The sequence below is a fragment of the Thunnus thynnus genome, chromosome 18 (genome assembly GCF_963924715.1).
Source record: "Thunnus thynnus chromosome 18, fThuThy2.1, whole genome shotgun sequence".
Classification (NCBI taxonomy): Eukaryota; Metazoa; Chordata; class Actinopteri; order Scombriformes; family Scombridae; genus Thunnus; species Thunnus thynnus.
This window is the reverse complement of record NC_089534.1, coordinates 5,132,621-5,204,709: the sequence shown is the minus strand read 5'-3', so window position 1 is coordinate 5,204,709 and position 72,089 is coordinate 5,132,621. Positions and strand designations below refer to the sequence as shown.

Here is a 72,089-nt window from a genome sequence, read left to right as displayed (position 1 = left end):
CATCGTCAAAACACCAAATGAGGGAATATCTTTTGGAAGAATGGTGTTCATCTCTCCAGAAGAGTTCAGAGACTTGTAGAATCAATGCCAAGGTCCACAGAAGCTGTTCTGGTGACACGTGGTGGCCCAACACCTTACTAAGACACTTTATGCTGGTTTTCTCTTTAATTTGTCACCCGTCTGTATATTTATACACACAGAACCACAGTATTTAAAAGTGCATGATGTGAAAAATATTAAAGGGTGTATAATTACACACAGCAGGGGTGAAACTCTGTGGGGTTTTCCTCAGTATTTTCTGTGGAGTCACACAGTGTGAGGATCAGCTGCAGAGTGCTGCCCTCTAGTGACAAAACACACATTTACATGTGGTAAGAGCAACAAAGATGGAATTTCTGATAGTGTTTCTGAGAGAAATTACAGTGAAAATTAACAATATGGAAATTTCCATTCCTGAAATCCAGACTAAAAGAGAAATGGTGTCAAAATGTATGTGCAGCAGCCCAGGTGAACAACCCACTGGCCTTTTTTTCTATACAACAAAATGCCAAATGCAATTAGGATGCTGAATTTATTGTCTGCCAGGGATTTCACAAAACCTCTCTCCCAATGTTTTAACTGTAGTGTATTTTCTATGATGTTGTTTGTTGTTGCGGTGTCCCTGTCACCTGTCCTCCATCATTATCCTATATGGTCACTTAAACTGTATTGTATTGACTTTTTTTACACTATGTGGTTAAATCAAATATAATTTTCCACAATGTGCACAATAAAGTTCCTAACTAACATGATGGACGTACAGTGAAGAAAACAAGTATCAGGAAGTATTTGACAGGTTGTGACATTAATGGACAGGTTCACAATTTTTCAAGTCTGCTTAAAACAACAGTCAGGAGCCCAAATGAATATGGAAACATGTTTTTCTTGCTGTAATTATTCCTCCTGTTCACACTGACCATTAGAAGATCCCCTCATAATGCACTTACAATGTAAGTGGTGGGGGACAAAATCCACAGTCCTCCTTCTGTGCAAAAATGTATTTAAAAGTTTATCTGAAGCTAATATGAAGTTTCAGTCATCCAAATGAGTCAAATCAAGTAGATATCTTTCAATGTTACAGTCTTTTTAGTTCTTAAGTTCCTCTTTTTGTTACTATACTTCCACCACAGCTCAACAGGGAAACATTGTCTGAGGAAACACAAAGAGGAAATTTGATACTAAAAAGACTCTAAATGTGGCAGATATCCACTTGATATGACTAACTCAGACTGCTGAAGCCTCATATAAACTTCCCATCAACTTTTAAATGCATTTTTGTGCAAAATGACTGTGTGGACACACTGTGGATTTTGGCCTCCATGACTTACATTGAAAAAATCTTTTATGAACAGGAGGAAACTGAAGATTATAACTGTCCAGTGAAAGTGATGGTTGAAAGTAATGACGAATGAATAAGTGATTTCTTAACACAGAGCTATACTCAGCTGTCACACATAGCTTCACTAATTTTACTGCAGGTCTATTATAGTAATAATAATACAACTTTATTTATTAAGCACATTAAGCTCATTTTCATTTTTGTTTCTCATGTACATTAGTAACAAATTGTTTGTACTCTGTATATTTGTACTGTTGTACTTATTATTGTCAGAATTATATTACACCACCCTGTACGAAAGGTGCTATGCAAATAACTATTTGATAAGTGATTGGAAATGTCCAGAAACAACCCTGTGCAAATATTTTATGTGCATCATCAATATCTGCACATAAACAGTATGTGATCGTGTAAATCAGTTTGTACACTGAAGTGTTTAAATAGAAGTGTATGTTGGTCAGTGACAAGTAAGGAGGCAAACAGATTTAAAATGTCATTTTGAGTTGAACAGTATTTATTTTTTTGCTTTGTGAGTAGCAGTTGAGAACTGCAATATTGGTCCTTTGGTCAGTCTAACACTGTTGTTCAGAGCAAAATATCTCAACAACTACTCAACAAGCTACAATGGGACACATAAAGTTATTTAAGTTATTTGGATAACTCTAAAAAAAAGCCAAGTGGCTTGAAGAGAAGAAACAGTTTTACACAACTGATACTTTTTTCTTTTTTAAATATTTTTATTTGAATTTTGTTTTTACAGTAGAAATCAAATTAAAATTCAAAATGAATGAAAAAGGAGCATTTTAACTGTTCCATTTCTTCACAGTGAGAGATTTCTCTCTCATTTCTTGGTATAATAAAAAAGAATATGATACGAAACATTTAACTTTGGTCTACTCACATTTGAGCCAAATTTAGCAAAAGCACCTGCAGGAGAAGTGAGCAAACATCTTGTGAGGGCCGAGCTTTGGATTTCCTTCACATTCAGCCGAAATGAGCCAATTGGGAGTCACATGAACGTAGTAAAAATAGTTGAAAAGTTCCCTCTGCAGTGGTCTTTGCTCCTCCTGGCTGGATCGTTCACAGCTGAAAACACTGACTGTGTTTATGTTCAGAGGTAATCTGTTTGACACACTTTGAGCCTGTTGGCGGGCTGATGGACCAAAGATAGACAGGGAGAGTCACTTTGGAAGCTTCTAATTTGACAATTCAGGCGTGTCTCCACACAGAAAGGTTATACTTTATATTCACTAAAAGCTGTAATGGACTCATAATAAGGTGGAGGAAAGATAGAAGTGAGACAAAATGTTGTAGTTAAAGGGAAACTTTGGTATTTGTTAACCTTGTCCCTGTTTTCCCATCTTTTTGTGTCTAAGTGACTAATGGGGACAACAGTTTTTGAAATTGGTCCAGTATTGAGCAGGAGTGCTGCAGGCAGCAGCTGTGAAACAGGCTGCAATGTAATCCTTTGGGGCAATTGCGCACCATCAAACTACATCCGCAACAGATGTGCCAAGAGTGTCTGTGGGAGTGTGACTGTGTTTGGGTCGTGCCACATCTAAAAGTTGCTTCACATTTGGTCTGAACACATAGTTATGGAATAAAGTCAGCTAATTTAAAGGTAGTATACATTATTAGTTTGTATGTGGTTTCTCTGGTTAGCAAACTGTTATAAGCAGGGTCTCATTTTATCATACAGGGTAAATGAGAGCTGTACCCTAACAGGACCTGTTAGTTCCTCATTGTATCTTTGAAGTCAATGTTTCTGAGAACTGAAGGGGAAGTGTTTTGGTGAGAATGTGGCTACAACAACAACAGAGCTCTGGAGGTTTTAGCCTCAACACACCACAACCACAAGAGGCTCACAGTAATAGACAGGCCAAACTTTATCAAGGCACCAGACAAAGAGTCTACTTTCATCTCTGAAAATTACTACTGACACCCCAGCAGTACGTTTCTGATGATTTTCCTCACAGCGTTAAAGTGTCTGAATTAACAAACAGTCAAATGTTCAGTGCCGGAAATAGACTTCTGCAGAATACTCTGCTTTAGTATCAGTTTTAGTCAGACTTTGGGTGGAATTATATTTAAATATGATGACGCATCGCTCTGTGTAATGACCTCTCATCCAGCTGCTTTGCACTGTGCTTTCATTATTATGATTATTTTCTCATTTTCTCATATAGGGTAAATGACAGCTGCAAGTTTACTCTAAGGGTATGTAAGGTCTAGTCCTCAACTAAAATGGCCTTTTAAAATCTTGAGGAGCAAAAATCATCTTCTGAGTTGTGCATTAAAATAGTCCTTGACTTGAGATAATGTAGGTTAAAATAATCTGCTTTTAAAATGTGAAAACATTGTTTTCTCACATAACGTGCACAGTTCCAGTACTTGCATTTAAAGACAAATGATTTCCCTTTAAATATTAGCCTATATTTTCTGTGCCACCCCATTGTTGGCCAAGAACATACCACATAACTGCAGTGTCCCATAAGTAAAAAGTAGTTTAAATGATCTTTTCAAACAGAATTAGGATTCTGTCATGACAGGATTCATGTTGATGTTTGACAGCACGCATGAACAGACAGGTGAAGAGTCAAACTGTGACTCTTGATGCTCATGATGCAACATGGTGATATTGCAGCAGCTGGGAAAAAACAGAGGAGATGATGTTTTAGTGGTCTGAGACCTGTTAGTTCCTCATTGTATATTTAAGGTCAGTTTTTCTGAGAACTGAGGGGGAAGTGTTTTGGTGAGAATGTGAGTACAACAGCAGCAGAGCTCTGGTGGTTTTAGCCTCTAATGATGACGCGATAAACACCACAACCACATGAAGCTCACAGTGACAGACAGGCCAAACTTTATCAAGGCCGCAGACAAAGAGACTACTTTCATCTCTGAAAATCATCACTGAGACCCCAGCAGTATGTTTCTGATGATAACTGGTGTGCTTGCTGGTCTGTGCTTGTCCCAGAAGTGTGTATGTGAATCAGTCATCACTAATAACCTACTTAGTGGTTACTTATTTTGTTTCCAATAGGAGAGCTCTGTGTAAGGCAGACGCCACTGAGCATGTGCAAGAACATGGTTTTGTTTACAAAGCTTCACTAGCTTGTTATGCTACATATACTTGACTTTATACTAAAGTTATTTACATGTCAAGAGGTTGTGATATTCTAGCAAAGCACTGCAAACAGAACCTCGTTCCTGCACATGCTCAGTGGCCTTACACACATTAAAAACAGCAACAAGAAGAGTATGTGATGTATGTGTATGTGCTTTAATCTTTAACTCCTTTTACTAGATCTACAACCTCTTTAGATTTCTAACAGTTTTCACTCATTCAGCTCTTTAAAATATGACTCTCAAGGGTGACATCATTTATTCAGTCCAAGTAAGGGATGTCACATGATCACATCCCACTTCTACTCAGTTTGACTTTTGACAGTTATGTTGAAGGTCTCAGGTCATGACGAATGAAGGGAAATACACATGGTTGTACTGAAATCAATAATTTTATTAATTTTACTAATTTATTTTTAAGATATTGCAACAAAATATATTAATCAAATATATGATATGTTCAGTCAGTAGATCAGTGGTGTTCGTGAGTGGATGTGTGAATGTGTAGTCTTGTATGGTGTGAACTAAAGAGAAGTGCAACAAAACCAAACAAGCAAAAGAAAACATGAAGTGACAGAAGGAAGGAGTGAGGATGGCTGATCCTAAATACATTCTGGATGGACTGGTCAGGTGCACCCAGTTGCACTAATACAGTCTCTGACACACAGCAGCCGCAGGGCAAAACACAAACCTCAGGGCCATGGCAAAGCCAGAGGGCCGTCACAACACTGTTTTACTACAACAAGATAAACTGAACAGAGACATAAATTATAACACTCTAAAAAAATATCAGATACATGCTTAAAGAGAAGAAAATGATAAGAAGAAATAAAATAGCAGTGAAAATTAAGATTATAACCTTCACTCAACACTAGTACAACCATCAATGAGCTCAATAAAGTGCCTGAAAGTGAGTTCATTAAGGATATCTGGACTTACTACATCCCTTTCTGGACAAAAAGCTATTTACAGAAATACTACATAGAAGAAAAACTGTTAAATAAGATATCCAACAGTGAACCATTATAATACTGAAAAAAATTAAAATGTTTATGTTATTCCCTTCATGTGTCGAGCACAGTCTGTAGCGACTACTGGCAACAACGTAAAAGTCGCTGAGAGGCTGAGGTTGGGCCTTGTTTGCCGTTTGTCCGACACGCTACCAAAAAGATTCGCTGAGATCAAAACTGTAGGTTTAATAACTTTTATTAATGAAAAAGATCAACTTATTATAACTTGCACAAAATATAGGCTACTCAAAATAATCACAGCGTTCAGGTGTAAAACAGCGTTCAGGTGTAAAACAGCGTTCAGGTGTAAAACAGCGGTCAACAAAAAATACGACGACCCACTCACCCTCTGTCTCTTACCAGCTGGCATGCAGGTGAACAGGTGCTTAAATTAACTATAGGATACCACCGCCCATATCCATGTGACCTGATTATCAATCCCAGTGATCGTGCAATAATAAACAAACCAAAATAACCCAAAATATAAAACAAAAGAATTACTACTTTGCAATTCATTCAAACTTGAAATTAATCCATTCATGGCTCCTACACACCAGCCCCTAATTATTAGGTTATTACATAATAATTACTCACATTGCAGATGTTAATAGGAGGCATGAAGCAACTAAAAGATCAATAATCAAAGTCCATAAATTTACTTTACATTTTCGATCTTCTTTCTTCCTCCCGATCCTGTACATGAGTCATAAGTCAGTAAGACCAGAGGTTACTAGCACATAGTCTTATCAGAGTGATCTTTACCATCACTCTATGTCTGTCAGTCAAAATCAGAGTCAAAATGGAGGTCAAAGTGTCACAATGTGCATCAACCACTCCTTATCCAGCTTCGGCCTCCTGTAGTAGACAGACTTTGGTTATTGGTCGGTCCAGGCAGCTGCTCTTTGTTTTGATGCGTACCTGACGCACAAAACCTCTCCTGTCTGGAAAGGTTTGTAGGACTCTTCCCATGACCCAGGAGTTACGAGGTGCCGTGTTATCCACTATAAGCACTACGTCTCCAGGGATGAGGTTGCGCTTCACTCCTGACCACCTCTGACGCTCCTGCAGTTGAGGTAAGTATTCTTTAACCCATCTTTTCCAGAACAAGTCAGACATGTACTGGACCTGCCTCCATCGTCTACGCACATACATGTCTGTCCCCTGGAAGACTCCTGGTGGCAAAGATGGTAAGGTCTTCAAAAGTAACAGGTGATTTGGTGTCAATGCTTCCAGGTCATTAGGATCTGTGGATGCTTTAGTAATTGGACGGCCATTGATGATGGCTTCCACTTCACAGAGAACTGTGTGAAGGCCTTCTTCGTCCAAGTTTTGCACTTTTAAAGTGGAATTGAGGACTTTCCTCACTGATCTAATTAACCTCTCCCAAGATCCTCCATGATAGACAACTTGAAACTGTCTCTCTCTTAAAAGTTTCCATGTCCTTCTCCAATGAACGTCTTTGTTGGTCCGTATCCAAGTCAGACTGTGCAAGAGCCGTGCTCAATTGTCTCCTCTTCTGACAAACAGACAAGAGCCAAGTCTTAAATATCAAGATCCAAGCAACAGACTTTCTCAGAGGGGTCCAAGAGTCAAAGTATTGGATCATGCGAGTCACTGCATCAACCTCCTCTCTGACCTGTACAGCATTCACTGCAACAGCTTTCTTAACCTCGCTGTCATCTGATGGAAAGTTAAGAGCATCGTCAGGAGAGACAGGCCACTCACTCTCAGGTTGAAGGAGAAAATGAGGCCCTGACACCCATGTTGCATTCTTGAGAAATGTATCTACTTTCACACCCCTGGAGGCAACATCGGCTGGATTGCTTGCAGTTTCAACGTACCTCCATTGAGAAGGGTGTGAGGCCTTGCGAATTTCTGAGACTCGGTTGGCAACAAAGACTCTGAATCTGGTCACCACTCCTATCAGTGAACTTGTAAGATCTGGTCCCTGTAGGAGCTGAGCATTAAGTGATGTTCCCTGGAAACTCACTCCACAGTCAAAGACAACTCTGATCTTTCCTTTTTTAGGATGGTAGACGCCATGGTGCGGAATATACCAGACCTTGCCATCACTACGTTCCACATCCTCTTCAGGCACCCTTTCAGCATAACCTTTGGCAACAAGGTCATTCATGAAGGCCATGTAATCAGCATGAAATGAGGAATCCTTCTGAAGCCTCTTCTTCAGGTGTAAGGCACGCTGCTCAATGATTTTCTTATTATTTGGCATGCTAACGTCCCTTTTCCTCAGAGGTAAGTTGATCTGATAGTGGCCATTCACTTGCTTTGCTGAGTTTGTGACCAGTTCCATAAACTTTTGATCTTCTCTTGACATGCCAGTTTGTTCATCCATGCTGCATTCAGGGAAATCTGCCTTAAATTGCTGCTGCCAAAGTTCGTCCAAACACACAACTGACACTCTGTTCACTTGTAACTCTGGCTGCTCACAGTCCATTGCATCTCCACTGTCTCCTTTCAGTGGTCCGTTCACAGTCCAACCCAGCATTGTCCTTATTGCATAGGGTCCATTATTAACACTGCGTATGACTTGCAATGGTTCCAAGGCCTTAGAAACATTTGTCCCTATCAACAGCTCAATCCCTGCCTCAATCTCAGGCAAATTGACATGTTTTAAATGAGGCCATCTCTGAAGATCACTCTGTCTTGGAATGTTCCCTTTGTGAACAGGCATGCACATCTGCGTGTAAGCCTTGGGCAGTTCACAGAAGTGCTCCTCATTCAAGCCAGATACCTCCAGGCCTGACACGATGTGACTGCTCACAACTTTCTCTTGGCCCATTGTCCGTAAAAGAATATGTACCTTCTTCCCTGTAAGGTCAAGCTTGTGCATCAGAGACTCTGTACAGAATACTGCTGTACTGCCTTGGTCCAAGAAAGCATAGGTGGTGACAATCTTGCTCCCCTTTCTGGATTTAACTTGCACTGGAACTATGGGAAGTTTACAATTGTGATCACCAGCCCCAGTAAGACCACTTGCCACCAGAGTGCTGTCCACTGACACCTCTGCTTTCCTCTCAGCTAGGTAAGATTCCTTTTCCTTTGGAGGAATGTGAAGTATGGTTGGATGTTTAAGACCACATTTTGCAAAGGAAATCCGTTTTCTGCAATCTTTGCTGATGTGTCCAATACACAAACAGCCAAAACAGACACCATTGTCCTTCAAGAAGCCAATCTTCTCTTTATGTGCTCTTTTCCCCAACTGAGGACACAAATCCAATGCGTGACCTCCTCCACAGCAAAGACATGTCTTCCTTTCAGTTTGAACATGTTCCTTACCTTTCGTTCTATGTTGAGTTTTGTTTCCCACAGGGGCTACAGTGGTAGCAAAACTGGTTCCTTTAATTCCAGAACGAGATTGTGGATTGTGCTTACTTACACCTTTGTTTGTTGTCAGCGATGGAGCATCCTGTATGTTTCCAAACACTGGGTCAGTTAAGATTCTTACTTGTCTCTCAATGAAATTAGTGATGTCAATGAATGTAGCTCTCTGGCTGCGCCTTTCTTGCAGTTCACAGGCTACAGTTCTCCACTTGTCCCTAAATTTGTAAGGCAGTTTCCTTATAATGGCCAGCATATTGGCAGGCATGTCTAGCTCATGCAAGTATTGCACCTCTTCCATGGCATTACAGCAGCCTCTGAGGAAAAAGCTGTAATCTTGAAGAGCTTTTACATCTTCATTTTTGATCGGAGGCCATGAAAGAGCCCTTTCCATGTATGCAGATGCAACCTTCTGCTCATTTCCAAACTGCTCCTGTAGTAAAGCCTTAGCCTTAACATATCCCCTCTCTGGATCAATGTGCTGGCAGCTTCTAACAAACTCTTTTGGATGACCCTTAGTGTACTGCTCCAGGAAATAGAGTCGGTCACTGTGGCTCGCAGTGTTCCTTTCCACACCATCCTCAAAAGCCTTCATGAATGCATGATATTTTAATGGATCACCATCAAAGGTTGGTATATCTCGCTTGGGCAAAGATGAAAGACATTGCTGCTGTATCAACAGTGTAGTGATTTCATTTTGCTTCCTCATAATACCAAGTATGTTGTTTTGGTCTTCATTTTCTGGACCCATATTTGCATACGACACATTTCCATATTGCATTTGTGTAGTTGCTTGAGCATCACGATACACTGAACGTTGCTGGGGTTCATGGCACCCTACAGACATAGGCTTCAAATGAAAGAACTGAGATGGATTTTTCTCCTCAGGCCTTGCTCCTGTATCCAGGTGGTCACATTTGATTTCCTTTTGTGACATTTGTGGAATAAATGGATTTGCCTTAGCACCGAGGGTTTGTGTTTTTCCTTGTCTTTTTTCCAAATAAGAATTCATTCCATCTGATTGCTTTGTTATAGAGGTTTTCCCACTTAGGATGCTCTGAGATCTAAACACATTTAGCTTAGCCATGTGTGTAGCAATTTCCTCATCCAGTTGAAGCTGCTCCTTCCTTTTACGTAGCCGTTCCTCCTCTTCTTCCAGTTCGTGTTTGTCCTTTAATAATTTTTGTCTTATCTTTAAAGCTGCCAAGTCCGCCTCAGCTTTAAGACGTGCAGAAGAAATACTAGAAGCAGCAGACTTTCTTCCTGTTGCAGAGTTTTGTGATCTGGACACTCTGCTTCCCACATTTGACACACTGTCACTTGGCTTTACATCATCTTGTATATCATCTGTCATGATTATGGATGCAGCCTGCATTATTACTTGAGGTTCATCGGCTATTTGAAGAAAAGACACATCTTCATTGATTCCAACAGGATCAGATTGAACACAACTGTCATTGTGGAGCAGTTCCTCTGGTTCACTCAACCATTGTTCAACATGCCCTTTAAATGTGTTGCTGTATTTCACAATGCTGGAAAACCATTCATTTTGTTTCCTCTGTTCATCCTCTGGGAGTAAAGGAATCAACATATTATGTGACATGTTGGCATTTTCACAAAGTTGAATTAAACTCTCTAAAAGGGGTTGTACATGAGAGACGTTTTCCCTTTTTTTCATGAATGATTTCATTTGTGGTATGAGCCCTTTAATTTTATTCACAGTCATTTTGCGTTCCCGTTGAAGCTTTTCAATTTTATTCACCAACGCCTTTGCGGTGAGTTGAACTTTTCTTTTCCCACACTCCATTTGAGAACTTGCAACATCAGCATTTATTTGACTCATTTTTCCTCTTTTGAGTTCCTTTTCGATGACTGTTTCAATACATTATTTGTGCATTTAAGGACACATCCACAGACCGAAAGGCAATTCATCCAGCAAACATCACATTTCCACATCAACAGCGCAGCGGCAACTTCAGAGAGACCAAGCGGAGATTCTTTATTTTTGCATCACGGAGATAATTCAGCACCGGTAATCAATCAGCCAGTCGTCCTCAGCGGACACACAGCAGTGAATATGCAAGCCGCATTCCTTCCATTAATACACAGCTTAATGCGTATAAACACCGGTAAGCCTACCTGGCTTCTGTGGTTGGCTTTGACTGCGGCTCCTGAAGTCGTGATAGTTGAAAGCCGGTGCCTTCTTCAGTCATTCACCTCCGATGTTCGCTTAGTTTAATCCCCGTCCAATCGATCCTTGAGCCCATGCGCCATCCGGTGATGTTTCTTTTAATGCCGTTTTTTGTTGACAAAAATGTAGCGACTACTGGCAACAACGTAAAAGTCGCTGAGAGGCTGAGGTTGGGCCTTGTTTGCCGTTTGTCCGACACGCTACCAAAAAGATTCGCTGAGATCAAAACTGTAGGTTTAATAACTTTTATTAATGAAAAAGATCAACTTATTATAACTTGCACAAAATATAGGCTACTCAAAATAATCACAGCGTTCAGGTGTAAAACAGCGTTCAGGTGTAAAACAGCGGTCAACAAAAAATACGACGACCCACTCACCCTCTGTCTCTTACCAGCTGGCATGCAGGTGAACAGGTGCTTAAATTAACTATAGGATACCACCGCCCATATCCATGTGACCTGATTATCAATCCCAGTGATCGTGCAATAATAAAAAAACCAAAATAACCCAAAATATAAAACAAAAGAATTACTACTTTGCAATTCATTCAAACTTGAAATTAATCCATTCATGGCTCCTACACAGTCTGTTCTGCACATTGTAAATAATGATTATTAGGATAAAATCTCTATGAGGTTTGGACAGCATAGACAAAATCCCCACAGGGATACAGTCTCTATTATGAAGTAAAGGGTAATTGACTGATATTCTGGAAATAAAAACTGATTTTCTCATCAGAAAGCTTCAACTAATCAGTTATAAATTAAATGTAATGATATGAACACTGTGGTCTGTTATTTGCTGGGTTTGTTGATGGTAGTGTAGAGGTTGATGGGATCAGTGGAGGCTCCAGCAGAAGAGAAGGAAGCTCTAAGGGTATGTAAGGTCTAGTCCTCAACTAAAATGGCCTTTTAAAATCTTGAGGAGCAAAAATCATCTTCTGAGTTGTGCATTAAAATAGTCCTTGACTTGAGATAATGTAGGTTAAAATAATCTGCTTTTAAAATGTGAAAACATTGTTTTCTCACGTACCGTGCACAGTTCCAGTACTAGCATTTAAAGACAAATGATTTCCCTTTAAATATTAGCCTATATTTTCTGTGCCACCCCATTGTTGGCCAAGAACATACCACATAACTGCAGTGTCCCATAAGTAAAAAGTAATTTAAATGATATTTTCAAACTGAATTAGAATTCTGTCGTGACAGGATTCATGCTGATGTTTGACAGCACACATGAACAGACAGGTGAAGAGTCAAACTTTGACTCTTGATGCTCATGATGCAACATGGTGATATTGCAGCAGCTGGGAAAGAACAGAGGAGATGATGTTTTAGTGGTCTGAGACCTGTTAGTTCCTCATTGTATATTTAAAGTCAGTTTTTCTGAGAACTGAACAGGAAGTATTTTGGTGAGAATGTGGGTACAACAGCAGTAGAGCTCTGGTGGTTTTAGCCTCTAATGATGACGCGATAAACACCACAACCACATGAAGCTCACAGTGACAGACAGGCCAAACTTTATCAAGACACCAGACAAAGAAACTACTTTCATCTCTGAAAATCATCACTGAGACCCCAGCAGTATGTTTCTGATGATAACTGGTGTGCCTGCTGGTTTGTGCTTGTCCCAGAAGTGTGTATGTGAATCAGTCATCACTAATAACCTACTTAGTGGTTACTTACTTTGTCTCCAGTAGGAGAGCTCTGTGTAAGGCAGATGCCACTGAGCATGTGCAGGAACATGGTTTTGTTTACAAAGCTTCACTAGCTTGTTATGCTACATATACTTGACTTTATACTAAAGTTATTTACATGTCAAGAGGTTGTGATATTCTAGCAAAGCACTGCAAACAGAACCTCGTTCCTGCACATGCTCAGTGGCCTTACACACATAACAAACAGCAACGAGAGTATGTGATGTATGTGAATGTGCTTTAATCTTTAACTCCTTTTACTAGATCTACAACCTCTTTAGATTTCTAAAAGTTTTCACTCATTCAGCTCTTTAAAATATGACTCTCAAGGGTGACATTTATTCAGTCCAAGTAAGGGATGTCACATGATCACATCCCACCTCTACTCAGTTTGACTTTTGACAGTTATGTTGAAGGTCTAAGGTCGTGACGAATGAAGGGAAATACACCAGGTTGTACTGAAAAAATCAATAATTTTATTAATTTTACTAATTTATTTTTAAGATATTGCAACAAAATATATTAATCAAATATATGAAATGTTCAGTCAGTAGGTCAGTGACACACAGCAGCCGCAGGGCAAAACACAAACCTCAGGGCCATGGCAAAGCCAGAGGGCAGTCACAACACAGTTTTACTATAACAAGGTAAACTGAACAGAGACATAAATTATAACACTCTAAACATTATCAGATACATGCTTAAAGAGAAAAAAATGATAAGAGGAAATAAAATAGCAGTGAGAATTAAGATTTTAACTTTCACTCAACACTAGTACAACCATCAATGAGCTCAATAAAGCGCCTGATAGTGAGTTCATTAAGGATATCAGAACTCACTACATCCCTTTCTGGACAAAAAGCTATTTACAGAAATACAACATAGAAGACAAAAACTATTAAAAATGATATCCAACAGGGAACCATTATAATACTGAAAAAAATTTTAAAATGCTCTTTATGTTATTCCCCTCATGTGTCAAGCACAGTCTGTTCTGCACACTGTAAATAACTGATTATTAGGATAAAATCTCTACAAAGTTTGGACAGTATAGACAAAATCCCCACAGAGATACAGTCTCTATTATGAAGTAAAGGGTAATTGACTGATATTCTGGGAATAAAAACTGTTTTTCTAATCAGAAAGCTTTAACTAATCAGTTATAATTTCAATGTAATGATATGAAGACTGTGGTCTATTATTTGTGGGGTTTGTTGACAGTAGCGTAGAGGTTACTGGGATCAGTGGAGGCTCCAGCAGAAGAAGAGGAAGCTTTCACAGTGCTGTAGGTCACTGCATCACCTTCATCATCACCATCACCACCAACCTGGGAAACAAAAGAGAAACAGCATCACACATAAATTACACATAATGACATGAAAAAGCATAACAACATAACTCAACAGGAGCTGAGAGATCTGAAAGTCATTATTTTGCTTCTATTTAATAACTGAAATACAATAAATATTCTTTTCTTTTCTCCTTCCCGACAAAACTTTTTCCTTCATTCAGCAACAACACCAGTGTAACCAAACACTCAGCTTACCCGGGCTTTACTGTTGGTCTTCTTGGTGAAGCTGATGGAGACGTAGGAAACACCATCTTCAGGATCAGCCTACACAGTGAAGACAACATGATGGCTGCTCAGTAACATGTGGATTTATACTGACTCACTCTTCTAATCTTATTTTATTCTCTCTCAAAGAAGGAAATTAGGCTCAAAAGTCACCATGTCATATTTTGCAGAACAAATATGTACAAAACTGAGTATATACTGTTATAATGTCAGACGTCTATGTTAATATGTTAAACATAATCAAAGTTCCAAAACATGAGGTGAACGTATGTAGAAATACTCCCTAAAAGTCAAAAGTCAGCCTCAGTAACTCAGTCAGAGTTACTTCTACTTCCCCATCAAACTGACGTCACATCGTTTGAAAAATTGTACTTGAAAAGTTCACATTTTAAGGAAAAAACAAGAAAAAGATGTGAAATCTGACCACTACTGTTTGTTTACATAGTGGAGCTGTTTTTAACAGTAAATCATGCAAAGATATTCCAGTAGAACCCCAGAATATAAATATAGACCTGAATATGTGCTGAATATGTCCTCTTTAAAACAAAATACTACAACCACTGGTTTTCTCTAAAAAAAATAACTGTATAAACATTTAATAATTCAGTTTGTGAACTCACAATGTTTTCATCCATCTGTGTTTTCTTCCCTGAAAAGACAAAAGAATCGAGTTTAGCTTCCACAGTGAAAATCCAGGTTTATCAAAATGTCTTGTTTATGAAAGTTTCATCTGTCAGTGTTCTCACCTTTAGTTTTCTTCCATCTGATGATCACCAAAACAATTATTAAGAGTGATGCTAAACCCACAGCCACGATGATGAACTTTGCCCAATCTGGAAAATATTAGAAACATTTTGACTGCATAGTTCTGTTCTGTTCAAAATCCTGATCAAAAGAGAGAAAGAGAGAGATACAAGTTATTAAGTCTCTACCTGGTTGTTTTGTTGGAGTATCAGTGGTTTTAGGTGCTGTTTGGTTCATCTTTGACTTTGTGCTCTTTTCCATTGTTATTGTTGTTGATTTCATTGTTGGTGTTGATGTAGTTGTTGGTAAATTTGTTGTTGTTGATTTTATTGATGTTGATTTTGTTTTTGTTAATTTTGTTGTTGTTGTTGTTGTTGTTGTTGTTGTTGTTGTTGTTGTTGTTGTTGTTGTTGCTGATGATGATGATGATGATGATGATGATGATGTTTTCATTGGTGTTGATTTTGTTGCTGCGGCTCTTTTAGTGTCCTCACCTGGACATATGAAAAAAGAACAAGAATGTGTTGTATTTTCATGCAGCTTCTGTTGCTTTTCTCATTTATTCTTATTGGTGTTGATGTTGTGTATTTTGCTGCTGTTTTTGCATTCTCAACTTGACAAATTAAATCCCAAAAACCCAACAAAATGTGGTGATAAAAACCCCATAATAACCATCTACAAACAAAAAAGAGAAACTAAATGAGGCAGATTTCTCACCTGAAGACTGAGGGCTGAAGGCAAACAGCTGCACTTTTCCAGTGTTTTTATCTGTCACGTTACACTTGAATGACTCAGGATACTTTGACATCTCAGCAAGATGGGAAGTTGTAAAGTTCACAGTGGCAAAGCAAGAAGACTGTGACTCCTTCATGTGATGAGTGTTCACATCCGAAACATTACCCTCATACACCCACTTCACTGTCTGACTACACTGTTCATATGTCGACACAGAGCAGTTTAACGTCACCTCATCAGTGTCCTTATGTTCAGTCACTGGTGAAGATGGAGATATTGTGAGAGAAAGACAACAAGAGTAAAATTAACTTCATCACTGTAATCATAATTATTGTAATGTTTCAGTATATTGTTCTAACAAGACAGTTTGAACTGAAAACATTATGATGTAAATACTCACTGGTAACAACAGACAGATAAACCAGAGAGCCTTGACCTGGTTGTATTATTGATTTGTACTGTCTGCAGGTGTAATAACCAACATCCTCAACTGTGACCTTCTTTATAACCAGAGAACAGTTCGCTGTAACACTCAGTCTGTCTGATTTAGCTTTGGCATTTTTACCAATCTGCCCAAGTTCAATAGGCTTTACTTTTGCTCTCCTTGTATGACTAAAGATCCAGGTAGTACTGTAACATTTATCCTGATCAGTCATCACATTTTCACAAGACAAAGTGACTTCATCTCCATCTCTGACAGTGATGTAGAGGGAAGTTTGTCCAGTTACTGCTGTTGAGAATTTGAGAGAGAAATGTGATAAATGAACTGAAATAAGAATATGACTGTAGTGTGAATGTTAAAAACAAACAGCATATTTGACTGTCTCAGTAAAATGAAAGTTATTCAATAAAGTACAATAAGGTAATAATGCAGGTTTTTACCTATAAACTGAAGCCCCAGTATCAGAAATAAAGATATTTTAATCCATCTGAGTTCAACCATCATGCTTCTCTGTCTTTCTCTCTGTCTTCTTCTCTCGCTCTTAGCTCTCAAATGTCCTTATTACTGCTTCATACAGAGAAATACACTGTCTACTTCCTGTCATGAGTAAAGTTTCTCTTCCTCATTGTTGTGGTTTCAGTCTATTTTTCTCACTCACAACTTTTTGTAGGCGGAGAATGTTAGCTTCTCTTATCTTTAAATTTGAAAGTTTTTGCATTTTATGAGCAAGGTGGCGTTCACATCTGCAGTATCTTATATAATCTTAGAAATCTATAAAATATCCAAGAGTAGCCAAGAGTAAATACATAAAGAATTAGATATTGTAGTTAAGGCTGAACTTCTCCACCCACCACCAAGGCCACAACACACTTCCTGTATTTCAAAGTTTACAATCATGACCTCATCATATAATGCTTTTAAAATGTTAAACACTTGTTTTCTCACATCCTGTGCACAGGACCAGTATTTGCATTCAAAGACAAATGATTTCCCTTTAATAATTACCCAACAGTACCCCAATAGTGGTTAAGAACATACCACATAACTGCAATGTCCAATAAGTAAAAAGTAGTATAAAGTATGTTTTGAAACTGAATTAGGATTCTGTTGTGACAGGATTCATGTTGATGATTGACAGCACACATGAACAGACAGGTGAAGAGTCAAACTTTGACTCTTGATGCTCAACATGGCGCAACATGGTGATACTGCAGCAGCTGGGAAAGAACAGATAAGATGATGTTTTAGTGGTCTGAGACCTGTTATTTCCTCTTTGTATCTTTGAAGTAAATGTTCGTGAGAACTGAGGGGGAAGTGTTTTGGTGAGAATGTGGGTACAACAGCAGCAGAGCTCTGGAGGTTTTAGCCTCAACACACCACAACCACACGAGGCTCACAGTAACAGACAGGCCAAACTTTATCAAAGCACCAGACAAAAAGACCACTTTCATCTCTGAACATCATCACTGAGACCCCAGCAGTACGTTTCTGATGATAACTGGTGTGCTTGCTGGTTTGTGCTTGTCCCAGAAGTGTGTATGTAAATCAATCATCACTAATAACCTACTTAGTGGTTACTTATTTTGTCTCCAGTAGGAGAGCTCTGTGTAAGGCAGATGCCACTGAGCATGTGCAGGAACATTGTTTTGTTTACAGAGCTTCACTAGCTTGTTGTGCAACATATACTTGACTAAAGTTATTTACATGTCAAGAGGTTGTGATATTCTAGCAAAGCACTGCAAACAGAATCGCATTCCCACACATGCTAAATGGCCTTACACACATAAACAGCAACAAGAAGAGTGTGTGATGTATGTATGTATAATCTTTAACTCTAAAATCATGCACCAAACTAAAAATATTAACTTTTACTAGATCTACAACGTATTTAAATTTCTTACAGATTTCACTCATTCAGCTCTTTAAAGTAAGACTCAAGGGTATTGCTATTTATTCAGTCCAAGTAAGGGATGTCACATGATCACATCCCACCTCTGCTCAGTTTGCCTTTTGACAGTTATGTTGAGGGTCTTAGGCCATGACAAATGAAGAGAAATACACAAGGTTGTACAGAAAAAATCAATCAGTTACATTTCTTTTAAGAAATTGCAACAAAATATATTAATCAAATATATGAAATGTTTAGTCAGTAGATCAGTGATGTTGGTGAGTGGATATGTGAATGTGTAGTCTTGTATGGTGTGAACTAAAGAGAAGTGCAACAAAACCAAACAAGCAAAAGAAAACATGAAATGACAGAAGGAAGGAGTAAGGATGGCTGATCCTAAATACATCCTGGATGGACTGGTCAGGTGCACCTAATTGCACTAATACAGTCTCTGACACACAGCAGCCGCAGGGCAAAACACAAACCTCAAGGCCATAGCAAAGCCAGAGAGCTGTCACAACACAAGGCAAACTGAACAGAGACATAAATCATAACACTCTAAACATTATCAGATACATTCGTAAAGAGAAGAAATGATAAGACGAAATAAAAAAACAGTGAGAACTAAGATTTTAACATTCACTCAATGCTAGCACAACCATCAATGAGCTTAATAAAGTGCCTGATAGTGAGTTCATTAAGGATATTCACTTATAACGGGTGTTTTCCCTACCACATTTTAGCAAGCCCGAGTCACCCCGCTGCTCAAAAAACCTACACTCAATCCCGCCCAGGTTGAAAACTACAGGCGGGTTTCACTCCTGCCCTTCCTGTCAAAAATACTTGAGCACACAGTCTTTAACCAATTCTCTGAATTCCTTTCTGAGAACAACCTGTATGACCCGAATCAGTCCAGCTTTAAGCAGGGTCACTCTACTGAGACTGTGCTCCTGTCAGTTATGGAATCACTACGCTCAGCTAGAGCTGCAGGTCAGGCCTTTTGCTGCTGGACCTATCAGCTACCTTTGATACAGTTAACCACCACAGGACTGGTTCATGTCCTACCTGTCAGGGAGATATTTTATAGTATCTTGGAGGGGAGAAGTGTCCAAACTGCAACCCACTGGGGTTCTTCAAGGATCAGTGCTCGGTCCACTTCTTTTCTCATTATACACAACCTCATTTGGCGCAATCATCCACTCCCATGGTTTCTCATACCATTGCTATGCTGACGACACCCAGCTCTTCCTGTCATTCCCGCCAGAAGACCACACAGTCTTGGCTAGGATCTCGTTATGCCTTGCTGATATATCAGCATGGATGAAGGAACGCCACCTTCAAGACAACCTCTCTAAGACCGAGATCTTTGTCAACCTAGCCAGTCCCTCCGTACAACAAAACATCAGCATCCAGCTCGAATCAACCCAACTCATGCCCACAAAGTCTGCCCAGAACTCGGGTGTCATGATCGATGACCAGCTAACCTTTAAGGTTCACATGGCCTCAGTCACTCAGTCATGTCCATTTGCCCTGTACAACATCAGGAAGATCAGACCCTACCTGTCTGAGCATGCAGCACAAGTCCTGGTACAGGCTCTCGTAATATCATGCACTGACTACTGCAACTCCTTACTGGCAGGCCTCCCCGCATGCACATTCAAACCTCTGCAGATAATCCAGGACATGGCGGCACGTCTGGTCTTCAACCAGCCCAAAACAGCACATGTCACTCCGCTAATCAGATCCCTCCGCTGGATCCAGGTTGCTGTCCACATGACAAATTCAAAACCCTGACATCCGCTTACAAAACATTAACTAAAATGGGTCCTGCCTACCTGAACTCCATCATTCAGGTCTACACTCCCTCCCGCTCACTACGCTCTGCCAACGAAAGGCGCCTGGTACCACCACTACAACAGGGCCCTAAGTCGCTAGCTAGACTCTTCTCCTCTGTAGTTCCCCAGTGGTGGAAAGAGTTACCTAACTCTGTTCGATCTGAAGAGTCCCTCTCAATTTTTAAGAAAAGACTAAAGACCCAGCTTGCCTTGCTGCACTGCCTGTGGGCATCTACGTCCAATCAGACTCTATCTTAAGCTTTATGGCCCTTACTCATGTTGTTGTCTCCTGACTAGATCCCTGCTTGTGTTTGGATAAAAGCGTTTGCTAAATGAAAAATGTAGATGTAAATATTTAAACTTGTCCCTCTCTCAACAAAAAGTCCAGAACGACAGTCAAACAGTATATCATTATAATACTGAAAAAACCTAAAATGCTTTTTTGTCTTTCCCTTCATGTGTCAAGCACAGTCAGTTCTGCACACTGTAAAAAACTTATTATTAGTATAAAATCTCTATGAGGTTTGGACAGCATATACAAATTCCCCACAGAGATACAGTATCTATTATGAAGTAAAGCTTAATTGGCTGGGATGCTGGGAATAAAAACTGGTTTTCTCATCAGAAAGCTTCAACTCATCAGTTATAAATTAAATGTAATGATATGAACACTGTGGTCTGTTATTTGTTGGGTTAGTTGATGGTAGCATAGACGTTGTTGGGATCAGTGGAGGCTCCAGCAGAAGAGGAGGAAGCTTTCACAGTGCTGTAGATCACTGCATCACCTTCATCATCACCATCACCACAAATCTGGGAAATGAAAAGGAAACAGCATCACTCATAAATTACATAGGAAAAATCGTGCTTCTCTGTCTTTCTCTCTAGCTGTGTCTCAAATCACATACTTCTGCTGGTACACTTTCATGTAGTACACTGTGTACAGGGTAGTGTTGTCTCAAATCAAACACAGCCGTTGTGCACTTACCGGAAATGACGGTCGGAAATTAGCATTAGCTAGCGTTAGCATTCGCGTTATCGTTCGCTCTACCAAATCATTAAAGACTGCTACATTAACCCAATAAACATACTGATGGCTTATATCCGAAAACAGTATAGTGGTGCTTAATTCTAAAAAACACATGTATAACTTACATTTGTATAATGTGGCGATGTTTACCGTTGTTACAATGTACCCGCCACCATTTCCAGTTTGAAAAGTGGTCCCTCCCCTTACACTACTTAGCCGAGATGGCGACCATTGTGGGCGAGAAGTGTCCATAGTTCCACACTCAACTTTTAGACCATTTTGAGTGTACCATCTGGGTACTCACAGTGCACTGCATTTTTTCATACTTCTCAGTGTGAACACACTCAAAATGTTAAGTGTAAGTACAGAAGTATGCGATTTGAGACACAGCATCTGTCTTCTTCTCTTGCTCTTAGCTCTCAAAATATCCTTATTAGTGCTTCATACAGAGAAATGTCTACTTCCTGTCATGAGTAAAGTGTCTCTTCCTCATTGAAGCTTCAATCTAATTTTCTCACTCGTAAGTTGTCAACTTTTTGTAGATGGAGCATATTAGCTTCTCTTCTCTTTAATTCGAACGTTTTTGCATTTTATGAGCAAGTTGGTGCTCACATCTGCAGTATCTTATGTAATCCTATAAATCTATAAAATATCTTATGTTATAGGAAGACAAGAGTAAATACTTAAAGGATTAGATATTGGAGGAGTTAAGGGTGAATGTCTCCACCACTCACCAACAGCTCGTCAAGTAATGCTTTTAAAATGTTACAACATAGTTTTCTCACATCCTGTGTGCAATAGCAGTATTTGCTTTTTAAGGCAAATGATTTCCCTTTAACAAAAGGCATTTTCTGTCTTTTTCCTCCCCAATATTGGTTAATATTGGTTATGTCCACCTCTCTACTCTTTTGACACTCAAATAAATGTTTGTGATAAATAAATATTAAAAAGTTCCATTTTCAGGAGACCAGCTTAAGTCGAGTTTGTGGGAGGAGCAATAATTAAACAAACATTGTCAAAATTTGCTTTCTAACTTTGCTGCAAGAACCCAAAATTGAGACAGACAGGCCATATATATATATATATATATATATATATATATCACTCTCAGCAAACATGTTAAAAACAATTGAAAATGAAAGTTACTGAAAAATGACTTTGTATGTACAAATAATGACAGAACAAAGAACTCCTGCAGACTTTCTTCTGTACTTGCAATTAGAGAAGGATTATTGGGAACAATGTTTCTGTACACAGACCTTCATCAGGTTATATCACAAGACAAAAGGAGAGACCATCTTAAATAGGTTGGTTGACCCACGTGGACCAATCAGGTCACACAACAGAATATCACTCATTTAATCAAGCATCATACAAAATCACATCATGGCTCTCTATGCTGACAGTATAAATAGACAAAGAAATACAAAATGCACATTACACATATCTTAAAATGTACACAGTCACGACAAAAAAAGCTACCTTTTAAAAGACAAACATACACAGTATTTTCAATTTCTAATTCAAATCTGGTTGGAGCTTGAAAAAACTGTCTCCTAGAATCTGTCCCTGGACAAGAAAGGTGAAGAGACAGAATTAGAGAAAAAAAAATATTATATATATATATATATTTAAGAGGACACCAATACGGAAATGAAGACAAAAATGTCTAGTAATAAATAATTCATTCAAGATGAGTCTAAAATAGATGGTATATCAAAAAATCCCCTGTCATAACATCACATTAAGAAGTAGCTCATCATTCAAACTCTTGGGTGACAAGATCTGTACAATAAAGATCCAAAAAGCTTCATGTTCTTTTAACAAGTCATGATCACCTCTCTACACAGTAGGCTGACTTTTTCAATGCCACAAAAACATAAAATTGAAATGTCATGTTTTGCATCATTGATATGTACAACTACAGGATAATCTCTGTCATTCCTACGTTTAGCACTTTTATGTTCGCTTATACCTTGTTTCAGCTTTCTGGTTGTTTTGCCTACATACACTAGACCACATAGACAACATAGCATGTATTCAACATGTGTGGAAGCACAAATAATGCAACTTTTTATTGGAAATACTTTGTTCGTGTGAGGACGACAAAAACTGTTAATTTTGTAACCATCTGGTAGGGAGCATAAAAGCTTCTGTTGTGTAGGTTGCGTAGTCTTGTGATGTGCAAAATCAGCATGGACCAGTAGGTCTCTCAAGTTTTCCCCCCATTTGTACACAAAAAGTGGCAGATCTTTAAAAGATTGGGGCTAGTTCAGGGTCCGATTTTAAAATATGCCTATGTTTTCTAAAAACTGATTTTATGGCATGTGAGTGGGGAGAATAGGAGGTAATACAAGTTACAACACATCTCTTTTCTTTTTTCTCACTTTTTCTCAACAGTTGCCAGCAGGGTTTTCTCAATGCCGTTTCATAAGCCTTATTATCCATTCAGTAGGATACCCACGCTGGACAAATCTAGCTCTCATATCATTAGCTTGTTGTTTGCTGTTGGAAATCTTCGGTAGTATTGCATATTCTTCAGAGTCTAAAATATTGACTTTTGGAACGACCTCTCTTGAGTGAGGTGGGATGAAAACTGCTTGCTAACAAAAGAGTATTCTTGTCTGTTTCCTTACGCTATAAGGTAGTGGATACTGTGCCCTTGTTTTTTATGACCTACATATCCAAAAATTGCAAACACTGCAATCCATTGTCAATTTCAAGTTGCTATTAAAGCTATTCAATAAGGTGAAAAAATTAATGCAATTCATGATTTCTCTTGAAAAAACCAACAAACAGATTGGCATAATTAGGCAAACAAATAGACCCCATGCTCATCCCAGACACTTGTAAATAGAAATCTCCATTAAAGTAAAAATAATTGTTCTTCATGACAAGAGAAGCTAAATCAATGATGAACTAATTAGGCGGAACGACGTATTGTCCCAGTTCTGAAGATAAAAGTGTAAAGCCTCCAAAATACTGTCATGTGATATATTTGTATAAAGGCTGGCAATATCCAACATCACTAAGAGAGTATCATCAGATAAGTCAGTAAGACATGAAATGTTGTTAATATAATCAGTGGAATGTCTAATATATGCTGGTAAAGTGACAACTTATGGCTTAATAAAGAAATCAACAACATCTTACAGAAAGACCAATAATTAATTAGTCTGAGCTACTAAATACTGATAAAACGGAAACAAACAAACATGTAAAAAGCAATAAGTAAGAATTAAACATTTTTTTAAAAGATGAAAAGTTTGACAAGTGCTGTAGTTTAAAAAAGAATCACTCACCTAAACCCATCACAACACAAAATGATCTTTTTTGCCTAAACTACTCTGTAAAATCTGATGAAATGTTATTTAACTGCGGTGGACTCTGGTGAGTTGATGTTGGTGTGAAAGTTGTTGATCAGTGAAGTCTGACAGAAGCAGAAGGTTCTCCAACGTTTTCATACTTCACCGTACCTTCATCTCCATCTTCATGATTATGCACCTGTGAAAAACAACACAACACACCTGAGATTCTGAGATAAAACAGAACAAATAAACAACTTTTGTTTCAGACTAATACAGTCAACACTGTTTATTCTTATTGTATTTACAGAATCACAGTAAATAGTGAACTACCACAAACATAAACATTTGAATATTCAGTTTTAAAACTCACAGCATTGTCATCCATCTGTGTTTTGTTCCCTGAAAACACAAAAACAGAGTCGAGTTTAACTTCATCAGTAAAAATCCAGATTCATCAAAACTTCTTGTTTATAAAAGTTCTGTGAATGTTCTCACCTTTAGTTCTGGTCCATATGTTGACTGACACAACAGTTATTGAGAGAGCTGCTAAACCCACAGACACGATGATGAACCTCAACCGAACTGCAAAGTCTAAAACATTAAAAATATTTGTCACTGTTCAAACTCCTGCAGTTAAAAGATGAGAGAAATACAGTATATACAGCACTTGTGCTTTTTATAACCTGAAAAATGTTGCATTTATCACTGCTTCATTACAATATTAGTACAATATAGTTCAATATCTGAACTGAACTGTGAACTTTGGTGCTAAGTGTATGTTGCTACAAATAGGAAGCACCAAAAATACAAATCTACAAATGACATTTAGAAATATTTCTCTTCTATCTGTTTTGTACTTTAAACATTAAAGGCTGAGAGACAGAAAGAGAGAGAACAGTGAGCAACAACAAGGTTTGAGACTCAGACATGTGTGTGAACACACTGACTGAGATTAACTGAATAAGAGAATATCTCCACCCACAGCCAAGATTCAGTCTGACATTCATACTTTACACTCAGAGGTACAAGTTGTTAAATCACTACCTTGTTGTTTTGTTGATTTCATTGTTGGTGTTGATTTTGTTGTTGGTGTTGATTTTGTTGTTGCAGCTCTTTTAGTGTCCTCACCTGAACATATGAAAAAAGAACAACAGACAGAGAGATGAACTGGAACAAAAGAACATTGTTTGTATTTTCATGCAGATGCTGTTGCGTTTGGCTCAATTTATTTGCTTTTTTCCTTTATTCCTATTGGTGTTGATGTTTTGGGTTTTGTCTCTTTTCTTGCATCCTCAGCTGGACAAATTAAGTCTCAAAAAAACAACAAACTGTGGTGAGAAAATGCCACATAATTATCATCTACACACAAAAAAGAGAAACTAAATGAGAAAGATTTCTCACCTGAAGACTGAGGGTTGAAGGCAAACAGCTGCACTTTTCCAGGGTTTTTATCTGTCACGTTACACTTGAATGACTCAGAATACTTTGACATCTCAGCAAGATGGGAAGTTGTAAACATCACAGTGACAAAGCAAGAAGACTGTGACTTCTTCATGTGCTGAGTGTTCACATCCAAATAATTACCCTCATACACCCACTTCACTGTCTGTCTACACTGTCCATATGTCAACACAGAGCAGTTTAACGTCACCTTATCAGTGTTCTTGTGTTCAGTCACTGGTGAAGATGGAGATATTGTGAGAGAAAGACAACAAAAGTAAAATTAACTTCATCACTGTAATCATAATTATTGTAATGTTTCAGTATATTGTTCTAACAAGACAGTTTGAGCTGAAAACATTATGATGTAAATACTCACTGGTAACAACAGACAGATAAACATGAGAGTCTTGACCTTGTTGTTGTCCTGATTTGAACTGTCTGCAGGTGTAATAACCAACATCATCAAATGTGACCTTCTTTATAACCAGAGAACAGTTCGCTGTAACACTCAGTCTGTCTGATTTAGCTTTGGCATTTTCACCAATCTGCCCAAGGTCAATCAGCTCTATTGTTGCTGTGTTTCTTGAAGCACTGAAGATCCAGGTAGTACTGTCACATTTATCCTGATCAGTCATCACATTTTCACAAGATAAAGTGACTTCATCTCCATCTCTGACAGTGATGTAGAGGGAAGTTTGTCCAGTTACTGCTGTTGAGAATTTGAGAGAGAAATGTGATAAATGAACTAAAATAAGAATATGACTGTCAAGTCAAAATGGAGTTTCCATTAAGAAAAAAAAAGGAAGTGTCGGGACTAGAGGGGTAAAAAATTACATAAATAAATAATAAGGAAAATAATGGAAAAAATCCACAGACGAACAGAACATTCAAAAGCAAAACGGACAGTAACATTCTGTGGAGTGCCGCCTAGAGCTTTAAAAGTGTAACACGCAGAGTTACATGAAAAAGGGGCAGAGCAGTCCGGAAGAGAACAAATGGCACGCTAAAAACTCAAAGCTAGAAGATGTCATCAAAGGTCTCAACGGTGTTGTGAGGAACAGAAAGACTGTTCGGGGCTAATATGTCTGCAAAGTCCGGAGAGGCAGCCGGTAAGATGCAGAACTTTAAAGCGACTTGAGATAGTTTCCCTGGTGGAGACCGCTGCTGCTGCAGAGCTAAATTGGACTCATGCTAGTTTAATAGCACGGGCAATAATTTAACTCTTTAGTGTCCAAAAGTGCAAAATGGGTTGTTTGTTTCAGAGTGTTTAGTGTTTGTTAGTTGAAAATCTATTCGTGAACCTGTTAATGCTGGAAACGTGGATGATAAAAAGTATTAATTGCTGTTTTTTAATGCATTTGAAGTATTATGGTTGCTTAAAGGACTGCATAATTTGATATTATTCTAAATGAATATAAGTATAAAGTACTTTGTGCTAAACACTTATGTTGAAATGCAGTAAAATGCATGCAGGATCTGCTATTGAGCCAAGAGTGAGCATTGGGCTTTAATTTTATCCACATTTAATGTGAAAAAATGTGTTTACAAGTGCATATATAATTGTTTTTTGTTTTTTTTTCTGTTTGGTTTCTAAATTCAGGTTTTTCACCTAATGCAATGACAAGCTAAATTGCTTAGCCTGCCAAAATAAAAGGAGGAAAAAAGAAGCAGCTGTTTGGTCATTGAGTGCAATCCAGCTAAGATCTCCGAGTAGATACATCAATCCCTTTCAAGTGGGGAAGCCGCACAGAAACTAAGAACATAACTTGACAATGACTGTAGTGTGAATGTTAAAAACAAACAGCATAATTGATTGTCTCAGTAAAATAAAAGGTTATTCAATAAAGTACCATTGGTAATAATGCAGATTTTTGTATTTTACCTGTAATCTGAAGCCCCAGAATCAGAAATAAAGACATTTTAATCCGTCTGAGTCATAGACTGTATAAAAATATGGATGTAGTTACCGTGATGTCACCCGTTGGTTTCTGAAGAGCGGTTTTAAGCTCAAAGTGAGCCTCTCCGGCCATCACCATCTTGGCTGTGTGTGACTCTGCCTAACTCCCAGCCGATCAAAAACGGGCAAAGAGGCGGACCGAATGGCTGAAACAAGCCACCTAGCGGCTGGCGGACCTGTCACTCAAAGCAGCCATGTCCTTCATTATGCATAACTTTACGGCTTAATAAAATTTAAACGGGTGAGTTATAAAAAAATTCACCCCCCGCACAGTTGTCATGAAAGGGGAAATTAGCTATAGAGACCTAAATCGTTTTTTGTACCAGGCTTTAAACATGTTTATTTCTGCCCTAAAGTTGGACATTTTAACATGGGGGTCTATGGGGAATGACTCACTTTTGGAGCCTCAAGTGGCCATTCAAGGAACTGCAGTTTTTGGCACTTCCACATTGGCTTCATTTTTCAGCCCTGGAGGTTGCCGCTTGGTCTGATTTCAACCATCGTGCTTCTCTGTCTTTCTCTCTGTCTTCTTCTCTCACTCTTAGCTCTCAAAATGTACTTATTAGTGCTTCATACAGAGAAATTCACTGTCTACTTCCTGTCATGAATAAAATATCTTCCCCCCATTGTTGTGGCTTCAATTTATTTTTCTCACTTGTAAAGGACCAAGATTTTTGTAGGCGGAGCATATTCTTATCATTATATAGGGGTTAGACATTGTAGGAGTTAACAGTGAATGTCTCAAACCACTCACCACTAAGACCACTTCCTTTCCACTGCTGTATTTCAAACTACATCATGTTTATGATCATGATCTCATCATGTAAAGCTTTTAATATGTGAAAACATGGATGTAAGATGGTACAAATTTCACACTAACCTGCTGTGGGGCAAAGACATCTGCCTGGTTAAAAAGAAGAAGTACTTTATTGATCTCTGTGAGAATAATGATCTTCTGCATTTGACCCATCCTATACAGTGTTGAAAGTTCCACTATATGTGGCCGAGACAAACTCTATTCAAGCCTACTTTAAACTATTTTATTTAATTAAAGTTGGGGACAAAATTAACATAACTTAATGTCTTGCACCAGTTTCTGTACTAAATTAGAACTGAACCTTCAAGAATGATTACAATACAAATACAAACAAACATCACAAAACATAGGCAACCACCTGAAATTCTGAGGTAATACAGGAGCTGTGTTCATGCATCTTGTAGAAATCCTTCGATAACAATCTCAGAAAGTGAATAAGAAGAAGTTCAAAAGTTCCACGTACTCTGATGTAAGTGAGAGATAAAGAAAAGCTCACTATTTTGTGTAAAGTCATGTAACATCAGCATGAAGTTGTTGGATGTTTTGTAGATAGACAATATGTGGTAATACAAGGAAGAAGAGGTTGTAGAGATATCAAAAGTAAAGCCTAGAGACGTGCAGGAGGGGAGGCGATCCTGGATTCCTTGGGAGAGGAGGACGAGGCTTTTTCCTCGTGAGAGATCTCTTAGAGACTCTTTATTTTTTGTTTTTGTATTTTACTATTTTTGTAGTTTTAAATCGCTTGCTTTTTAAAACCAAATAAAACTGGTTTGTAATTTTATACACTCCAACCAAAGTTCCTGACTCGTGCTCATCTCTGAGATTCTCTGGTGTTTCTTTAAGGTAAGAAAAGACGCCTCCCTTTGGATAAGCTAACAGTAGTTTTGAAAATTGATTAGATTAAAAATTTATTGACTCTTGTTAAGTTAAAAATTAGTGCTGTTTACTAAATAATAGAGTAGTAATGGTTCAGGTTCAGTGCTAATATGCAGTTGTACATGTGTTAAAGGTAGGATTTCAATACAATATTAGGTTGAGGGTTTATAATTAGGAGTCTAATTGGCTAAACTGTTAGGGCTAGGGCTCTGAGGCTGCCCTATAAAACTGGGCAAGTGCCCTCGACCGACAGAGTGAGCCTCCTCCAGTGATGTCCTGTTAGTAGGCCATCCTGGAGTACTTTCAAACCTCCAACACCTATTGCACCTACACATTTCATTGAGACCCAGGCTGTCAGGACTTAGGTTCCCTAAGCAAGGCTAGGATGGTCGTGCGTGTAGATTTTGGGAATTACGTTCGATACCTAGGTCAGAGGTAGAGGACAGCTGTCAGTCAGTGCCTTATCCACACCGGCAGGGGGTATCGGTTATCTGTAGGACAGAAACCACTTCATGGCGCCCGAACAGGGACCTCTGAAGAGTTAAAAGAGGACCTGAAGACCTCCAGATGTTAAAAAACTGAACTCTACCTTGTTAGACATGTCACTCAAACGGTTACCTACGAAAGTAGCGGCACTAATATAGGGGAGGCCCTTAAACAACTTTAAATGGGAGTGAAACGCCCCGCAGTGATTCAGAGCAGAGTAACAACTGGCGGCAAAAGTTTCTAAGCCTGAAAGGTACCTGGTGAAGGAAAGGTACCACGGTGAAGGAAGGAAAAGAGTCTGAAATTTATACACTAAATGATCATTTTTATTTTTCCTCTACACCCCCAGATGTAAACTTAAGTTCCAATATTCAGGACAATTACACCCTCAGCTGGGTGGATGCAAATGTGTTCTGCCAAGCCCCGTTCAGTACTCAGGTTAGACAAACACCAGGAGTAACAAGCTCATGGAAGGGAAGTTACATTGATGCAGGTTATGATTGCATGAAAAGCAGCATTGAGACACTGTCTAGACAGATGGCAACTAATCATGTAACTGCAGATCACCAAATTCATCACACTCAGCCACAACAAAGGCAGATGCCAACAGCTATACCTGTGTCCGCCACAAGCATAATACCACCCATTGACTACGGTGCGCGAGCTCAGAGAACTCTATTGCAAAACGTACACACACCAGCGACTGTCCCACAAAGACCTACATTGCTGCAGTCTAATCTTGTAGGATTAACATCTCCAGGCCCATTATTAGACATGAGTTTGACAGGAAATTCAACTCTAAATAATCTATCAAATCTAGGTGTTCCTAGAATTGATTGTAGGGAGGTTTTTGATTTGATGACTAATCTTTGCCCTGTTTGAGAGAAAAATGAGCCAGAACAGGAATATTTAAGACGAGTGATTGAACGCGTTCCAGCAGAAATTTTAAATACACCACATGCAACTTTGCATCTAAACACAAAACATGGGATTACAATCCCACCAGATATGACCATTTTGCAAGCTGCAAGTACTATTGGCCGCACCCCTGGCATCGACACAAATTCGGTGTTAGAAAAAAGGTTGATTCAGGACCTGCAGACAGGGTCTACTACGCTAAATTGGCTTTCCTCCAGAGCCAAGTTAGTCCTGCAGCACAGACAACCATGTTAGAATTTGTAAAGCAATACCAGGAGGATATCAATTAGCTGCAAAGGTGGCTGTTCTAACCCCTGTACAACTAGCTCAGGAAGCATAGCATTATGATGCTCTTAAAGCTATTATGGATGAAAAGAGAGTTAAAGAGAGAACCCCACAGCCGCAAAAAAGACCACAAACTGAAATGCGCTCCCAGCCGCCTCACAACTACCATCTCAGAGAGAGAACAGATAAACGACCGTATAATGAGAGATATCAATACCCAGGACAGAGAAGACTGGATCCATCAAAAGCAGCATATCCAATCAGGCAGGATATATATCGCCAGGGCAGGGATCAGCCTAGAGCATCCAAGCAGAGAGAGTTCCCACAAAGAACTGATGAGAAATCTCAAAAAAACCCGCAAACTCTGCAAGTCAGAATGGGCAAATCTCCCACTAGATCAGAAAAAAAGCCATTCAGGAAGCGCGGAAGAACGCTAGAGCTGCACAAGAGGCACAATCTTCAAAAGAACCATCCTGTGCAAAAGAGCTACTAAAACTTTTGAGGCAGAGTCACAATTAAAAACTAACATTAACCCTCCTGTTATGTTCCGGTTCAAATTGACCCGTTTTAAAGTTTGAAGATCTAGGAAAACCACCCCCTGCATGTTTATATCACATAGATACTGTTCGGGTCAATTTGACCCAGCAGTCAAACTGGAGGTAAAAGGGTGTCAGAAATGTCAGACTATTTTTTTCTTTGCAATTGTGAGACATATTTCATTCCAATCACTCTCACACACACACACAGCACACACACACACACACATACACACACACACACACACACACACACACACACACACACACACAGATGCAGGTGTTATGATATTTGACGAGAACCATTTATGTTCTCGCGGGAAAACTCCACCCACATTCAGTGGACACTCAACAGGGGAGGGGCAAAACATATAAAAGATTCTCTGCATGGGAGTCCTACCAACATTACACTCTGTCACACCTTTACAAAATGAGCAGCAGAAGCAAAAGGATGACAGTCCAGGAGGCTCTGGAAGTCATCATTGATCATGACAGTGAAATGGAAGAGGATGTGTCTGAAGATGAAGACCATCTTGAGCTAAATTCTGATTCTAATGATTCTGATTTTGAACCAGATGAGGGAATAGCTATTCCTATTCCTCCAAGCAAGACATTCATGTCAAAAAATAGTGAAATACAGCTGATGATGTCAAGACAAGCATGACCTGTGTGAAATGTGCAAAATTCATTTGCACAAAGCTCAGTGTGGTGACATGTCACTTGTGTGCTGTGTAGATGTACACACACACACACACACACACACACACACACACACACACACACACACACACACACACACACACACGTTCATATTGCGATTGCTTGTTTGTTGTATTGCGATTTTGTTCATTTCTGGTTCACAAACAGTGCATGTATGTAAAACAAAATTTAAATGTTATGTTTCAATGTTATGTAAAACTATTGTGTTTCATATGTTGGTCTTTCAAAAGCAATAAAGTGGTGAAACATTTAAAAAAAAGTTTGAACATGCATTTTTTTAGTGAAAAACGAGTTAATTTTCCTAATTGAACCATTACCTGTTAGAGGTAAGGAACACCATTGCACTAAATATTGATAGAATAGTTAGTAATGGAGTTAGTAATGAAATATTCACACTGCTTGTTAGGATTTTTTTGGTTTCGGACATCTTTTGGATAATTAAAAATGCACTGGGTCAAATTGACCCGGGAACACCATTGCTGTTCCTGACAAATGAACATAACAGGAGGGTTAACGGTGAGGAATTTGTTTTGGACACAGGTTCTCATATCAGTTGTTTTTCTGAAGGAGAGTTAACTGGTAGACAAAAAGTCATAGGATTAAGAAATGATCTAATTGTTCAAATGGATTAAATACAACGCGGAATACTTACAGCATTTCAAGCAGAAAAAGCTTTAGTTTCCTTAAAAGATCTAGATCATGGCAAGCCTATTCCAGTTAAGTGGATGAAAGAAATTGATAATAATGCATTAAAACACAAATTAGTGGAAGAAAATGACACCCAATTCAAAGATAAATTAAAAGAAACTTTAGAGTTAACAAATCCCTCTTGTTTTAAAAATGACTGTGGCTTAGTGCATGAAAAATACACACACACACACACACACACACACATTCAAGGAGGCATCCCCCCCTCGACAACCACAACATCCGCTTCCTCCTGAGTGCATAGAAGAGTTCAGCAAGACAATTGAGGAACTAGAGAAATTAGGAGTAATAACCCGCCTTGAAAATGCTGTCACAAACACACCTATTATGGGAGTGAAAGAACCAGATGAAACATGGAGATTGGTTCATAGTTTGATTGCTTTAAACACCAGGTCTTGCTCAGACACCAGATCAATAAACCCCTCACAGACAGTCAGAACATTAGAAAATAAAAAGTGGAAAACTACTCTTGATTTGGCAAATGGTTTTTGGTCCACTCCAATGTGTCCAGCTTCAACAGCAAAAACTGCATTTACTTGGAAAAGGCAGTGCTATGGATGGAAGAGACTAGTGCAAGGTTTGTCTTCTGCGCCAAATGTGTTTCAATCTGTAGTTGAAGATATCTTGGAGGGAATCATGCCTAATGAGTGGAAAGATGGTAACACAGGAATAACCACAGTACCACCCCCTGACCAGTTAAATGTGTTAAAGCACATACACGAAGGGTTAGGACACGTCGGAGGAGACAGGGTCGTACAGTGGCTGAAAGCTTCAGGGCTGGATATACCTGGAGCTAGGGAGAAAGTGATCAACTTTAGGAAAAGTTGTCCCGAGTGTGCACGGGCAGGAGGGTTTAAGAAGACAGAAACTCATCCGCATCACATTATCACATGCACCCCACATACTCATTTCAGTGCAGATGTGGCAGGGCCTTTTTCATGCAGATCAACATTGGGTAATAAATATTTCCTTAACTGTGCAGATAACGGTTCCAGTGTAAGGCGGCTCTTCCCCTTGAGAGTAGCAACAGGAAGGACAGTTTCAGCCAGATTAGCAGAGCTGTTGATTCAATATCCAACCATTGAAACATTGAGAATGGATAATGGAAAACATTTTAAAATTCTGAAGTATCACGACTCTTAGAGTCTCATGGTGTACAACAAATTTGGTCTATTCCCTATAAACCTGAAACAAATGGTGTAGCTGAGAGAGCTGCAAAAGATTGGATTATAAAAAATGCACCAACTGATTGGGATACACGTGAAAAGTTAGTTCTTCTGCATGAACACATTCAGGTTCCAAAGCTTAAAAAAGTCATAGTTGACAGTCAACGTAACCCAGGCCCTTTTGCTTTTCAGGTTGGTGATAAAGTCTGGGTGAGCAAAAAAGAAGTAAATCCTAATAAGGAAGCTATTAAATCCAAAACAGAAGGGGACGACACCGTAGTAGAGGTAGAATCAAATAATACGGCTAAATTTGGTCCAGTACATTTTTCACAAATTAGGAAAAAAGAATAAATTAATATGGCCCTGCCTCAGACCGCATGAGGTCATACATTCAAAGGTTTGTTAGTCCTGGCCCAAGGGAAAGGCAAGGCATCACATATGGTAGCCAGAGCCCTCCTCGGAGAGGCTATGGCAAAACAGGGATATCTCAGAGAGGATCATTGGGAACCTTTGGAGTGTCACAGCAATCTTGATTGCCTTATGGTTTCCAGCCCATGTTGGGTTGGTGGGATGTTGCAGATTATGGAATAATGACCCGAAAAGCCTCACTCGGTACCAGAGTGAGTGCGTATCAAAGACATCTGGGCAAGCTGATCGTCCCCATAACCTTGGGTTATGGGTGATCCAACAGATATACAGGTGACTTATCAAAAATTGAACATGACTACCTTATCTTTGAAATTGGAATATGTCTGTTATGCAATGATTCCTGTTAAAACTACATGTTGGCAATTTAAAGCCCGACAAGTCTTGAGTGACACATGGCTGCAATTTTCCAACTGTATCTTTTTGAATGATTCTGGTAAAATTAAATCCTTCCCCACAGAGGAAACAGGAAAGCCATTGACTTTGACAAATCTGACTAAACCAAAGCTGTTAACTAGATTTAGGTTACTATCTCAAGTGCCTATTCAGCCTAGATATGTGTGGTCCACACTTCTTAATCTGATTCAAGGATACTTTCCTAGAAAAAAAGTGATTACAGATACTCCAGATGATCTAACTGAAACTGTTCAAGATCCCATCCCAAATCGTTATAAGAGGACAGTTAAAACTACTCCTAAAAGGAAATGGTACTACAAGGTGGGTGATAAAAATCCTGTTATTTCAGATTTGACTCGAGAATTTTGTGCATGTAGTTATGACCTCATTGATAAGCAGTGGTGGAAATGGCCTCTGCTCAGTTTTACAGCGGCTCATAGAGAGGGGAAAAGATGGCATACTACAAGACCTTACAGATCTCCATCTTTAGTCTCCTAAAGTCAAAATTTACCTTGGGTAAAAAATGAGAGAATTAGAAATTCTGACGGTGTCTTGGTAAATGTTAGTTATATTGAACTACCAGTGCCGGGTTCAGATGCTTGGAAGGCTATTTATGGAAGTTATGAAAACACTTGGAAAATTTGGCATGACTTGCAAAATTGTGTTTTAGAAAAATACAACACATGGGGAAAAAGGAAGTGGTCTAATCCAGCTTCTTTTACAGAAATTGGCTCAAAAGATTTCCAGGTTTATCCTTTATGTTATATAAGTGAGAAAAGTGAGAAAAAACAACTAATTGAATGCAACCTAGACACTTTTAAAAGGGTAACAAAGAGATTGAGTGTAAAAACTAAAAAAGTTCTAGCCTATGGGTTTCTTCTGGGTGATCTTAATCTTGTAAAACAATGTTTTCAATCCACTGATCAAGTGACAACATTTATAATAATGCAATGGCTATCCCTCTATACAGGGGGAAATGTAGGTTATGCTAGAGACACTACTAACTACCTAGCTCAAAGAACAAAAGTACGTTATGCATATGGTACAACTCCAGCATATTTCTTGCAGAACTTTTACCTGAATGCTAGTCTTACACTTCCTACAATTCTGACTCAACAGGAAAAAGGCTTATTCAAATTTATATGGAGAATTAGGAATATGATGAGAAATGATTTTAGCTATTTTGGGGCCTATACTTACCCTCTCAGTTGGAGAGGAGAATGTCACTCTTCTTGTGAAATCTCCTCATAAATCCCATGACTTTGACCAAATCTTACATTCAAAATCACATTTTAGTAGGAATTTGAATCCATTGATATAGGTTTGAAAGTGGTCTGACTTATAGTTTAGACGTCAGACGCCTCAGTTTGGCACAAAGTCCATGCCCAGAGATTGCCTCCCCATTGGTTTACATTGTAAGATGCGATGTGGCACTCCAACTTTCGGGGCTTATTAAACCTAAACCATTTGAGTTATTACAAAGTTTTTAATAACTTTTGTTCAGCACAGTGTGATAAGTCATGTATTAAAGTTTGAAGCCGATACCATTAACGCCCTAGGAGGAGATAGTTTCTTGGGGGTCCAAAATTGGTGCAAAGTCGTACTTTGATGGGCATATTGCGGACTTCCTGTTGGATTTAGGTCAGGGGTGTGAGCATATGATTTGTAGGTCTTGATGAGACGAATAATCGAGTTTTGGTTCGACCTCTCTACGACATTCCTACGGGCCGTGGCGGCCATATTAGATACATAGGTGGTGCTCTCGAGCACATTTTGTCACTTTGAGGGATAATTTTTACATTTTATATAATTTTTCACCAGACCTGATGTGTGTGCCAAATTTGGTGAGTTTTTGAGCATGTTTAGGGGGTCAAATTTAGGGTTGAAGTGGTGTAATAAGAAAGAAACAAACACAACAGATACAATAGGGTCTTCGCCCCTTTGGGGCTCAGGCCCTAATTAGGAAAATTGGCCAGAAGTGGCTTCTGTTTTCATGAATTCCAGGAGAGCAACCTAGCCAAGATAGAGAAGAATGTATGTTAAAAAAGGTCTTATATGAAAAGAATTTATCAAGTAACAATGCACACTGATCCATCTTTAAATGATGCTTGGAATTATTAGGGCCTGAGCCCCAAAGGGGCGAAGACCCTCTTGTATCTGTTCTGTTTCTTTCTTTCTTTCTTTCTTTCTTTCTTTCTTTCTTTCTTTCTTTCTTTCTTATCTCACCACTTCAGACCTAAATTTGACCCCCTAAACATTTTCAAAAACTCACCAAATTTGGCATATCAGGTCTGATGAAAAATTTGATAAAATGTAAAAATTATCCCCTAAAGTGCTAAAATGTGCTCTATAGCGCCACCTATGTATCTAAAATGGCGGCCCGTAGGAATGTCGTAGAAAGATCAAACCAAAACTCAATTATTTGTCTCATCAAGACCTACATATCATATGCTGACACCCCTGACCTACATCCAACAGGAAGTCCACAATACACCCATGAATGTATGACTTTGTGCCAATTTTGGACCCTGATCAAATGCTATCTCCTCCTAGGGCGTTAATGGTATCGGCTTCAAACTTTAATACATGACTTATCACACTGTGTTGAACAAAAGTTATTAAAAACTTTGTAATAATTCTAACGGTTTAGATTTTGTAAGCCCCGAAAGTTGGAGTGCCACATCGCACCTTACAATGTAAACCAATGGGGAGGCAATGTCTGGGCATGGACTTTGTGCCAAACTAAGGTCGCTGACATCTAAACTATAAGTCAGACCACTTTCAAACCTGTATTAATGGATTTGTGACGAAAATTCCTACAAAAATATAATTTTTAATGTAAGATTTGGCCATAGTCATGGGATTTATGAGGATATTTCACAAGAAGAGTACTCTGAAATACTTCTCTCCAGCTGAGAGGGAGAAGGAGGGAAGAAAGTGGGGGGATGGGTTTCACGGTTAAATGCAGCTAATTTTTGAAGGATACAGCAGAAAGGTCTATATACATGCAGTACATCATATACAAACTTTGCATGAAGTTTGGTGTTATTATCCTTTATTTTACAATGATTATGAGTCTTATATGTATAATTCAGTAGTGGGGATGACCTATGAGGGGAAGGGAAAAAATGTCACAGTTTAGTGATAAAGTGCTGCAGAAAAACAAAATCAAAACTAAAATTTGTAGCTCTGTACTGCAGTTTTTCTTTTATTAGGGCCTAAGCACCGAGCGGTTCGCTCACACTCTCCATTCAAACATATGAGTATTCTTCTGTGTCCAGCTGCAGTTACTTATTGTCTCTACACATCTGACAGCAGTGTTCAATGCTTACTTTTTTGTTGAGGAGTACATGTGTTCCTAAATGAAAAAAGTTAGGGGTATACAGAAATTTAGGAGCACACTGAAAAATGTTCAAGTAACTGTTTATTAAAGACAACACTTTATCACATACATATTTAGATGCTTTGTGTGTGTGTGTAAGTAAATCATAATTTATGTTCTCTTTAGGGGTGCTTGATTATGGCAAAAAGCATAATCACAATTATTTTTGCTCAATATTGACATCACGGTTATTTAACACGATTACTTTTTGGCGATTGCCGATATATGCACATATTTTTTCCCACTTGGCTGAGGAAACTATTACACATGCAAGCATAGATTGTACTAAATATGATCAAAAAAGACAATATATGAGGGAAGAACTCAGGAAGACTAGAGTTCCGGAGCTCAGCATTAAAACTTTAATGAACCTGCCAAGTGAGCGGAGTAGCAGTTTGGTTTGTTTTTTTTTGAGTTTATTAGACAGACAGGATTGATGTGTAGGATTTAATATTTGGTCTACAGTCCGAAGCGGAGGGTGGCAGTAAGGTGCCTAATATGCTATAATTTAGCTATCATTGAAGTGTGTGGCATGGCGTTGAGTTTTGATGTTTCGCCATGACAGAGGAAATTGCTATAACTTTAGTGCAAATGCTCCAGTCTGCCCCAAACTTTGCATGTTTGATAAGAGTCCCAGCCTGAACACGTCCTCATGACAATATTCAGTCAGTGATGCAAACTGGCTGAATAGTGCTTCCTACGAAATTGCAGCAAAGCAGCCCCAGCAGCAGGTAAAATAGTGGACAAAGGAAGTGATGTTTATCTCCTTCTTGCACTGTCTGAAAACAGCGCGGGTCTGAAGACATCTACATGCCCGTGACAGAAGCCCTTCGACTGCGCCGCAACCTGACGTGTGCAAAGGCGCGAGGGCCCGTTCATCACTGCTTTAAGCTTTAATTCCTATTGGTGTTGATGTTTTGGGTTTTGTTTTGGTTCTGGCATCTTTACCTGAACAAATTAAAGCTAAAATAACCAACAAATTGTGGTGAAAAAATACCACATAATTATCATCTACACACAAAAAAAGAGAAACTAAATGAGGCAGATTTCTCACCTGAAGACTGAGGGCTGAAGGCAAACAGCTGCACTTTTTCACTGTAAATATCTGTCACGTTACACTTGAATGACCCAGAATACTTTGATGTCTCAGCAAGATGGGAAGTTGTAAACATCACATTGTCAAAGCAAGAAGACTGTGACTCCTTCATGCGCTGAGTGTTCACATCCCAATAATTACCCTCATACACCCACTTCACTGTCTGTTCACACTGTCCATATGTCGACACAGAGCAGTTTAACGTCACCTTATCAGTGTTCTTATGTTCAGTCACTGGTGAAGATGGAGATATTGTGAGAGAAAGACAACAAGAGTAAAATTAACTTCATCACTGTAATCATAATTATTGTAATGTTTCAGTATATTGTTCTAACAAGACAGTTTGAGCTGAAAACATTATGATGTAAATACTCACTGGTAACAACAGACAGATAAACCCGAGAGTCTTGACCTTGTTGTTGTCCTGATTTGAACTGTCTGCAGGTGTAATGACCAACATCCTCAACTGTGACTTTCTTTATAACCAGAGAACAGTTCGCTGTAACACTCAGTCTGTCTGATTTAGCTTCGGCATTTTCACCAATCTGCCCAAGTCTGATCAGCTCTACTGCTGCTGTGCTTCCTGAACCAACAAAGAGCCAGGTAGTACTGTCACATTTATCCTGATCAGTCATCACATTTTCACAAGACAAAGTGACTTCATATCCAACTCTGACAGTGATGTAGAGGGTAGTTTGTCCAGTTACTGCTGTTGAGAATTTAAGAGAGAAATGTAATAAATGAACTGAAATAAGAATTTGACTGTAGTGTGAATGTTAAAAACAAATAGCTTAATTGATTGTCTCAGTAAAATAAAGGTTATTCAATAAAGTATCGTTGGTAATAATGCAGATTTTTATATCTTACCTGTAAACTGAAGCCCCAGTATCAGAAATAAAGACATTTTAATCCATCTGAGTTCAACCATTGTGCTTCTCTGTCTTTCTCTCTCGCTCTTAGCTCTCAAAATGTCCTTATAAGTGCTTCATACAGAGAAATACACTGTCTACTTCCTGTCATGATCTCCTCCCCATTGTTATGGCTTCAGTTTGTTTTTTGTAGGCGGAGCATATTCTTATCATTATATAGGGGTTAGACATTGTAGGAGTTAACAGTGAATGTCTCAAACCACTCACCACTAAGACCACTTCCTTTCCACTGCTGTATTTCAAACTACATCATGTTTATGATCATGATCTCATCATGTAAAGCTTTTAAAATGTGAAAACATGGATGTAAGATGGTACAAATTTCACACTAACCTGTTGTGGGGCAAAGACATCTGCCTGGTTAAAAAGAAGAAGTACTTTATTGATCCCTGTGGGAATAATGATCTTCTGCATTTGACCCATCCTATACAGTGTTGAAAGTTCCACTATATGTGGCCGAGACAAACTCTATTCAAGCCTACTTTAAACTATTTTATTTAATGAAAGTTGGGGACAAAATTAACATAACTTAATGTGTTGCACCAGTTTCTGAGGAATTTGCAAAACTTGTGCAATGTGTACTAAACTAGAACTGAACCTTCAAGAATGATTACAATACAAATACAAACAAACATCACAAAACATAGGCAACCACCTGAAATTCTCAAGCAATACAGGAGCTGTGTTCATGCATCTTGCAGAAATCCTTCGATAACAATCTCAAAAAGTGAATAAGAAGAAGTTCAAAAATTCCACGTACTCTGCTGTAAGTGAGAGATAAAGAAAAGGTCACTATTTTGTGTTAGGTCATGTAACATCAGCATGAAATTGTTGGATGTTTTGTAGATAGACAATATGTGGTAATACAAGGAAGAGGAGGTTGTAGAGATATAAAAAGTAAAGCCTAGAGACGTGCAGGGGGGGAGGTGATCCTGGATTCCTTGGGAGAAGAGGACAAGGCTTTTTCCTTGTGAGAGATCTCTTAGAGACTCTCTTTAATTTTTGTTTTTGTATTTTACTATTTTTTTAGTTTTAGATTGCTTGCTTTTTAAAACCAAATAAAACTGGTTTGTAATTTTATACACTCCAACCAAAGTTCCTGACTTGTGCTCATCTCTGAGATTCTCTGGCGCTCCTTTAAGGTAAGAAGAGACGCCTCCCTTTGGATAAGCTAACAGTAGTTTTGAAAATTGATTAGATTAAAACTTTATTGACTCTTGTTAAGTTAAAAATTAGTGTTGTTTACTAAATAATAGAGTAGTAATGGTTCAGTTTCAGTGCTAATATGCAGTTGTACATGTGTTAAAGGTAGGATTTCAATACAATATTAGGTTGAGGGTTTATAATTAGGAGTCTAATTAGCTGAACTGTTGGGGCTAGGGCTCAGAGGCTGCCCTACAAAACTGACAGAGTGGGCCTCCTCCACTGCTGTCCTGTTAGTAGGCCATCCCGCAATACTTTCAACACCTATTGCATCTACACATTTCATTGTGACCCAGGCTGTCAGGACATACTTGACCATATAGGCCCATTGGTAGTGGTTCAACGACAGCTGGTGATTATAGAAGCCAGGCTGAATTCTGGTTCCCTAAGCAAGGCTAGGATGGTCGTGCATGTAGATTTTGGAAACTATGTTCGATACCTAGGTCAGAGGTAGAGGAAAGCCATCAGTCGGTGCCTTATCCACACCGGCAGGGGGTATCGGTTATCTGTAGGACAGAAACCACTTCATGGCGCCTGAACAGGGACCTCTGAAGAGTTAAAAGAGGACCTGAAGACCTCCAGATGTTAAAAAACTGAACTCTACCTTGTTAGACATGTCACTCGAATGGTTACCTACAAAAGTAGCGGCACTAATATTGGGGAAGCCCTTAAACAAGTTTAAACGGGAGTGAAGCGCCCCGCAGTGATTCAGAGCTGAATAACGACTGGCAGCAAAAGTTTGCAATCTAAGCCTGAAAGGTACCTGGTGAAGGAAAGGTACCACGGTGAAGGAAGGAAAAGAGTCTGAAATTTATACACTAAATTATCATTTTTATTTTTCCTCTACACCCCCAGATGTAAACTTAAGTTCTAATATTCAGGATAATTACACCCTCAGCTGGGAGGACGCAAATGTGTTCTGCCAAGCCCCGTTGAGTACTCAGGTTAGACAAACACCAGGAATAACAAGCTCATGGAAGGGAAGTTACATTGATGCAGGTTATGATTGCATGAAAAGCAGCATTGAGACACTGTCTAGACAGATGGCAACTAATCATGTAACTGCAGATCACCAAATTCATCACACTCAGCCACAACAAAGGCAGATGCCAACAGCAATCTAGGTGTTCCTAGAATCGATTGTAGGGAGGTTTTTGATTTGATGACTAATCTTTGCCCTGTTAGAGAGAAAAATGAGCCAGTGCAGGAATATTTAAGACGAGTGGTTGAACACGTTCCAGCAGAAATTTTAAATACACCACATGCAACTTTGCATCTAAACACAAAACATGGGATTACAATCCCACCAGATATGACCATTTTGCAAGCTGCAAGCACTATCGGCCGCACCCCTGGCATCGACCCAAATTCGGTGTTAGAAAAAAGGTTGATTCAGGACCTGCAGACAGGGTCTACTACGTTAATTTGGCTTTCCCCCAGGTACAGAGCCAAGTTAGTCCTGCAGCACAGACAACCATGTTAGAAAGAATTTGTGAAGCAATACCAGGAGGATATCAATTAGCTGCAAAGGTGGCTGTTCTAACCCCTGTACAACTAGCTCAGGAAGCACAGCATTATGATGCTCTTAAAGCTATTATGGATGAAAAGAGAGTTAAAGAGAGAACCCCACAGCCGCAAAAAAGACCACAAACTGAAATGCGCTCCCAGCCGCCTCACAACTACCATCTCAGAGAGAACAGATAAACGACCACATAATGAGAGATAAATACCCAAGACAGAGAAGACAGGATCCGTCAAAAGCAGCATATCCAGTCAGGCAGGATGTATATCGCCAGGGCAGGGATCAGCAAAGAGCATCCAAGCACTTTTGAGGCAGAGTCACAATTAAAAACTAACATTAATGGTGAGGAATTTGTTTTGGACACAGGTGCTTATATCAGTTGTTTTTCTGAAGGAGAATTAACTGGTAGACAAAAAAAAAAAATTGTTCAAATGGATTAAATACAACATGGAATACTTACAGCATTTCAAGCAGAAAAAGGTTAGTTTCCTTAAAAGATCTAGATCATGGCAAGCCTATTCCAGTTAAGTGGATGAAAGAAATTAATAATGCATTACAACATAAATTAGTGGAAGAAATCCCAAATCCCTCTTGTTTTAAAAATGACTGTGGCTTAGTGCATGAAAAATACACACACACACACACACACATATATTCGAGGAGGTATCCCCCCTCGACAACCACAACATCCACTTCCTCCTGAGTGCATAGAACAGTTGAGCGAGACAATTGAGGAACTAGAGAAATTAGGAGTAATAACCCGCCTTGACAATGCTGTCACAAACACACCTATTATGGGAGTGAAAGAACCAGATGAAACATGGAGATTGGTTCATAGTTTGATTGCTTTAAACACCAGGTCTTGCTCAGACACCAGATCAATGATAAACCCCTGACAGTCAGAACATTAGAAAATAAAAAGTGGAAAACTACTCTTGATTTGGCAAATGGTTTTTGTCCATTCCAATGTGTCCAGTTTCAACAGCAAAAACTGCATTTACTTGGAAAAGGCAGTGCTATGGATGGAAGAGACAAGGTTTGCAAGGTTTGTCTTCTGCACCAAATGTGTTTCAATCTGTAGTTGAAGATATCTTGGAGGAACTCCCCGTTAAAATCTACATTGATGGTGTATATTTTACAAATGACAGTGAAGAAGAACATTTAGATCTGTTGAGATAGGTTATCATCCACCTCACTGAAGCAGGTTTCAAAATTGGACTCAAAAAATGTGAGATAGCAAAACATTCACTGAAATTTCTAGGATTTGATATAACAGAAACCGGAAGAGCAGTCACACTAGAGTACAAAGAGAGCATCAACCAGCTAAAAGATCCATCTACCTAAAAAGAAATAGAAGTCTGTCTAGGAAAGGAGAATATGTAGCAAATCATGTGAGGGCCTTCTCTCAATATGCTGCACCATTACACAGGCTAAAAGGAGCATTGCAAACAGGAAAAGGGGTGCTCACAACATGTTACCGCCTGGCACAAACTTAAAGATGCAATACTAAATGCTGTTGATCTTGAAAAAAGAAGCCCAGAGAAAAATCTGATTGTAAACACCTACTTAGAGATGGAGGGAATATATTTGATATGTAAAAACCAAGGCTCAGAGCAAGCATGCATTATGCTCAGCTACACATTTAAACCTGCAGAACAGAAGTTTACACCTCATGAAAAAACCTTGACAGGAGTATACAGATACTATGGAGCTTTAAAAGAATTAGCACAGGGAGCAACAATATTCATCTTTTCTCCATTTCTCTCTCTCGGAACAGCTTCCAAATCCAAACTTGTGGACGCAGAGACTCTGAACTCAAGGTGGGAGAAATGGGATTTAATGTTAATTGACAATCAAATTAAGTTTTTGTGTGATGGACAGCAAATACCAAAAATAATTAACCCTAAACCAGGGCAAGAAATTGAAGCAGATTGGTATGTATTTACAGATGGAAGCAGACAAAATGCAGACAGAGAAATGTTTCAGTGGGCTTATGTGATCAAAAAAGGAGACCGAACAGTTTGGACAAAAAGTGGTAGAGTGAACGGGTCAGCACAAACAACTGAAGTAACAGCAATTCTTGAGGCATTGCTATTTTGTAAAAAGAAAAGTGTGAAAAGCATTGCGATTGTAACAGATTCTGATTATTGTTATAAAGCAGGAAGAGAAGAGTTGGATTTGTGGAAACAGAGGGAGTTTGAAAACACTAAAGGAATGCCCCTGACTCATGCAGAGCAGTGGGGCATCATTGCAGAGGCTGAAAGAGGCCTAAAAGTAAAATGGATCAAAGTAGAGAGCCACACTGGAGCCACTGACTACCTATCTCGAAGAAATAGGGAGGCTGATTTGTTAGCTTAGGAGCGGCCAGCAAGACTGGGGCCTTTGTGATTAATCATGCCTAACGAGTGGAAAGATGGTAACACAGGAATAACCACAGTACCACCCCCTGACCAGTTAAATGTGTTAAAGCACATACACGAAGGGTTAGGACACGTCGGAGGAGACAGGGTCGTACAGTGGCTGAAAGCTTCAGGGCTGGATATACCTGGAGCTAGGGAAAAAGTGATCCATTTTAGGAAAAGTTGTCCCGAGTGTGCACGGGCAGGAGGGTTTAAGAAGACAGAAACTCATCCGCATCACATTATCACATGCACCCCACATACTCATTTCAGTGCAGATGTGGCAGGGCCTTTTTCATGCAGATCAACATTGGGTAATAAATATTTCCTTAACTGTGCAGATAACGGTTCCAGTGTAAGGCGGCTCTTCCCCTTGAGAGTAGCAACAGGAAGGACAGTTTCAGCCAGATTAGCAGAGCTGTTGATTCAATATCCAACCATTGAAACATTGTGAATGGATAATGGAAAACATTTTAAAATTCTGAAGTATCACGACTCTTAGAGTCTCATGGTGTACAACAAATTTGGTCTATTCCCTATAAACCTGAAACAAATGGTGTAGCTGAGAGAGCTGCAAAAGATTGGATTATAAAAAATGCACTAACTGATTGGGATACACGTGGAAAGTTAGTTCCTCTGCATGAACACAGTCAGGCTCCAAAGATTAAAAAAGTCATAGTTGACAGTCAACGTAACCCAGGCCCTTTTACTTTTCAGGTTGGTGATAAAGTCTGGGTGAGCAGAAAAGTAGTAAATCCTAATAAGGAAGCTATTAAATCCAAAACAGAAGGGGACGACACTGTAGTAGAGGTAGAATCAAATAATACAGCAGTACTTAAGAAATTTGGTCCAGTTCATTTTTCACAAATTAGAGAGAAAGACTAAATTAATATGGCCCTGCCTCAGACCGCACAAGCTCATACATTCAGAGGTTTGTTAGTCCTGGCCCAAGGGAAAGGCAAGATGTCACATATGGTTGGCAGAGCCCTCCACAGAGAGGCTACGGCAAAACAGGGATACCTAAGAGAGGAGCATTGGGAACCTTTGGAGTGGTCACCATATACACCTGGTGAATGCCTGATTTGTAAAGGAGAGTGTGCAATAGTTAAGTGGCATGGACCTAACCATGAGAAACCTGCACGACTTCCTGATGGGAATTCAGTGCATACACCACAAGATAATATGATGTGGGGTAGAGAAGGAGGAAGAGTGCTGCAGTTTAGAACACCAACCCAGATTACCCTCAGGAGAGGGGAACCACCTCACAATGCTGCTGCATGTGGGATGGATCAACGCTGAGAACATGTCCAACTCATGAGGGTCTCCCACTGTTTAAAGGGTTACAGAGTTAGAGAGGGAGCTCTTCAGGAAGGAGGTTGTATTCAATGGAAAAGCAGCACTCTTAGTTTAGACTCAGCTCGTTTCTCGGAGCTTTCTGACTCAATGGAGAAAGCTATACCTGTGTTCAGTGTATCTAGAGTTCTGCTCTACCCTTCGGTTGGAAGGAGAGCACTTTTTCCTCTGGTGCAGGATGAGACTCTGCCTTTGGCAGTTACTTTTCAGACTGTGATTCGAGCATTGTAAAATGCATCTGACATTCTGACTGAGACACACAAGCCTCAACTGCCACAACACTTAAAACTGCCACATTATGATTGGATGACAGAATTCACGAACTTGGGTTATGAGGACATGGCTACACACAGAAAAGAGGTCACTCTTGAAGTAGAAATTGAACAGCTGAAAAATGGCAAAGTTTTGACTGATGGCATTTTGACTTCAAACATTGGCATTGGCCCGAAAATGGACGTTGCAATGTCTATGACACTGTTCGTGAAACCAGGGCTAGAGAGGGAGCAATGGAGAGCCTTGAACCGGTGCCTATACCCGGTGAGATCAGACCAGAACCTGAGGACAAGAAACAACAAAACCCAATAACTCGGCTCTTAAAAGTTAGACTCAAAATTATGATAATTGGATTTGTGTTTTGGTGTGTCACCGCAATCTTGATTGCCTCATGGTTTCCACCCATGTTGAAAGGTGGGATATTGCAGATTGTGGAATAATTACCCGAAAAGCCTCACTCGGTACCAGAGTGAGTTTAGAGACATTTTTGACTAATGACAGCTATTTTAGAGAGTGTAACAGAACAGGCCGTGACTCTGACAGCTTATGCAGACTGAAGCATGAGGAAGTTGACAGGCTGTTAAAACAATGCGTATCAAAGACATCTAGGCAAGCTGATCATCATCTCTCTCCTTCATGGCTCACACCCATGACTTGGACAGATGCAAGAGCTGTGTGCATGGACATGACTGATGTGTGTGACATTTCTTGGTCTATGCTCTCTGACTGTGAAAGACGAACTTGCGTTATGGGTGATCCAACAGATTTACAGGTGACTTATCAAAAATTGAACATGACTACCTTATCTTTGACATTGGAATATGTCCATTATGCAATGATTCCTCTTAAAACTACATGTTGGCAATTTAAAGCCCGACAAGTCTTGAGTGACACATGGCTGCAATTTTCTAGCTGTATATTTTTGAATGATTCTGAGAGCAGATGTAACCAGAGACGATGGCAGAGCAGGAATCGGAACGTCTCTCAACCACAAGCAGACAAAGACCAGGGAAGAGGCAGCAGAACTCAGAGTCAGGGACAGAAGGCTGGTGGGTTTACTGGGGCAGAGACGAGGAGCGATGGTCGGAGACAAGCTGATCAGGGGCAGTCCGGAGATGAAGGCAAGACGACTTAGCATAGTAGCATAGACAATCTGACAAAGAGGGACAACTTCACTGTCTTCACTGTCTATATTGATGATGTAATAACTTCCTCTTTAGACCTAGCAACGGTTGTCATGCAGTTTTGTGGTTTGGCTCAAGGCTTCACACACACAATCAGGGTGTTCCTCCTTGGAGGTGTGTCTGACAGATGTTAAATTTTAAGAATGGACAGATACACTTGATGTTAAGAACTATTTGTAACTTATTATTCATGATATTTTCCACAGTTGACGATGGAATCGCAACCAGGGACTCCGTATACATCAAGCGAAGTTAATCAAACCATGACACTGTTTTTGCTTGGGAACGTGCAGGCCGATGAAATCGTGAGCCAAGTCTTATTTGCTATCCTACAATATGTAATAGTAGCACAGAGCTACCTTAGACATATAGTGTTTCTTGCAATTTGATTATGAAGTTACTAGATGGACATGTTGATATTTGTGGATTTTTTTTTAATGTTGATTCATTCAGCATTTGTTACATTTTTGTTTTACACTTACAATATCATTCTTGTTATCATCATTGATATTAAGTTTATTTTTTTGAGTTCTGATGATTTTTGTTGACTGTTTTCCCTATTAGGGCAGTTAATTTTGTGATTAGTGTTAAGGGGGAAAAAAGTTTTACTCTGCTTATGAAGCTTTTATGGTTGGAGTTGATTTTGTTTGATTCAGATTTTACCGTTTTACATTTTTACATTTTAAATTTCAATTATATAATGTTAAACTGTTTGAAGATTTTCTTCTGTTGATTGTTTTACTTATTCATTTACTTTTTATTATTATTGATGTCTTAAAGTAAGGAAGACGCAAGCTGCACAAATCCAGCTGATGCCTCTATGTAGACAATTGATTGGCTCATAGTAGGAGAGGTCTTGTCTCGACCAAGGAACTATGCTAACGCGTGATCACGGTCACGCAGGTGGTAGCTGCAAAGAGGCCGCCAGTCGGAAGGACCGGGCGGTGGGCAAGAGGTATAATAATCCTCTATTTGGTTTTCCCAACATCTTTGTGGCACATATATGCTACCTATCACTCCTGACCAGTGCCACCACTAACCACAAACTTCCACTCTCTGATTTTCGAGTATGCCTCGGCCAAAAGAGGGTGTTAAAAGTTCCACTATATGTGGCCGAGACAAACTCTATTCAAGCCTACTTTAAACTATTTTATTTAATTAAAGTTGGGGACAAAATTAACATAACTTAATGTGTTGCACCAGTTTCTGAGGAATTTGCACAACTTGTGCAACGTGTACTAAACTAGAACTGAACCTTCAAGAATGATTACAATACAAATACAAACAAACATCACAAAACTCTCAACATTCTCAAGCAATACAGGAGCTGTGTTCATGCATCTTGCAGAAATCCTTCGATAACAATCTCAAAAAGTGAATAAGAAGAAGTTCAAAAGTTCCACGTACTCTGCTGTAAGTGAGAGATAAAGAAAAGCTCACTATTTTGTGTAAAGTCATGTAACATCAGCGTGAAGTTGTTGGATGTTTTGTAGATAGACAATATGTGGTAATACAAGGAAGAGAGATTCCTTGTGAGAGATCTCTTTAATTTTTGTTTGTGTATTTTACTATTTTTGTAGTTTTAGATTGCTTGCTTTTTAAAACCAAATAAAACTGGTTTGCAATTTCATACACTCCAATCAAAGTTCCTGACTCGTGCTCATCTCTGAGGTTCTCTGGTGTTTCTTTAAGGTAAGAAAAGATGCCTCCCTTTGGATAGGCTGACAATAGTTTTGAAAATTGATTAGATTAAAAATTTATTGACTCTTGTTAAGTTAAAAATTAGTGCTGTTTAACTGGTGTGCTTGCTGGTTTGTGCTTGTCCCAGAAGTGTGTATGTGAATCAGTCATCACTAATAACCTACTTAGTGGTTACTTATTTTGTTTCCAGTAGGAGAGCTCTGTGTAAGGCAGATGTCACTGAGCATGTGCAGGAACATGGTTCTGTTTACAGAGCTTACTAGTTTGTTGTGCAACATATACTTGACTTTATACTAAAGTTATTTACATGTCAAGAGGTTGTGATATTCTAGCAAAGCACTGCAAACAGATTCACATTTCCACACATGCTCAGTGGCCTTACACACATAACAAACAGCAACAAGAAGAGTATGTGATGTATGTTTATGTGCTTAAATCTTTAACTCTAAAATAATGCACCAAACTAAAAATGTTCATTTTTACTAGATCTACAACCTCTTTGGATTTACAAACAGTTTTCACTCATTCAGCTCTTTAAAATGTGAATCTCAAGGGTGACATCATTTATTCAGTCCAAGTAAGGGATGTCACATGATCACATCCCACCTCTACTCAGTTTGCCTTCTGACAGTTATGTTGAGGGTCTCAGGCTGTGACAAATGAAGGGAAATACACAAGGTTGTACAGAAAAAATCAATCAGTTATATTTATTTTTAAGAAATTGCAACAAAATATATTAATCAAATATATGAAATGTTCAGTCAGTAGATCAGTGATGTTGCTGAGTGGATGTGTGAATGTGTAGTCTTGTATGGTGTGAACTAAAGAGAAGTGCAACAAAACCAAACAAGCAAAAGAAAACATGAAGTGACAGAAGGAAGGAGTGAGGATGGCTGATCCTAAATACATTCTGGATGGACTGGTCAGGTGCACCTTGTTGCACTAATACAGTCTCTGACACACAGCAGCCGCAGGGCAAAACACAAACCTCAGGGCCATGGCAAAGCCAGAGGGCCGTCACAACACTGTTTTACTACAACAAGATAAACTGAACAGAGACATAAATTATAACACTCTAAACATTATCAGATACATGCTTAAAGAGAAAAAAATGATAAGAAGAAATAAAATAGCAGTGAGAATTAAGATTTTAACTTTCAACACTAGCACAAACATCAATGAGCTCAATAAAGTTCCTGATAGTGAGTTCATTAAGGATATCTGAACTTACTACATCCCTTTCTGGACAAAAAGCTATTTACAGAAATGCAACATAGAAGAGAAAAAATGTTTAAGTCATATCCGACAGTGAATCATTAATATACTGAAAAAAAATAACTGATTATTAGGATAAAATCTCTATAAAGTTTGGACAGTATAGACAAAATCGCCACAGAGATTCAGTCTCTATTATGAAGTAAAGGGTAATTGGCTGAGATTCTGGGAATAAAAACTATTTTTTTATAATCAGAAAGCTTCAACTAATCAGTTATAAATTAAATGTAATGATATGAACACTGTGGTCTGTTATTTGTTGGGTTAGTTGACAGTAGTGTAGAGGTTACTGGGATCAGTGGAGGCTCCAGCAGAAGAGGAGGAAGCTTTCACAATGCTGTAGGTCACTGCATCACCTTCATCATCACCATCACCACCAACCTGGGAAACAAAAGGGAAACAGCAACACACATAAATTACACATAATGACATGAAAAAGCATAACAACATAACTCAACAGGAGCCGAGAGATCTAAAAGTCATCATTTTGCTTCTTTTTAATAACTGAAATAAAATAAATATTCTTTTCTTTTCTTCCTGACAAAATTTTCCTTCATTCAGCAACAACACCAGTGTAACCAAACACTCAGCTTACCCGAGCTTTACTGTTGGTCTTCTTGGTGAAGCTGATGGAGACGTAGGAAACACCATCTTCAGGATCAGCCTACACAGTGAAGACAACATGATGGCTGCTCAGTAACATGTGGATTTATACTGACTCACTCTTCTAATCTTATTTTATTCTCTCTCAAAAAAGAAAATTAGGCTCAAAAGTCATCATGTCATATTTTGCAGAACAAATACGTACAAAAACAAGTGTATACTGTTATAATGTCAGACGTCTATGTTTAATATTATCAAAGTTTCAAAGCATGAGGTGAACATATACAGAAATATTCCCTGAAATTCAAAAGTCAGCCTGTAATGAATGCTCCATTTGCAGAGTTAATTCTACTTCCCCATTAAACTGACGTCACATCATTCACACATTTACACAAACAGCCGTCCGTTCCGTAGTCTTTCAGATATTTTGGATCAGATTTCACCTCAAACATGTAGGGATGTATTTGAAAAGTTGACATTTTAAGTAAAGAACAAGAAAAGATGTGAAATCTGACCACTACTGTTTGTTTACGTAGTGGAGACGGACAAAGCATCCTGAAGCTGACCAATCAGAACAGAGTGGGCTCATCAGGAGGCGGGTCTTAAAGAGACAGGAGCTAAAACAGCCTGTTTCAGACAGAGGCTGAACTGAGGGGCTGCATAAAGGACCAGTAGAAGATAAATAAGGAGTTTTTAACTGTAAATCATGCAAAGATATTCCAGTAGTACCCCAGAATATAAATATAGACCTGGAAATGTGCTGAATATGTCTCCTTTAAAACAACATACCATAAACACTGTTTTTCTCTGAAAAGTCATAACTGTATTTTTACATTTAATAATTCAGTTTGTGAACTCACAATGTTTTCATCCATCTGTGTTTTCTTCCCTGAAAAGACAAAAGAATCGACTTTAACTTCCACAGTGAAAATCCAGGTTTATCAAAATGTCTTCTTTATGAAAGTTTCATCTGTCAGTGTTCTCACGTTTAGTTTTCTTCCATCTGATGATCACCAAAACAATTATTAAGAGTGATGCTAAACCCACAGCCACAATGATGAACTTTGCCCAATCTGGAAAATCTGAAAATATGAAAAACATTTTGACTGCATAGTTCAGTTCTGATCAAAATCCTGATCAAAAGAGAGAAAGAGAGAGATACAAGTTATTAAGTCTCTACCTGGTTGAGTATCATTGGTTGTAGGTGCTGTTGAGCATATGAAAAAAGAACAAGAGACAGTCAGAGAGATGAACTGGAACAAAAGAACGTTGTTTGTGTGTTGTATTTTCATGCAGATGCTGTTACGTTTGCTTCAAATTATTTGCTTTTTTCCTTTATTCATATTGGTGTTGATGTTTTAGGTTTTGTTTCTTTTCTTGCATCCTCAGCTGGACAAATTAAATCTCAAAAACTAACAAACTGTGGTGAGAAAATACCACATAATTACATCTACAAACAAAAAATTAGAAGATAAATAAGGCAGATTACTCACCTGAAGACTGAGGGCTGAAACTAAACAGCTGCAATTTTTCACTGTAAATATCTGTCATGCTACACTTGAATAACTCAGAATACTTTGATGTCTCAGCAAGATGGGAAGTTGTAAACGTCACAGTGGCAAAGCAAGAAAACTGTGACTCCTTCATGTGCTGAGTGTTCACATCCCAATAATTACCCTCATACACCCACTTCACTGTCTGTCTACACTGTTCATATGTCGACACAGAGCAATTTAACGTCACATTATCAGTGTTCTTATGTTCAGTCACTGGTGAAGATGGAGATATTGTGAGAGAAAGACCACAAGAGTAAAATAAACTTCATCACTGTAATCATAATTATTGTAATGTTTCAGTATATTGTTCTAACAAGACAGTTTGAGCTGAAAACATTATGATGTAAATACTCACTGGTAACAACAGACAGATAAACCCGAGAGTCTTGACCTTGTTGTTGTCCTGATTTGAACTGTCTACAGGTGTAATGACCAACATCCTCAACTGTGACCTTCTTTATAACCAGAGAACAGTTCACTGTAACACTCAGTCTGTCTGATTTAACTTTGGCATTTTCACCAATCTGCCCAAGGTTAATCAGCTCTACTGCTGCTGTGCTTCCTGAACCAACAAAGAGCCAGGTAGTACTGTTACATTTATCCTGATCAGTCATCACATTTTTACAAGACAAAGTGACTTCATCTCCATCTCTGACAGTGATGTAGAGGGAAGTTTGTCCAGTTACTGCTGTTGAGAATTTGAGAGAGATATGTGATAAATGAACTGAAATAAGAATATGACTGTAGTGTGAATGTTAAAAACAAACAGCATATTTGACTGTCTCAGTAAAATGAAAGTTATTTAATAAAGTACAATAAGGTAATAATGCAGATTTTTGTATCTTACCTGTAAACTGAAGCCCCAGTATCAGAAATAAAAACATTTTAATCCATCTGAGTTCAACCATCGTGCTTCTCTGTCTTTCTCTCTGTCTTCTTCTCTCGCTCTTAGCTCTCAAAATGTCCTTATTAGTGCTTCATACAGACAAATACACTGTCTACTTCCTGTCATGAGTAAAGTGTCTCTTCCTCATTGTTGTGGCTTCAGTTTATTTTTCTCACTTGTAAGTTATCAACTTCTTGTAGGCAGAGCATATTAGCTTCTCTTCTGTTTCAATTTTAACATTTTTGTATTTTACGAGCAGGCTGGCGCTCACATCTGCAGTATCGTATATAATCTTATAAATCTTAATAAATTCTTATATTATAATCAGCCAAGAGTAAATACATAAAGGATTAGATATTGTAGGAGTTAAGGCTGAACTTCTCCACCCACCACCAAGACCACAACACACTTCCTGTATTTCAAAGTTTATAATCATGACCTCATCATATAATGCTTTTAAAATGTAAAGACATTGTTTTCTCACATCCTGTGCACAGGACCAGTATTTGCATTTAAAGACAAATGATTTCCCTTTAATAATTAGCCAACAGCACCCCAATAGTGGTTAAGAACTTACCTCATAACTGCAATGTCGATAAGTAAAAAGTAGTATAAAGGATGTTTTCAAACAGAATTAGGATTCTGTCGTGACAGGATTCATGTTGATGATTGACAGCACACATGAACAGACAGGTGAAGAGTCAAACTTTGACTCTTGATGATCAACATGGTGCAACATGGTGATACTGCAGCAGCTGGGAAAGAACACTGATAAGATGATGTTTTAATGGTCTGAGACCTGTTAGTTCCTCTTTGTATCTTTGAAGTAAATGTTCCTGAGAACTGAACAGGAAGTGTTTTGGTGAGAATGTGGGTACAACAGCAGCAGAGCTCTGGAGGTTTTAGCCTCAACACACCACAACCACAAGAGGCTCACAGTAACAGACAGGCCAAACTTTATCAAGGCACCAGACAAAGAGACTGCTTTCATCACAGAAAATCATCACTGAGACCCCAGCAGTACGTTTCTGATGATAACTGGTGTGCTTGCTGGTCTGTGCTTGTCCCAGAAGTGTGTATGTAAATCAGTCATCACTAATAACCTACTTAGTGGTTACTTATTTTGTCTCCAGTCTCTGGAGAGTAGTTTTCAAGGCAGACGCCACTGAGCATGTGCAGGAACGCGGTTTTGTTGACTGAGCTTCACTAGCTTGTCATGCTACATATCATAACCACATTCTCACACATGCTCAGTGACCTTACACACAAAACAATAGCAACAAGAGTGTGTGATGTATGTGTGTGTATTTGTCTTTATCTTTCACTCTATAATAATACATCAAACACAAATGTTAATTTATAAAATAGTCTGAAAGAAGCATGAAACATAAATGGAATTTCAACTGTAAAACTGTACAATAGATCTACAACCCTTTTAGATTTATCATATATTCTACTCATTTGGATGTTTAATATTTGACTCTCAAGGGTGACACCATTTATTCAGTCCAAGTAAGGGATGTCACATGATCACATCTCTACTCAGTTTGCCTTTTGACACTTTTGTACCACAACAAAGAAAACTGAACAGAGACATACATTATAACACTCATTAAACAACATTATATACATGCTTAAAGAGAAAAAAACAATCAGAAGAAATATAATAGCAGTGAAAATTAAGATTATAACTTTCACTCAACACTAGTACAACAATCACTGAGCTCAATAAAGAGCCTGATAGTGAGTTCATTAAGGATATCTTAACTTACTACATCCCTTTCTGGACAAAAAGTCCAGAACAACAGTCCAACTGTGAATCATTATTATACTGAAAAAACCTAAAATGCTTTTTTTTTGTCTTTCCCTTCATGTGTCAACCACACTCAGTTCTGCACACTGTGAATAACTGATTATTAGGATAAAATCTCTATGAGGTTTGGACAGTACAGACAAATTCCCCACAGAGATACAGTCTCTATTATGAAGTAAAGGGTAATTGGCTGAGATTCTGGGAATAAAAACTATTTTTTCTCATCAGAAAGCTTCAACTAATCAGTTATAAATGAAATGTAATGATATGAACACTGTGATCTGTTATTTGTTGGGTTAGTTGATGGTAGCATAGAGGTTGTTGGAATTAGTGGAGGCTCCAGCAGAAGAGGAGGAGGCTTTCACAGTGCTGTAGGTCACTGCATCACCTTCATCATCATCATCACCACGAACCTGGGAAACAAAAGGGAAACAGCATCACACATAAATTACACATAATGACATGAAAAAGCATAACAACATAACTCAACAGGAGCTGAGAGATCTGAAAGTCATCATTTTGCTTCTATTTAATAACTGAAATACAATAAATATTCTTTTCTTTTCTCCTTCCCGACAAAACTTTTTCCTTCATTCAGCAACAACACCAGTGTAACCAAACACTCAGCTTACCCGGGCTTTACTGTTGGTCTTCTTGGTGAAGCTGATGGAGACGTAGGAAACACCATCTTCAGGATCAGCCTACACAGTGAAGACAACATGATGGCTGCTCAGTAACATGTGGATTTATACTGACTCTCTCTTCTAATCTTATTTTATTCTCTCTCAAAGAAGGAAATTATGCTAAAAGTCATCATGTCATATTTTGCAGAACAAATACGTACAAAATCAAGTATATACTGTTATAATGTCAGACATCTATGTTAAACATAATCAAAGTTTCAAAACATGAGATGAACATATGCAGAAATATTCCCTGAAAGTCAAAAGTCAGCCTGTAATGAATGCTCCATTTGCAGAGTTACTTCTACTTCCCCATCAAAGTGACGTCACATCATTTGAAAAGCTGTATTTGAAAACTGATTTTATGGCATGTGAGTGGGGAGAATAGGAGGTTACACAAGTTACAGAAAACCTCTTTTCTTTTTTTTCAATTTTTCTCAACAGTTCCGAGGGGGGTTTTCTCAAAGCCATTTCATAAACCTTATTAATCCACTCAGTAGGATACCCACGCTGGACAAATGTAGCTCTCATGTCATCAGCTTGTTTCTGTCTCTTCCTCATTGTGGCTTCAGTCTATTTTTCTCACTTGTAAGTTATCCACCTTTTGTAGTTGGGGCTTATTAGCAAAACCACAGCGCACTTCCTTTCCAACGCTGTACTTCAAAGTTTGTATTTATAATCATGACCTCACCATGTGATGCTTTTAAAATGTGACAACATTGTTTTCTCACATCCTGTGTGCAGTAGCAGTATTTGCATTTTAAGGCAAATGATTTCCCTTTAACAAAAGACATTTTCTGTCATTTTTCTCCCAAATATTGGTTAATATTGGTTATGTCCACCTCTCTACTCTTTTGACACCCAAATAAATGTTTGCAATAAATAAATCTTAAAAACTTACATTTTCTGGATCCCAGGTTGAGTCGAGTTTGTAGGAGGAGCAATAATTTAACAAACTTTATCATAGTTAACTTTCTGACTTTGCTGCAGGAACCAGCCCAAAATTGAGGCTCACAGGAACAGACAAGCCACACTTTATCAAGGTACAAGATAAAGAGACGCTCATTTCAGTTGTGTTGAAAACAACTCAATCACTCCAATATAATAAACAAGCTGTATTTAGGTACACAAAGTACACTGCTCTAAGGCACGGCAAACCCAATAACAGTTAAATGTTCCTTACAGAGTAACTACAGCCATAATAAAAATCCTGCTTGAGCTGCCATCTAGTGGTTGCTCCTGTAGAAACTCTGTTTCTTTGCAGTACAGCACTTTACATGATACTGTTGTTCAAATATATATCATAGTTGGTGAAAAAGAGTCTTTCATAGTCTAGTGATTCACTCTCTGGTGCAGCAGGGAGATGTAATTCAGTTTATGGACTGTTTGTTATTTATGAGAGGGAGGGGGTGGTGCAAAATGGGGGAGGCACTTCAAATAATTTTTTAAGCACTGGGGAGGGACTTAAGGGGGGGATATACAACTTTAAATGTTGCATTTGTATTTATTTTAAATACATTTTTTACATACATACATATGTGTTTTACATCTGCATGGTGACAGGACTCAAAATATTTCTGAGTAAATAAACCATTTAAACCTGCCTATTCAGTTTGTGTTGGAATGTGAAGGGTTAAATGAAAGAAGCCCCTTTTGTCAGACTTTTGCGCCTCCATAGTTGCTGGGAAGAAAATGCTGCTTTCGGCTCCGTGATTGGTGGTCCAGCTATAATTTTTACAGAGGGCCGAGTAATTCAAATGAAAATAAAATTGACCAATCATAACCATATCTTCCCTCCAAATGGGCGGGCTTTGTTGTTGCTACTTAATGACAAGTTATCATTACCATGCTGGTACACCTGTGGTTTGCCAAGCAGGCAGAGTCTGCACACCATCTGACAGTTATCGTAGCCGGCAAATATGCCAGATCCGCTGCCAGTGGCGGGAGCGGCGTTTATTTACCACAACTACATGGCCCATAAAAACACAAACAAGTCAAGGAAGATTGATAAAAAAAGAGAACTGATGAATGTCATTCAGGCCAACATAAATTCATAATGTGAACCCCCCTCTCTCTGATAAATAACGAACAGTCCCTTAGTGTTCAGTTCAGTAAATTTATCAACATTTATATCAGTAACAGCAATGATCAGCGGTGCAACAGTCTCCATGAAAGTCCAAAGTTAACAAAGTTTAAAACTACAGAAACATGAAATAATAAGTGAGTGAAGTGATAAAATTGCATCACTACAAAGATCAAAAATACTAACAGCTCGCTACCAGCAAACATCTGCCTCTCCTTAAAGCTCAAACAATCAATTACAAACTGAACATCAGACTACAACAAGAAAACAACTACAAAGCACAAATATATTGTAACAACATGGAGAACACACAAGCTGGATTTATTAGAGGCAGAGCTGATGTTTCATCATCAAAATGTGACTTCAGGTGTGACCAGAAATGATAAAACATTTGAACCTTTAAATTCACAAATGTCAAAAAAGACATGTTTTTATATTTTACTCCAACCAACAAATTACATCAAGGCTACAAACTTTTGCATCACCACATTTTTTCACTACTGTAGAGTATTTGTATTTATATTCTTGAAAAGTATTGTTCGTGAAATATTTAAATGTTTGTTTGTTTGAACTAATGGGAACATGTAGAGATCGATCAGAAGAGGCCCGAGAATGGACCCTTGAGGAACACCACGTCATTTTTGTGTCTGATCAGATTTGTAGTTACCAGCTGACAGAATATATTCTCTATGTTACAAAAGGGATTTATATTTATGTCTGTGCAAGAACGTTTATTCAGGAAAAGGTACAAGAAGCATAAAATTACTACAATAACAATGTACAGTTTGAAGCGAGGCAGTTTAAAGGATAGATTCACATTTTTTCAGGTCTGTCTTTAAACAACAGTCAGGTGCTCATATATACATTGAAACAGGTTTTACTTGCTGTAATCAAAGATCCCTTTCTAACATGCTTCCAGTGTCAGAGATGGGAACAAAATCCTCATTCTGTACAAAAATATATTCTAAAGTTAATCTAAAGTTAATATGAAGCTTCAGCAGTCTCAGTTCATCAAATCAAGTGTGAATCTTTCAAAGTTACAGCCTTTTTATTTCCATCTTTGTGTTATTATCTGTCCACTGCAGCTCAGCAAGGAAACACAGAGAAATACTGTCCAGTAGTATAATATCAGTTATAATAAAGAGAAGACAGTTACTGACTCTATTAGAGCTCCCAGCTCAGTTAAGTCTATTCTAGAAAATTTAAAACATATCTACTCTCAGCAAACATGTTTAAAACAATCCAAAATGAAAGTTACTTAAAAAAAATGTTTTTCTGTATAAATGATGATAAAACTGAGACAAAGCTAACACACAAAAAGCAATCAGTAACAATTAAAAATATGGTCAAATTTTTTTAAATGGATGAAAAGTTTGACAAAAACAAAATGATCTTTTTATTGAAACTAATCATATAAAATCTGATGAAATGTTATGTTACTGCAGTGGACCCTGGTGAGTTGATGTTGGTGTGAAAGTTGTTGAGCAGTGGAGTCTCACAGAAGCAGAAGGTCCTTCAATGTTTTATAGAACACTGCACCTTCATCTCCATCTTCATCATTATGCACCTGTGAAAAACAACACAATACACCTGAGATTCTGAGATAAAATAGAACTAATAAACAACCTTTGTTTCAGTGTAATACAGTCAGCACTGCTTATCCTTCTCTTTACAGTTTAGTTCTGTTCAGAGGACACAGCTCATGAGGGGTCCATAGCACAATAGAATACAAAGAAGAGGAAGATAAAAAAAAAAGAATAAATATTTAAACAATATCTAAACAAACTAAAATAAACAAAAAACAAAAGGCATTCTATAATTATCAGACATTTACATTCAGGCTGGAACGCCAATGTTCCCACATTCAACCTGACAGAGCTCGGCTCAGGGTTGGTTAGAGCTTAATTATACCACGGTGTGGATGAATACTATTTTCTGATTGGCTGGCAGATGTGCATTAAAACTGTTCAATATTGCGCAGCGCTGCGTCGCTCGTGGCCAGTTGGGACATTCCAATAGAAAACAAAACAATAAAACTGATTTTTTGCTGACGGTTACTCGAGTCACATTCAATTAGGACATGGTTGGGCTATAGGCCTGTAATTCTCCAAGCTGTTTCGTTTACCAGCTTTATCTTTAATGAAAGGTACTAGTATACCAGATAAAATAGAGTCAGGTAGAATACCATGGACTAATAACCCAGTAAAACAAATAGCAAGCAGAGGGTAGAGTTTTTGACTAGCAAGTTTAGCAGTAATATTTTCCATACCGGACGGCTTATTATCTCTGAAGGCCTAAACGCACTGGAAGCAATAATGAACGCGCGTCAAATGAGGCGCATCAATTGATGCTCCTATGGCGCACTGCAAGCATCAGATTTGAAATTCCAACACCACAGAACCAACACAAATTCGTCATTTTGTCCTTGTATCAACCACTAGTTGGATGTAATGAGTGAATGAAAAGGAGAAATGCAGAAGAGGAAAATGAAACTGAAACTAAGAGCGTCTGTGTCCACGGTAAATCATTTGTTGACTGTTTGATGGTTATTTATTTGTGCGTTAAAATGTGACTGCCGTGAAATAATCAGAATATAACGTTTTACTTCTCTCATTCAGAGGTTTTGTTCTCACTACCGCTCGCTCTCCTTGCTCGCTGTCTCTCTCTCTCTCGCTTGCTCGCCCGTGCTCAGCTGGCTTGCACTATTTCTTTTTTTTCGGCTGCAGAGAAAACAGTTTTGGTCACTGGGTCCTCATTTGACGCTCCAAAAATTGAAACAAGGTCAGAGTAGGCGCATCAAGGCAGTTTGACGCGCGTCATGACGCTTCCAGTGCGTTTAGGCCTTAAGTTTCATGACAGCATCTTGGACTTCTTGTGGGGTAACAGTCACATCGTAATTTTTATATATGTTGTCTACTCTAATCAAATTGCTTTTAACACAGTTGAACAGATCATAGTAATGTTTCTGCCACAACTGAGAAATGATCTCTGAGCCATTTACTCTGACAATATTCAATGGTAGTGATGTTTTACAGTTATTCATGATTCTGAAGTTGTTTTGCAACTTTCTCAAGGTGCAAATTTGCACATTTCTCATATTCAAATATGGGTGCATATTTATTTCTACCTGACTCTACCCATGCTTTAACAGCCCTTTTAGCCTCAGCATGAAACTCTTTTACATAGTCATTTCAACCAGGCTTAGCATTGTACACATTAGACTTATGTTTATAAAAAGGCCTGCTGGAGATGAGGAGAGACTCCATGATAGAATCATACATAGAATATAACTCGTTACTATTGTTGTGGGTTCTTGCAATTCATATCACAACACACAGTCGCATCTTTTGGTAGTTCAATACATCCCAGCAAGGCATCCAAAAAATGTTTTCTTTAAGATCCTCCTGTGTTAAGTTAGACTAGTCTAATTTCCCTGCACTTACATTGCTATCAACAGACAATAACAGGTATGTTGCCTAAATTTAACAACATAGAAAAGGGTGGTCGGTAGTGGCCACATCATAATTTATCTCCATGGCATCTAGAGAGTCATGTGCATCAGTGCATATGCAGTGATCAAGCCATGAAGCAGTGTGCCAAGCTTCACTGATATACGTATAGCTATTATCAGGCATAAGAACCTTGCTAGGGAGGGTCAAACCACCATCATAGCAAAACTGCATTAAGTGATTAGCAATTGAGGAATTAACATCAGAGACATCAGCATTCATATCTCCTGTTTAGCTAAGAATGTCTCTTGAACACACAGTATATCACAGATTTCCAAGAGCAACCACACAATGTGATTTTTTCTGCTTCTCTGTGGCCAACAAGCAGCCCTCGATCATGATACAACACTGAATATCATTTTGTCAGTTCAGTTTTAAAACTCACAGCATTGTCACTGATCTGTGTTTTGTTCCCTGAAAAGACAAAAAAAAAATCAAGTTTAGCTTTATCAGTAAAAATCCAGGATCATCAAAACTTCTTGTTTATAAAAGTTCTGTGAATGTTCTCACCTTTAGTTCTGGTCCATATGTTGACTGACACAACAGTTATTGAGAGAGCTGCTAAACCCACAGACACGATGATGAACCTCAACCGAACTGCAAAGTCTAAAACATTAGAAACATTTGTCACTGTTCAAACTCCTGTAATTAAAAGATGAGAGAAATACAGTATATACAGCACTTGTGCTTTTTACAACAGGAAAAATGTTATATTTATCATTGCTTCATTACAATATTAGTACAATATAGTTCAATATTTGAACTAAACTGTGAACTCTGGTGCTAAGTGTATGTTTCTGGAGACAGGAAGCACCAAAAATACAAATCTACTTATGACATTTAAAAATATTTCTCTTCTATCTTTTTTGTACTTTAAATGATGTCAAAGGCTGAGAGACAGAAAGAGAGAGAACAGGGTTTGAGACTCAGACATGTGTGTAATATATAATAATACAATAATAATTATTGTAATGTTTCAGTATATTGTTCTAACAAGACAGTTTGAGCTGAAAACATTATGATGTAAATACTCACTGGTAAAAACAGACAGATAAACCAGAGAGTCTTGACCTTGTTGTTGTCCTGATTTGAACTGTCTGCAGGAGTAATGACCAACATCCTCAACTGTGACCTTCTTTATAACCAGAGAACAGTTCACTGTAACACTCAGTCTGTCTGATTTAGCTTTGGCATTTTCATCAATCTGTCCAAGTTCAATCAGCTCTACCGCTGCTGTGCTTCCTGAACCACTGAAGATCCAGGTAGTACTGTCACATTTATCCTGATCAGTCATCACATTTTCACAAGACAAAGTGACTTCATCTCCATCTCTGACAGTGATGTAGAGGGAAGTTTGTCCAGTTACTGCTGTTGAGAATTTGAGAGAGAAATGTGATAAATGAACTGAAACAAGAATATGACTGTAGTGTGAATGTTAAAAACAAACAGCATATTTGACTGTCTCAATAAAATGAAAGTAATTCAATGAAGTACAATTGGTAATAATGCAGATTATTGTATCTTACCTGTAAACTGAAGCCCCAGTATCAGAAATAAAGACATTTTAATCCATCTGAGTTCAACCATCGTGCTTCTCTGTCTTTCTCTCTGTCTTCTTCACTCGCTCTTAGCTCTCAAAATGTCCTCATTAGTGCTTCATACAGAGAAATACACTGTCTACTTCCTATCATGAGTGAAATGTCTCCTCCTCATTGTGGCTTCAGTCTGTTTTTCTCGCGGAGCATATTAGCTTCTCTTCTCTTTAAATTTGAATGTTTTTGCATTTTATAGCAAGCTGGTGCTCACATCTGCAGTATCTTATATAATCTTAGAAATCTATAAAATATCTTATATTATAAGCAGCCAATAATAAATACATAAATGATTACATATTGTAGGAGTTAAGAGTGAATGTCTCCACCTACTCACCACCAAGACCACTTCCTTTCCACTGCTGTATTTCAAAGCTTGTATTTATAATCATGACCTCAACATGTGATGCTTTTAAAATGTGAAAACATTGTTCTCTCACGCCTTGTGTGCAGTAGCAGTATTTGCATTTTAAGGCAAATGATTTCACTTTAACAAAAGACTTTTTTTTTTTGTCATTTTTCTCCCCAGTGTTGGTTAATATTGGTAATGTTCACCTGTCTACTCTTTTGACACAAAAATATATGTTAGCAATAAATAAATCTTTAAAAACTTACATTTTCTGGATCCCAGGTTGAATCGAGTTAGTGGGATGAGCAATAATTAAAGAGGACCTATTATGCTTATTTCAGCTCTAAATCTTTATTGTTGGACTCAACTGGTGTAGCTCTGCATGATTCACAGTTCAAAAAACTCATTACTTATCTCATACTGGGCCTTTATGCAGCCCCTCCATGTACACAGTTTCTCTTTACGCTCCCTTTTAGCTCCTGTCTCTTTAAGGCCCCCCTCCCCATGAGCCCACTCTGTTCTGATTGGCCAGCTTTAAGTATCAGAGTTGTGTAACTTTACCATCAATGTAAACCAGACATTTCCTGTTTTACTGCTTCAAATTAAAAGCTTTTAAATGACTAAATACTGGGAGACTTTTATTGTGAATAATTTACAGGAAGTGAAACGTGTTCCTCACTGAATTAGTGGAGCTTCATTAGTGGTGCTAAACACCAACATATGGAGATATTTGGAGCTATTTGTTCAGCGGATCAGTTAGACATAACCCAGGGAAGAATAGTAAAAGCAGAAACAGTCACAGTGAGATGTTTTATGAAGATCTGCAGACAACCAGCACACCTCCAACAAGTAAACTACTTATTTTACTTTGCTGTGCTGTGTAATGGACTCATGGCTTGGTGTAACTACTCCTGGAGCAGAACAGCGAATTTGCATGCTGTGCATGTAGCAGATGTCCATATAAAGAAATCCGTCATGAAACTGCCGTCAGCTCAGGCTGAAAGTAGAAAAAAACCTTGGAAACTTAGCGTTCAGAGCAGTCTGAAGTCACTGCTATTTGTGCACAGGGATTACTGCTACATATGTTTACTTCGTTGTTTGACACGTCGGCCACTTTTAACATGAACATCCGATATTGTGACATTATATATATGTCTGAAAATAAGGATAACATAATATGTCCCCTCTAAACAGACATTGTCACAGTTGGCTTTCTGACTTTGCTGCAAGAACCAGCCCAAAATTTAGGCTTGCAAGAACAGACAGGCCACACTTCATCAAGGTAAAAGACAAAGAGACACTCATTTCAGTTGTGTTGAAAACAACTCAATCACTGAAAGATAATGAACAAGCTGTATTTAGCTACACAGAGTGCACTGCTCTAAGACATGGTTAACCCAATGACAGTTAAAAGTTCCTTATAGAGTAACTACAGCCAGAATAAAAATCCTGCTTGAGCTGCCATCTAGTGGTTGCTCCTGTAGAAATTCTGTCCCTTTGCAGTACAGCACTTTACATGATACTATTGTGCATTTATATATCATAGTAGGTGAAAAGAGTCTTTCATACTCTAGTGATTGACTCTCTGATGGAGCTGGGAGATATGTAATTCAGTTTAGTTTTCAGTTTAGTAAGTTTATCGACACTTATATCAGCAATAGCAATGATCAGCAGTGCAGCAGTTTTCCATGAAAGTCCTAAGTTAACAAGTTTTAAAACATATGGAATAATCAGCAAGTATTATAACTGCATCACTACTATTCTTCAGAATAAGATAAAAAATGCTGACAGTTCACTGCTAGCAAACATCTGCCTCTCCTTATAACTCAAACAATCAATGACAAACTGAATGTCAGACTACAACAACTACAAGGCACAAATATATTGTAACAACATGGAGAACGCACAAGCTGGATTTATTAGAGGCAGAGCTGATGTTTCATGTTCATCATCAAAATGTGACTTCAGGTGTGACCAAAACTGATAAAACATTTGAACCTTTAAAGGTCACAAAGGTCAAAGCAGACATGTTTTTATATTTTTCTCCAACCTACAAATTATGTCAAGGCCACAAACTTTTGCATCACCACACTTGTTCACTATTGTAGAGTATTTGTATTTATATTCTTGAAATGTGTGCATGTTTTGAATTAGTCGGAGCATGTAGAGATCGATCAGAAGAGGCCCGAGAATTGACCCTTGAGGAACACCACGTCATTTTTGTGTCTGCTCAGATTTGTAGTTACCAGATGACTGAACGTATTCTCTATCATACAAAAGGGATTTATATTTATGTCTGTGCAAGAAAGCTTATTTAGGAAAAGGTACCATAAACATAAAATTATTACAACAGCAATGTACAGTATGAAGGGAGGCAGCTTAAAGGATAGGTTCACATTTTTTCAGGTCTGTCTTTAAACAACAGTCAGGTGCTCACATACATTGGAACAGGTTTTGTTAGCCTCTAACATGCTTCCAGTGTCAGAGATGGGAACAAACTCCTCATTCTGTAAAAAATGTATTCTAAAGTTAATCTGAAGTTAATATGAGGCTTCAGCAGTCTCAGTTTTTCAAATCAAGTGGGAATCTCCCAAAGTTTCCGTCTTTGTGTTATCATCCGTCATCTGCAGCTCAGCAAGGAAACATAGAGAAATACTGGCCAGTAGAATAATATCAGTTATAATAAAGAGAAGACAGTTACTGACTCTATTAGAGCTCCCAGCTCAGTTAAGTCTATTCTACACAATTTAAAACACGTCAAATTTTTTCAAACTCAAATTCACTTTATTGGTGTGCATGTCACAACAACAATATCGCCAAAGCATCAAGAGTCAAGGAAACAAAATAGCATTAACATAACATTAACATATATTAATTACATATAGTATATCTATATATCTATGTGTTGATATATAGATATATGTCACTCTCAGCAAACATGTTAAAAACAATCCAAAATAAAAATGACTTTTTCTGTACAACTAATGACAGAACAAAGAACTCCTGCACACTGTCTTCTGTGCTTGTAATTAGAGGGGATTTATTGGGAAAAACGTTTCTGTACACAGACCTTCATCAGGTTATATCACAAGACAAAAGGAGAGACCATCTTAAAAAGGTTGGTTGACCCACATGGACCAATCAGGTCACACATCAGAATGACATCACTCATTTAATCAATCATCATACAAAATCACATCATGGCTCTCTATACCGAAGGTATAAATGGACAAAGAAATGGGAAATGCACATTATACATAGCTTAAAATGCACACAGTCACGACAAAGAAAACCTACTATTCAAAAGATAAACATTCACAGTATTTTCAATTTTTAATTAAAATCTGGTTAGAGCTTGAAAAAACTGTCACCTAGAATCTGTCCCTGGACAAGAAAGGTGAAGAGACAAAATTAGACAAAAAAATAATAGCAATATTATATTCATATATATATATATATATATATTATAAGTCATGATCACCCCTCTACACAGTAGGCTGACTTTTTCGATGCCACAAAACGTTAAGTTGAAATGTCATGTTTTGCATCATTGAAATGTACAATTACAGGATAATCTCTGTCATTCCTACGTTTAGCACTTTTATGTTCACTTATACGTTGTTTCAGCTTTCTGGTGGTTTTGCCTACATACACTAGACCACATGGACAATGTAGCATGTACACAACATGTGTGGAAGCATAATTACTGACACTTTTTATTCGTGTGAGGACGACAGAAACTGTTAGTTTTGTAAGTATTATTGCAGTGTGCACAGCTACCACAACGGTAGTAACCATCTGGTAGGGAGCATAAAAGCTTCTGTTGTGTAGGTTGCGTAGACTTGTGATGTGCAAAATCAGCATGGACCAGTAGGTCTCTCAAAGTTTTCCCCCCATTTGTACACAAAAAGTGGCAGATCTTTAAAAAATCGGGGCTAGTTCAGGGTCCAATTTTAAAATATGCCAGTGTTTTCTAAAAACTGATCTTATGGCATGTGAGTGGGGAGAATAAGAGGTAATACAAGTTACAAAAAATCTCTTTTCTTTTTTCTCACTTTTTCTCAACAGTTGCCAGCAGGGTTTTCTCAATGCCATTTCATAAACCTTATTAATCCATTCAGTAGGATACCCACGCTGGACAAATCATCAGCTTGTTTCATAAAATCTTCGGTAGTATTGCATATTCTTCAGAGTCTAAAATATTGACTTTTGGAACGACCTCTCTTGAGTGAGATGGGAGGAAAACTGCTTACTAACAAAAGAGTATTCTTGTCTGTTTCCTTACGCTATAAGGTAGTGGATACTGTGCACTTGTTTTTTATGACCCACATATCCAAAAAAATGAACCTTTTCCGCACTGTAATCCATTGTCAATTTCAACTTGCTAATAAAGATATTCAGTAAGGTGAAAAAATTCAAGCAATTCATGATTTCTCTTAAAAAACCAACAAACAGATTGGCATAATTAGGCAAACAAATAGACCCCATGCTCATCCCAGACACTTGTAAATAGAAATCTCCATTAAAGTAAAAATAATTGTTCTTCATGACAAGAGTAGCTGAATCAATGATAAACTGATTAGGCAGAATGACGTATTGTCCCAGTTCTGAAGATAAAAGTGTAAAGCCTCCAAAATATACTGTACTGTGCAAAGGTTTTAGGCAAAAGTTTTAGGCATTGAAAGTAAAGTGAGAATGCTTACAAAAATATTGCTATAAATTGTTTTAATTTATCAATTAACTTCTTACAAAGTTGAGTAAACAGCAGAAACCTAAATGAAATTAATATTTGCTGTGAGCAGCTTTGCCTTTAAAACAGCAATAGTTCTCCTCGGTTCACTTTAACACAGTTTTTCATGGTAACTTCCAGGAAGGTTGTTGTAACCATCCTGGAGAAAGAATGTTCTTCTGTGGATTTATTATTTAGGCCCTCTCAGGTGCTTCTTCATGTAATCCCAGATTGACTCCATGATGTTGAGATCAGGGCTCTGTGGGGGCCAAACCATACCATCTGTTGCAGGACTCATCATTCTTCTTGTTGCTGAAAATAGTTCTTTATGACTCTAGCTGTATGCTTGGGGTCATTGTTATGTCATGAATAAATTTGGGACCGATCAGACACCTCCCTGATGGTATTGGATAATGGATAAGAATCTAAACATCTAGGGTGCCTAAAACTTTTGCACAGTACTGTACATTCATGTAAAGGCTGGCAATATCCAACATCACTAAGAGATATCATCAGATAAGACAGTAAGACATGACATTTTCTTAATATAATCAGTGGAATGTCTAATATATGCTGGTAAAGTGACAACATATGGCTTAATAAAGAAATCAATAAACTCTGACAGAGAGGCCAATAATGAATTAGTCTGAGCTACTAAATAATGATAAAACTGAAACAAACAAACATGTAAAAAGCAATAAGTAAGAATTAAACATTTTTTTAAAAGATTAAAAGTTTAACAAGTGATGTAGTTTAAAAAAAGAATCACTCACCTAAACCCATCACAACACAAAATGATCTTTTTTGTCTAAACTACTCTGTAAAATCTGATGAAATGTTATTTAACTGCGGTGGACTCTGGTGAGTTGATGTTGGTGTGAAAGTTGTTGATCAGTGGAGTCTGACAGAAGCAGAAGGTTCTCCAACGTTTTCATAGTTCACCGTACCTTCATCTCCATCTTCATGATTATGCACCTGTGAAAAACAACACAACACACCTGAGATTCTGAGATAAAGTAGAACAAATAAACAACCTTTGTTTCAGACGAATACAGTCAACACTGTTTATTCTTATTCTCTTTACAGAATCACAGTAAATAGTGAACTACCACAAACATAAACATTTGAATATTCAGTTTTAAAACTCACAGCATTGTCATCCATCTGTGTTTTGTTCCCTGAAAACACAAAAACAGAGTCGAGTTTAGCTTCATCAGTAAAAATCCAGATTCATCAAAACTTCTTTTATAAAAAGTTTATAAAAGTTCTGTGAATGTTCTCACCTTTAGTTCTGGTCCATATGTTGACTGACACAACAGTTATTGAGAGAGCTGCTAAACCCACAGACACAATGATGAACCTCAACAAAACTGCAAAATCTAAAACATTAAAAATATTTTTCACTGTTTAAACTCCTGCAGTTAAAAGATGAGAGAAATACAGTATATACAGCACTTGTGCTTTTTTTAACCGTTAATATGTTGCATTTATCACTGCTTCATTACAATATTAATACAATATAGTTCAATATATGAACTGAACTGTGAACTCTGGTGCTAAGTGTATGTTGTTACAGGAAGCATCAAAAATACAAATCTACAAATTACATTTAGAAATATTTCTCTTCTATCTGTTTTGTACTTTAAACGTCAAAGGCTGAGAGACAGAAAGAGAGAGAGCAGTGAGCAACAACAAGGTTTGAGACTCAGACATGTGTGTGAACACACTGACTGAGATTAACTGAATAAGAGAATATCTCCACCCACAGCCAAGACTCAGTCTGACATTCATACTTTACACTCAGAGATACAAGTTGTGAAATCACTACCTTGTTGTTTTGTTGGAGGATCAGTTGTTGTAGGTGCTGTTTGGTTCATCGTTGCCTTTGTGCTCTGTCCCATTGTTGTTGTTGTTGATTTTGTTGCTGCAGCACTTTTAGTATCCTCACCTGAACATATGAAAAAAGAACAACAGACAGAGAGATGAACTGGAACAAAAGAACATTGTTTGTGTGTTGTATTTTCATGCAGCTGCTGTTGCGTTTGGCTCAAATTATTTGCTTTTTTCCTTTATTCCTATTGGTGTTGATGTTTTGGGTTTTGTTTATTTTCTTGCATCCTCAGCTGGACAAATTAAATCTCAAAAACCAACAAACTGTGGCGAAAAAATACCACATAATTATCATCTACACACAAAGAAAAGAAAGTAAATGAGGCAGATTTCTTACCTGAAGACTGAGGGCTGAAGGTAAACTGCTGCACTTTTCCAGTGTAAATATCTGTCACGTTACACTTGAATAACTCAGAATACTTGGACGTCTCAGCAAGATGGGAAGTTGTAAACGTCACAGTGACAAAGCAAGAAGACTGTGACTCCTTCATATGCTGAGTGTTCACATCTGAAATATTACCCTCATACACCCACTTCACTGTCTGTCTACACTCTCTATATGTCGACACAGAGCAGCTTAACGTCACCTTATCAGTGTCCTTATGTTCAGTCACTGGTGAAGATGGAGATATTGTGAGAGAAAGACAATAAGAGTAAAATTAACTTCATCACTATAATCATAATTATTGTAATGTTTCAGTATATTGTTCTAACAAGACAGTTTGAGCTGAAAACATTATGATGTAAATACTCACTGGTAACAACAGACAGATAAAAATGAGAGTCTTGACCTTGTTGTTGTCCTGATTTGAACTGTCTGCAGGTGTAATAACCAACATCCTCAACTGTGACCTTCTTTATAACCAGAGAACAGTTCGCTGTAACACTCAGTCTGTCCGATTTAGCTTTGGCATTTTCACTAATCTGTCCATGTACAATCAGCCCTTCTGCTGCTGTGCTTCCTGAACCACCAAAGAGCCAGGTTGTATTGTCACATTTATCCTGATCAGTCATCACATTTTCACAAGACAAAGTGACTTCATCTCCATCT

At 38.3% G+C, this 72,089-nt stretch overlaps 1 protein-coding gene and 4 long non-coding RNA genes across 5 annotated transcripts; all 5 read right to left on the bottom strand.

Annotated features, from left to right (window-relative positions):
• Positions 1–13,300: 13,300 nt before the first annotated feature.
• On the bottom strand, positions 13,301–16,046 carry LOC137169330 (salivary glue protein Sgs-3-like). The gene is made up of 6 exons (XM_067572423.1): positions 15,777–16,046; positions 15,248–15,553; positions 15,062–15,148; positions 14,936–14,964; positions 14,286–14,354; positions 13,301–14,066 (listed from the first exon to the last, which is right to left on the bottom strand). The coding sequence occupies exons 1-6, from the start codon at positions 15,928–15,930 to the stop codon at positions 13,938–13,940; spliced, it is 774 nt and encodes a 257-aa protein (XP_067428524.1). The 5' UTR covers positions 15,931–16,046; the 3' UTR covers positions 13,301–13,937.
• Positions 16,047–24,246: 8,200 nt separating this feature from the next.
• LOC137169112 (uncharacterized) lies at positions 24,247–24,695 on the bottom strand. Its single transcript, XR_010924403.1, has 2 exons — positions 24,665–24,695; positions 24,247–24,490 (listed from the first exon to the last, which is right to left on the bottom strand). It is a non-coding gene; the product is annotated as an uncharacterized lncRNA (long non-coding RNA).
• A 99-nt stretch (positions 24,696–24,794) lies between these two features.
• LOC137169134 (uncharacterized) lies at positions 24,795–29,781 on the bottom strand. The gene is made up of 4 exons (XR_010924405.1): positions 26,114–29,781; positions 25,696–25,971; positions 25,339–25,422; positions 24,795–24,885 (listed from the first exon to the last, which is right to left on the bottom strand). It is a non-coding gene; the product is annotated as an uncharacterized lncRNA (long non-coding RNA).
• Positions 29,782–51,939: 22,158 nt separating this feature from the next.
• Positions 51,940–71,379, bottom strand: LOC137169758 (uncharacterized). Its single transcript, XR_010924535.1, has 4 exons — positions 70,977–71,379; positions 52,935–53,030; positions 52,809–52,837; positions 51,940–52,009 (listed from the first exon to the last, which is right to left on the bottom strand). It is a non-coding gene; the product is annotated as an uncharacterized lncRNA (long non-coding RNA).
• On the bottom strand, positions 60,305–63,080 carry LOC137169828 (uncharacterized). The gene is made up of 3 exons (XR_010924545.1): positions 62,989–63,080; positions 62,864–62,892; positions 60,305–60,536 (listed from the first exon to the last, which is right to left on the bottom strand). It is a non-coding gene; the product is annotated as an uncharacterized lncRNA (long non-coding RNA).
• Positions 71,380–72,089: the final 710 nt, after the last annotated feature.

Coding starts and splice junctions, on each gene's coding strand:
- LOC137169330 (XM_067572423.1), bottom strand. CDS start 15,930: ATGAAGGAGTCACAGTCTTCTTGCTTTGCCACTGTGAACTTTACAACT. Junction 14,965..15,061: donor CAGATGGAAGAAAACTAAAG/GTGAGAACACTG, acceptor TTGTCTTTTCAG/GGAAGAAAACACAGATGGAT. Junction 14,067..14,285: donor AGACCAACAGTAAAGCCCGG/GTAAGCTGAGTG, acceptor TTTGTTTCCCAG/GTTGGTGGTGATGGTGATGA.